Below are 72,089 nucleotides of genomic sequence, written 5' to 3'. Positions count from 1 at the left end.
TTTTCTTTTCTTCTTGGGGATTATCCTTTTTATAGAGATTTAAGACGTGTATGTCTTTGCTTTGGATTGTGTTTTGTCTTGTTCACCAAGCATATTTGTGGTGGTATTTTTTATTATTCGTTCAAAGTTTTGACTTAGAAGTTTGAACTTTTCCAGTAGATATGATATGAATAACATTAAAACTACTGACTGAAAGATTTGTTTATTAAATCTTCAAGATTGGTAAAACAGAGTTTAATATTTGAAGTTCTTTGACTGTATTGCCGCCCAATAACCTTTTTAATAAAAAAAACATAAAGACTTTTGGACCAACTTTGTGTGTGTGGAATGATCTACAACGATCTCTACTAATAAACAATAACGAGAAGAACTGTCCAAGAGCCTCTGATATCATTCAAAGACAAGGCTCTCTCCTATAATGCAACCGATCTTAACTTCAGTCTCCAGTTACTTTGAATTGCTCCTTCTTAGTTGATATGTCAGAACTTGGGAAAGACTTGTGCATTCATGTCTGAACATTTTCCCCCAAACACATGAGAAAAAGAAACGTTGTAATCAGAGCTTTTACCAGTAATCACGGCATGAACAAGAACCATCCTTGAATGAATGGAAACGGTTTCTGTCTCTGACCACAATCTCTACTCCATAAACTCTCGACGCCAGCTTCATAACGGCGTGACAATCTCTGCAGATTCTCAGATTCTTTACTATCCTGATACTTCTTGCTCCTTGGGGCAATCTAGCTAGAGCAAACGCAAGTGCAAGCTTCTCACTGTGTTGGCTCACTTGATCCTCCTTCTCTTCTTCCTCTATATCATATAACGCATTTGCAACTTCCGGTGCATACCCAGCTTCATCTCTAAGCCTCAATATGATTTCCTTTAGCTTCTCGTGTGCCTCTGAACCGATGGTTCCCTTCTTTTTCTCACCAGCGGTGAACTTGTACATGGCTTTATCAACTTCAACCAAGCTCCAACCAGTTAACTTCTTGATCTTATTCACAATCATTGACTTTCTGATAGAAGCAACATCCTTCCATTTACCAGAAGTAGCATAAACATTCGACAACAGAACAAGATCGCCATGGTTGTTTGGGTCAAGCTCATCAAGCCTTTTTCTAACTTCCTCGGCTAACTCGGTATCCCCATGACTACTACAAGCCCCGAGAAGAGTCCGCCACACAACAGCAGTTGGTGGAACTGGCATTTGGCATATGAAACCGTAAGCCTTTTGTAGTTGTCCAGATCGGCCGTATAAATCAACCATGCAACCGTAGTGTTCAATCTCCGGTTCTATCTGGTAAACTCTCTTCATCTTAGAGAAGTAATCTTCACCTTCTCTAATCAGTCCAGCGTGACTGCAAGCATACAGAAGCGAAACGAAAGATATCTTGTCAGGCCTAACACCAGACTCAGTCATTTCGTCGAAGAGCCTAATAGCTTCCTCGCCGTGACCATACATTGCTAATCCCGCAATCATCGAAGTCCAAGACACAACGCTCTTCTTCATCTTCTTCTCTGGCATACTCTCAAAGACTAACCTAGCTAATGTTACATCACCACACCTAGAATACATATCGATAAGCGCATTGTTCACAGACACTATCCAACTATACCCTGCTTTATCCACAAACCCATGTAACCCTTTACCAAACTCAAACGCCCCGGACTGTGAACAAGCAGAGAGAACACCACTCAAGCTTACTTCATTCGGTCTCAACCCAACTCGTCTCAGCTCCCTGAAACACGAGAAAGCCTCATTAAACCTACCGTTATGAGCAAACCCAACAATCATAGTGCTCCAGGAGACACCATCTTTAACAGGCATCTCCGAAAACACCCGTCTAGCACTCTCAACCTCCCCTGCTTTAACGTAACCAGCAAGCATCACGTTCCACGACATCTGATCCTTCTCCACCATCTCACCAAAGACCTCCTCCGCTCCCGCCACGTCACCCCCTCGGAAACACGCCGTTACCAAAGCGTTCCACGCGACTAAACTCCGTTCAGGCATTTCATCGAACACCTTGCGTGCAGACTCTGTACAGCACTCCCCGTACAGACCGATCAAAGTAGTGGCGACGAACGCGTTAGAACTACCCAACCCATGTTTCAAAGCCTGGCAATGCAGCTGAGACCCGGACCTCAGATCCCTTAAACTCTCCGCGGCCTTGATCACGAACGCGAAGGTGAAGCTGTCGGGAAAGGCGAGACCTTTCCTGGTCATCTCGACGAACAAGGAGATGGAGCTGTGGGGGTTGTCGGACTGGGAGTAGCCTCGGATGAGAGTGTTGAACATGAAGGCGTCGGGGTGGGGGAAAGAGAGAAGGAGGCGGCGGGCGTAGGGGAGAGCGTCGGGGAGGGAGGTGGAGCATTGGAGGATGAGTTTTCCGGTGAAGTAAGGGTCGGTGTCGAGGGAGGATTTGATGAGGGAGGCGTGGATTTGGGTTAGTGATCTTAAGGTCTTGCAGGTTGTGGTGGTAAGGAGAGTGTTGTAATGGTGGAGTGTAATAGACATTTTCAAAAAAAAAGAGACGGTGACTAATTAACCAAACACAACACAACGCAAGGCATGCGGGTTCGGTAGTTCAGAACTCGGGTAGCAGTTCGACCAAAATCTCACCAAATTGAACTGGAAAAAAAATGGTTTGGTTTCGGTTAGTAGTTTGGTATTAGAACTTTTTACTAAACTAATCGAAGTTTTTGGTTTCCGTCGGTTAAATTTGATTAATATAGGATAGTAGTTTTGGTTAGTTTGATTACTTCGATTCAAAATTTTGAATAATAACTATTTTTAAAAAAAACAAACTAACCGATTAATGAATGGAATCGAAAATCAATTCTTTTTATAAATATCAATTTTTTTACCTAACTAACTAAAATTTTCGGTTCGGTTTAACTCAAACCTACAAAACTCGGTTAAAAATAGCTAGGTAGCATCAATGGTGCATTGGGCTAGTGATTTAGTGTTTGAAGTAGGCTCTGTTGCACTCATAGTTTGATTCTCATTGGGAGGAATGCTTTACAGCATATTATTGGTATTAGTGTCTGCTGGTTCCGAGTCTGCAGAGATTATATGGGCCAAAAATACAGACGCCTCCTGGTTTACAAAAACAAGAGAAAAAAATATAGCTAGGTGTCAATTAGTTGCTTTAGAGAGGATGAAACAAGCTGAAGTGCATCTTGTTCCAGACAAGCCTGGATTGGATCATCTAAACAAGTTCATGTCTCCTCCGTTTTGGACATCATTTGCCACAATACTCTGTAACACCTACTGTTAATCAATACCACACTAGTCTATAATATCCCACTTTGTGGTCTTCATTTGCCAAGGTTTGGGGTTGATTGTGGCGTTTTGCATTCTTCAAGGACGAAACCGTAATATAATTCATATTTCTGGACTGCTGTTGAAAATTCCTGCCAGATTTTTCCAAACCTTTGACGGGAAGAGAAATCAACACGTCTTGGTGGGTTCTAAAGTCTCAACCTTTTGAATCGTTCCTTCCTTCCTTCTTCCTCTCTACCAGATCTTCGAAAGCCCTCCTCGCTTCCATGGCTGCTTTCTCTGTATCATCCCCACCTCTCGTACCCTCTTCCTGCAGAATTCGAAGACCATTTCTCTTGCTTGCTCCAAAAAGCTTCAAACCCGTTTCGGTTAGAGCTTCTGTCGGAAACCCCTCGGTCTCCATCGATGACAAAGTTTCAGTCCAAACTAAAGTGAGTTAGTGTTTTTTGTCTGATCGTCTCAATTTCAATTGAAAGTTTGATCATTTGACTTCCATAATAGATTACTAAAGATATAGTTTTTTTAATGGAAAAGATTGATGAAAGTTATGATCTTTATGGAACCAGAATCGAAAAAGTTATGATCTTTACTGGTTTCATGTGGTTCTGTTTTTGTCTGATCATCTTCTCACTCTTATTGTTCAATTTCAATTAAAAAGCTTTGGTCATTTGAATTTAAAGTGAGAGATGTATTGGATGCTCTCTATCAATTGTTTTTATTTCGAAACCAGGATTGAAAAGTTATGATCTTTATGCAATAATCGTTAGTTTATCGGTTTTCATTGTTGTTCTGTTTCAGACAAGCAAGTGGGAGTGGAAGTTCAAGGGGAACTCGATCGGTATCCACTACGAAGAGCACGAGGGAGAGAGGAGTGACTCATCAGCTAAGAATATCTTGATGATACCGACGATATCAGACGTTAGCACCGTGGAGGAGTGGAGATCTGTGGCTAGAAACATCGTGCAGCGTGATGGGGAAGTTAACTGGCGTGCAACTATTGTGGATTGGCCTGGTCTTGGTTACTCTGATAAACTTAAGATGGATTATGATACAGATGTGATGGAGAAGTTTGTGGTTGATTTCATGAACTCACCTGAGAGCCCAATGAGCCAGGCAGGTTAGTGTAAACCTTTCTATGAACCGCTTATATGGCTTTTTAGTTCTAGGTACATGTTTGTTCGAAATGAAAACTGATTCATGTAGACTAGTTATGTCTATATTTGGCTATAGAACACCATGAAAATTGAGGTCTAGACTCTAGACAGCAAATCGGTCCTAGCTGAAATGATTTTCTTAAAATCATATTTATACGGCTTAGATCTGTTTAAACCATTCTAAATCGGTTTAAACAAGTTTAAATCGATCTAAATTAGTCTAAATATGTCGAATTAAGTAATAGTGTTAGTACGAATACATAAATTTGTCTAATTTCTTTTGTTTTTTCATATCTAATTTTGATAATTTATCAAAATAAGTTTATAATTAAACCCAAAAATTAAAATATCTTATATAAATGTAAAATATTTATAAAATAAATCAATAACTTGTTAATGTCTAGGCTCTAAAAAATCAGGTTAACTTTACAAAGCGTCTAGTTACCTCCTAGCAACTTTTTGAAAATTGGTTATACATGAGCTTATATAAGTGTTAAGAGTTATGTAGCTTAAGCTTATTCTGAGACCATGGGTATGGTATGAATGTTTATATCTTGACATAGTGTTTAAAACGAAACAGGTAACGATGATGTAGTAATAATCGGAGGAGGACATGCAGCAACACTAGCAGTCCGTGCTACACAACGTGGGCTACTAAAACCATCAGCTATTGCTGCTGTTGCACCTACATGGGCTGGACCTCTACCTATAGTGTTTGGCCGTGATTCCTCCATGGAGACAAGGTCTGTCTGTTGCTTTCACTATAAGTCCTGTCTTGATCCTGTCTCGATTGACCTGGTTTCTGTCCCAACAGGTATGGTCTGCTAAGAGGAACGCTAAGAGCACCTGGAGTCGGTTGGATGATGTACAACATGCTAGTGAGCAACGAGAAATCAATCGAGTCTCAGTACAAATCCCATGTCTACGCAGACCAAAGCAACGTGACTGAGGCCATAATCCAAAGCAGATACGAGTTGACAAAGCAGAAAGGATCACGTTACGTCCCTGCAGCTTTCTTGACCGGTTTACTCGACCCGGTTTCATCCCGGGATGAGTTTCTACAGCTGTTTGCTGATTTGGAAGGGAAACTTCCGGTTATGGTGATGTCAACGAAAGGTGCTCCAAAGAGATCAAAAGCTGAGATGGAGGCACTGAGAGGAGCCAAAGGAGTTAGCAAGTTTGTGGAGGTTGAAGGTGCACTCTTGCCTCAAGAAGAGTATCCTTCTCTTGTTGCTCAAGAGCTCTACAACTTCTTGCAAGAGACTTGTGCTTCTCTCAAGTAGATTCATTTTGTGAGCCCAGGCCCATACAGTGTTTTATTGATTGTTTGCTACTACTACGCTTAAAAGTCTTACTATCTAGTTTTTTTTTTTTGGTTCAAATACTATCTAGTATCTACCATGTCCTTTTCCAAATGAATACAACTTTTTTGCAGTACTAATTTAGTTGATGTATTACTGTCCAGTATTTTTTTTTGTGTGGATGCTACGCAGGTTCATCGCATGCCATGCATTTACCCCACTATTTAAATGGGTCAATTTAATATCCCAAACGTACTAGACCAGTAGACCCTCATGTTTTACCAAACTAGGTCCTTGTTTATTTATTTATATATATGTATATATTTTTTGTCAACTAATTTTATTAAATTGTAAATGGAAAATACAAGATCTTTTTTTGTAACCAAACAGGTGAAGCATAGAAATTTTGAACAGATAACAATTTGATTTCTTTTGCAGGAATATCAGTTGCTTGGTTTGTTTCTCTGTTGACATAATCCAAAGAGCATTAAGATAACGATTGCATCCATAAAGCATCATGTAGCATATTACCAATGTCTGTGTTGTTCTCCATCTTCTTGATTATTTTAACTAAAGTTTGACAACCACTTTCAAACCAAACATTGCGCCATACTTAAACCCAACAAGTCTGAAGTGATTAATTGTAAATGAAAGCTGCAGTTTCTGCTTAAAGGGAGGATGATATATTTTCTACCATTGCCATGCCTTCAATATGTTGTCCCAAATGGCTTCTCACAATCCACCGAATACCTGCTTTTGAATTTTCATGTCTGAAGCTAGCATCAAAGTTGCATTTAATCCATCCCGGAGACGGTGGTTCCCACTGAGTACAACGTAATATTTCAACAGCGTGATCGTTAGAATGATGTTTGCGCATTAATCCATTCTGTTACAGCCAAAATACTCCTCTTGACATCTTTATCTGGATGAACATTCCGTCTATTGAAAATGAACTCATTTCGTGATTCCATATATACTAAGTTGCTATTTGGATCGAAACCTTGATATTATCTTCCACATTATCAGATGCTAGCAATATATATTACTTGCACGCCATATATATTACTCCGCTTTGATACATCTACTTTGAAACCGCTCCGCTATAGGCAAAGCACCTGAAATCACCCTCCAAACAAAGTGTTAAATTTTCTATAGGTAGCAGACTAGATGTATTAAGTCCTAATTTTTTCCGATATTGTAAATATTTTCTTATAATTATATAGTAATATAAAATGGACAATAATAATTTAAAACAGTAAAAATTGTATTGTTTTAGTATACATATATACAGTTTTATATATGAAAGTTAATCAATTATTTAAAAAATAAAAATATAATTAAAACTAATAAATTGATTAGTTCAGATATTATATACATTTATTTATATTCGAGCCTCCATTCGAAATGGATAATTTTTGCTTTCAGAAATTTTATCAAAAGAATATAAGACGTGAATTTTGTTGCCATATGTTAGGTTACACATGATTATAATGAACTGCTCTATGGAAAACGATCCTACGACACAGCTCTCTCTATGATACATTTATGGTGGATAGAGGACTTCAAAACATGTAACGTCACAAAAATATGGCCTTTTTTAGAACCAAAATGACGGCTTGCAGATTGCAGCATTATTAAACCTTTTAAAAGTTTTGCATTATTGACGTGCAAACACTGTATTTTATGGAAAAATGAATCTTAAATTTGATATTCAATGTTTTTGTTAAACAAGATAAAAAGTAAAAAAAAAACAAATGCATCCATGATCTCTGTGTTTTTACATAATGTGAAAGTAAAGAAAACAAATGCATTCATGTTGGGTTGTGGAGTCACTTGACACTACAAAAATGATATAATTTAGATTTTATAAGCTGTGTTTAGTAGTTGACAGTAGCATATTTGGTTGAAAAGAGTTTAATTGAACCCTCAAATCTGGGTTCAAAATCCTCTCTCTTACACATTTATATTTTTTGATCCATATAAATCTCTTTCTAGGTTCGCCACTGGTTTCTACCAAATAATATTTTCAGAAATACATTAAAATAATCAAAAATTCATATTAATAATTTAATTACATTTTCAAGACTACCAGCAACATTTTGAGATTCTAAGAAAATAACATAGACTTATCAATAATTTAAGAACCTGTTTAGAAAGAGTTATCAATAATATAAGAACCTAGTTTCATAAACCAAAAACAACTAAAGTAATGTTTGGAAATATTATAGATGCTTTGTAAAAAAATATGATAGAAGCTTTTTTTTTTTGAACAACTGATAGAAGCTATTTTGGAGTATTCTGGAATATACCTACCTCATGTTTCATGAGGGCATTTGCTTTTACAATTTATAGTTTCAGACAGCAGAGACGTGCTTTAGACTTAACTATTTTTTGATCCACATTTTCCCGTATCTAATTAAACTCTAACAAATATAACAAGGCAATAATAATAATATGAAATATGACCCAATAGGAAACAAGTCACTTACAGACAGTATTGTTCATAGAATATTATAGCGACAGAACTTTTTGTCTTTGATATGATTTGATTTCTTAAACAAAGGTTGGTAATGGTATGGGTGTCAAATCAATATTTAACTTACTTTAGACTTTCTCATACATTTTACACAGAAATAGTTAAGAACTTAATAGTTTATAAGCTTAACTTAATAGTTCATATTTACCCATCCAAAAATAAGACACCATTATTTAGTAAATTAATGGTTACCCGTCCAAAATAAAAGAGACTTATTTCGAATTAAAATGATTTTTTCCCGAAATAGTTATAAATGATTTGGTGCTTGAAACTTGGATTTATAGATCACAATATACTAAGTTATCTTAATTTATTTTATATCTCTAATATATTATCCATCCAAAATAAAAAGACTTATTTCGCATTAAAATGATTTTTTCTCGAAATGGTTATAAATGATTTGGTGCTTGAAACTTGAATTTATCGATCGCAATGTACTAGATTATCTTAATTTATTTTATATCTCTAAAAGATCATCCTAAAACATAAATACTCTAAATCGTTTGTCTAGTTAAATATACTGGTTTCTACTAATGTTGCAGCCGAGTTATCACCTATATTAAACTCCCATTTTGTGTGTATAGTGATAAATTTAAACGATTGATTTATAACATTTATTTTAAAATTGCAATTTTCATCTGATGGGACTTCATGTTGGTCTTGTGTACCTATCCGATTATCAAAAACCATCATAATCACATTACATTCATCAAGAATGTCTAATATGCAAAGTTTATGCAAAAAAAAAGAAGAAAATAGTTTCTAATGTAGTTTCTTAGAATTTAGAATATTTTTTGATAATCCTTGGGTGTCTGACGGGCCGAAGCCTAATCCCTTGGAGAGCTGTCTACCGGCGCCAAATAGACTGATTATTCGCAATTAGAATTAGATACCCATATCATCTGATCATACAAGATAAATCTAAATTTGGTAGATTTCAAATTCATGGTGCATAGCATCTTTTTGCTTAACAGCTTTCTAAACCCGTTGTACCACTTGACCATGCATGTGTGGTTAGAATTTAGAATTCTCAGGTATTTTGCAATTAACCAATTGATTATACAAAAATACTATAACCAACAATATTAAAAAGAAAAAAAATCAAATAACACATTTTTCAGCTGAGAAATAAGTATGCTCTTTTTTACTTTAAGATGTTGGCTGAGCAAAGTGAAAATGGGAAATAATTTAGTGGAAAAAATAGTTTGGAATTTCTTCCAAAATTAGTAGGTTGCCAAAACGATAGGGCATCATCAGTTCGCTTGAAGTAACGTGTGTAGTTCTAGCTGGCCCTAGTTAATTAGTCTCTTCCATAATAAATATCTTGACAATTACAGCAAATAAACAAACCACAGGCGATTTCGACCAACTAACACGTACAAGGTAAGAGCACGTGATCATGGGCCGACCCGTCATCCGTGTTCTTCAACCTGTATTAAACTTATAGTCTGGATTTTTTTTCTTTTTGTAAACTATTATAGTCTGAATTTTTTTGTCTAAACTCTATTATGCCCAAATGATCTCGAATTTTGTTATTATTTTCATTTTTTTGCTAGAGGAAAAGATTGTTCAGAGTACGGTGTTAATATTTGATACTCTAGCGGGGTAAACTCAGGAAATATTGTGAAAATATTTAACACCGTATACAAGGATTACAGTATATTAATATTAATTAAGAGTTGCACAAAAAATATTAATTGTGAATTTTTATTCTATATATCAAAAAATTTGAATGATAACACCTACTTCTTAATCAAATTTTAAGATCAATATCTAGTTTAGCGTGAGACTTATTCTATGTTTACATTTTATTTATTCAACATTGTACTGGTTTAAGCTTGTGCAGGATGAGTATTATATAAAAATTATTTTAACGCATTATTACTTATTTTCTGTTTTTACATATAGTAAAACTGAAAAAATAATAAATATGTATAAAGTAATCAAAAATAATTAATTATTGCATATATAATTAAATTAGCGTAAACAAATCAAAGCAATAACTTTTATTTATTCACAATTACTGATGGTAAATACATTTAAACAATCACTTTTATATATTTTGTATGGATTAATTAAATTTAAATGATATTAACATGCATATGCAATATATTTTAACATGTATATCTATTAAATGAAATTTTTTAATCATATGATTTTATGATTATCTGTATTTTTTATAACAAAAATTGTAAACCCGTTAACAAAATTTTCTAAATTATAACATAGACGAAGATGTATGTTTTTATTATATAATTTAATATGATTGTTGATTTTATGTTAATAATTTAAAATTAAATATAAATGATGGATGCTATACAAATTATTATCAAAATTATTAACTGTCATATATACACTTTAATCGTAATAGATAATCTTGTAGCTTTAAATTAAGGAAATAATGAAAAATAATAATAGCACATTTTCAATTAATTTAATGATTAGTTTAATAAAAATATAATATATATTTAATGGACCAGCATTTTTTTTTAATAATTCTGAAAAATATTCTAGTGATGACACAATATCATAGCTAAAATGTTGTAAACTTTCTTTTAATATAAAAGGGATTAGACTAAATTTATAAGATTATTTCTAATGTTTTGAACATAATATTAAAATTTTCTACTTTAATATATATTTTGTTATAATTTCTTAGATCAAGTTTCAGTTATCTATCATTTGCCTCGAAATATCTATAATATTATTTGAAAAAGTAATTTTTTATTTGTCATGTTCATGTTAATTGTATTCTTACAATGATTAATTAGAGACGTACTTTTAATGAATTAAAAGTATTAAATATAAACACTTTTACTAGCAAAATTATTAGTAATTTTTGTTAATTAGATTTTTAATTTAATTTCCTTTTATATTTTCTCCAGATAATATATATAATACAAAGGAAAAAATTTAAAATTTTAAAAGAAAATTTGAAAATGAAAATATATTTGTATAATATATATAATAATAATTTGATTTCAATTTAAAAGGAAAATAATCTTAATATTAAGAAAATAAGTAATATTCCATTTAAAACATAACTTTAACCAACATATAATATGCCGACAAAAAACCAACATATAATATATTTTTAAAGTAATAAAATAATATTTATATTTATCAATTTGACCGTACACCCGTATATGCCATCCTTATGTTTTTGTCGTCGCTAAACTTCATTTAAATAATAAAAATAATAATTTTTTGAACGTAGCTTGATCGATATCACATACACCAGAAAAGTATATATCAATATCATGCATTAGGGTATTTCCATCCCCAATCCATATTTTACTTTATTTATAGAATAAATGAAGTGAAAAATGGAATAGTGAACAAAAAATAAAAGCATTACTCCATTTATAGAATAATGTTTTTATTTTTTGTTCATTACTCAATTTCTCACTCCATTTACTCTATAAATAGAGTAGAATATGAAACGGGGATGGAGATATTCTTAGACAGAGTTGAATCAAAATCATAAATATAATAATGATAGGTCATATATATTTATATATATACCAATTAGCCAACTAATTAAACAGAACATGACAACAATTGATAACCATAATATTTTCACATCTGGATCGACATGAATGATAATTATATCGATTGGAGATATTGCTAGAGTGCTGATATTTAGATAGTAATCTAAAGCTGTTAATCCCTCAAAATGGATTAAATATACTGGTAAAACATTACATAAATTTACTATATCAATTTACATATGCGTCCTATACTACACAGTACACATATTAGTAAACTAATCGAAACATGCGTCCTGTACCACACAGTATACATATGGGTGCAAATGGCAACATAGGAAAATAACTGCGGTACAAATTTAGTAGTAACAAGAATATTTAGGTATATAGATATATTTAAAGATTTTTGTTATAACTAACTATTCTTTCTATTTCATAATGAGTGTCACTTTAAAATTTTTATTTTGTGTCAAAATAAGTATTATTCTATAATTTCAATGCAATTTTGTATATTAAATATATTTTTACTCTTTTGAAAATAACTAATAGATTTTTATTCTTTTATAATTAATCATTCATTATATAGATATATATTAATCTATTGTACAATTTTCCCAATCTCCATGAAAAATTTCAACATGACATTTATTGAGGAAAAGAAAGAGTGTTACGCAATGGTAAACGTTTAAATCTAAAATCTTTGTGTGGAAGTTGAAACCAGCCGACAAATGATGAAGGAAGCCACTGTAATAAATATGAAAAGTTAACAATTAATAACTAGCTTTCTTATTGCTAGGCGTTAGATAGCACCGGTTTACTATGATGGAGCAATATAGGCTTTGAATTAGGCATGGGCATCCAGATCTTCGGGTTGGATTTTCTCGGATTTTCTAAAATCTAGATTTTTGGATCATAGAAATTTAGATTTATATAGGTACTTATAATTTTTAGATCTATTCTTGTCTAAGTCTTGTCGGATTCAGATCTTTAATAATAATACTTGTAAAAGATCCAAAAGTATTTTAGGCCCAGATTAGGTCCGGATCAGATTCGGGTATTTAGGATCTAAAAAAGATATGACATACTATAATAACAAATATTACTAACAAAAGATATTTCAACTAAATCATAAAATAATATATATATAATAGAACACAAAATCATAGTTTTGGATATACATATTTTTAAACTGGGTACAATCCGATTCTTATCGGTCGAATCTATTCGGATCGGTTTTTTTGGGTCTAGTCTGTTCCGGTTGGTTCTTTTTGGTTCTAGTTCTTTGGAGTAAAATAATTTTAAAACCTAAAAAGTACTTGTAATTTTCCGGTTCAGTTTCCGGTCAGGTATCTTCGGGTCGGTTGCGGGTCAGATCCTCAGACCGGGTAAAATTTCCAGACCAACTTTGAATGAAATGTGGTTCTAAAGATCCACAACGTGGATGAACCACCCTAATTTCTCCATTCAACAATATAGCTGCATTATAGTAAATAGTAAATAAAAATGTGTACGTCTGTTTTTCTGCTATTGCCAACTTTTAACATTCAATATATTATTATAATATTGTTTATATTTAATTTAACACATTTTCCATATTCATTTTAAAATATAATTATTTTATATATTTGTATAAATTTGAATTGATGCATTAAATATATAGTTAAAAGTATGCATTAATGCATTAATGCATTAAATATATAATTTAAAAGTATTAAATTATGTTATTATTTCATACATACAATCTAAAAAGGACTATACTATAATAATAAAATAGAAATATTTTATAAATTATGAAATATATTGAAATTATGGACCATTAACTACAATAGTTACTCTATAAAATTTTAAAATATCCAAACGAGACTTAAATCTCTAAATTCGAATAAACACTTGAATAAAACCAAACCAGTTTCCAACATATACCATGATCTCTAAATCTCGAATATTTATTCATAAATCTCAAAATATTTCTATACACAAATTATTTTATATTATGTTTTGAATGAAAATTTATATTTATTATATTTATAAATTACTTTAAACTATGTTTATTTATGAAGTAAATAGTAATTTAAAATTTATATAAATTATTTAAATTTATACAATATTTTTCATAGTCTTTTACCTATTTTCACTGTTCGAACATATATTTTGAAATGCTAAATCTATTTGCATCACACTAGAACCGCTAAATCCAGTTAATCTATTTTTGTTCCATTCAATCCGCCGTAATTTCAATGGTAGATACTCCCTCTGTTTTTTAAAGATACATATTTTAGAATTTTCACATATATTAAGAAATCACATTAAAAATGCATTGATTTTTGTGAATAAGAATTTTTCATAACCTTTAACCAATAAAAATCCAATAAACACAATTAATTTTCTTGAAGTTAACAGATTTTCATTAAATAATACATTAAAAAAGAAAAAAATATATCTTTTTAAAACAATTTTTTTTCCTAGAACATGGATCTTTAAAAAATAGAGGGAGTATGTTTTTCCCATTCAGAACCTACATTGGTTTCATTGCCGACTAAAGTATGTACCAAGGTTGGGCTTTTAATTGTTACCGCAGGCATTTAAAACGATTCAGCACTGTGTTACGAAAAAAAAGTCCAACTACATAAAATTTTAATCGTATTTATTTAGGGCTTTCGTTCACCTATTTCGACGGTATGTTCAATGGCCATTATTTATTACACGTCTAGCTCACTGGTACTGGTAAATGGAAGGTGTATTAGTAATTTAGTAGTATATATATGCTAGAGCTTATCATTTTTCTTTTCAAAGGCTCGAGCTATTATAGCTGACAACTGATACGAGAATACCAATAAATAGAGTAGGGCATAACCCGTCGTCTTCACTTCATTGATCGCACGTTTTATTAGAGACCCTCCAGGTTTACCCAGAGCCGTGACAAAGGTTTTCTATGCCATAGGCCACATAAAATGAATATTTTTAACTTTTACTAATTTTTCAACAATAAAATAATACAAAATATCTTTTTGTAAAAGAAAAGTTTCATAGAAAAATTTACTGACGAATACTTCTTATTTTTATATTAAACATTTAGAAGCTATAACACACCAAAATAAAATCTTTAACAGAAATAGTATATATTACTATTTTCAATCACAAAATTATTTTATAATCCGAGAATAAATGATAATATTCAAAGAGTTATCTAGCGATACTAATAATGATTTCTATTTCAAAAAGAATATCTTTTATGATAACAACATATAAACAAATTCAGAAGGTATAAAATAAGAGAGTCTTTAATAAAACATGTAATAATTGTAACTAATCAGTTTTTACAATTAAGTTTTGATTTTTTAAAAAGGATCTTAAGAATATTAGTAGTAATTTGGATTTAAGTTTAAAAACTTGGAAAATAGTTGTCAAATGACCAATTTTGTAAAATATGGCCTCTATGTAATTTTTCATAAAAATGATGCTCTAAACCAATGTTTCAAATTTCTTTATTAGTAACGATCCCTTTTACCCATCTCATGCACTGATCATACATTAGCTCGACTCCAGATTAGTATTCCGAATCTGTTGGCTGCTAAAAAGATTCAACATGCTCGCGTCATGTGTAATCTCAGGTGAGGTGCTTTGAAACCAGATCTCTTCCCATGTTCTTTATAATTTTTAATGAGTATCTAGGATTGATTAGATCCTGTTTGATGTTAGGATGGTAGACCATGATGATTACTAGGGTGATAGCTGCATAGATCATGTTGCATAAGAACGCTTATACTGTTACGTGACATTAATGGACTGCCTTGTGTTGATGTAGTGAATGATTGAAGTGAATCCATAATGTGATTGTGTGATACGAGTGTTTCATGAAAGCTAGGATGCTAGAGAGAATTAAACATAGGTTGATAGAATTATGTTAACGAACTGGTTAGATGAATGTTAAGATCCATGTGATTAGAGGTTGAATGAAATGAGTGTGACACCGAGAACGGGTGGTGTATGTATGTCGGTAAAAGGTCAAAGAAATATAAGTTAAAGAATGGGATAGGAAATGGGGAAATGGACCAGGTTAAACAAAATGGAAAGGTTAATAGAAGCTAGACACTGATAAAAGGTGATGTCTAGGACTCTGACCGCGGTGGGTTATAGGAAGCGGGGCTGAGGGCCGTGTATGGACGGTGACCGCGACAGTGGGATCAAGATGGCGCCGGGTAGGATTGAGTCAATGCCGAGTCTTGACGGGAAGTGATCAGCCGGGGTGGAACTTCTTCTGGACCAGGATGTTTGAGCATACTGAGCGGCTGATTGCATAGGAGCACGTTATGTAGGACCGGAAAATGATTCCTTTGGCGTGCATAGCTTCTAGAGTTCTAAGATAACTCGGAGTCTTGAAATCTTAATTCAAAGTATATGTTTTAAGTGATGACTGAGATCATCACCATTGCTTGTTGTGTGAATTGAAATGTTATGTCCAGTAGGTAGATATGTATGGGTGACTGTTAGTGGCTAGACGGTTCTCGTTATGCATTGAGCAATATAGAAGTTCATGCGGTGAGATTGGTATAGAACCACTTCATTGAATATTCTTTACTCAGTCTTCTATTTTTCCTTCTCTTGCGTAGAACTGTAAGTAGAGGTGCTGGAAATGGTTGTGGTACAAGACGAAAACGCGCCTGGAAATTCTTGGAACATGTATCGGGACACACAGAGATGTTGGTGTTTAGACATGTGTGTCTTTAACCCTGTGCTCGTTAATTTCCGGTCAGTGTGTAGGAGAGGCGGATGTTACATCATGAGTCAGCTGCGCTCTTATAGTTGTAATATATGACCTGGCTGCCAGTGTTCGATAGCTGAGGATTTTTGGGGTTGTTATTGTAGTCGTTGCTTTGGTATTTTTTGGTCTGGTACCTGTATTTGGCCCGAGCACATTGCGTTTGTGCTGTTTGGTGTTCCCTTTTGTAAATGTTAATGCAAGTTCTTAAATAAAATAAAAGTTAAAAATACATGACCTGACTTTTATTTGTTACGATTGTGTTTGTAAATAATTTTATTTAAAAATAATTGCAAATTATATTGATTTTATAAATAATTTTATTTATCTAAAATACTATTGATCGGAGAAGTATAATTAATAACAGTTTACGTATATTTTTATTATTTTTTTAATATGTATGAAAAATATCAAAATAACACTTATTTAAAGATAGAAGGAGATTATAAAAATAGGATTGGATATTAATGGGTCTACTATCTATTTCATCTCTTGGATGTTATGTAAGACAATAGCTAGCCATCGTTTGTACAAAATATTAATGTCTTATATTTTCGTGGATATGAATTCTTAAAGCTTTCTTCTGATGTTAACAGCTGCCTGAAATGTGAGCTAACTAATTGATTACTTTCTAGGTTGCGTGGCTGTATGATTGATACTTCAACTATAAAAGTTTGCACGAAATAGTACAAGTTACCGCACATTTATTTTGTCATAAACCAAATGACGTGTATCTGTTGAATATGAATCGTTGTAGCTAAATAAAAGAAGAACGATTTGACGTGAAGTTGGCGATATGGAAACTATATTAATTGTAAACGATTTAACAAACTATATAAGAGAGAAAAACTCTGAAATTCAATAAATAGCTAGTCTCGAACTGGAGAACAAGGAAAATGAACATATTATTTCGTCCATTAACTACATATAGCACATAAATATACTTTTATACATGAATTCGAATATTAGATATAAATATGACTCTAGTCTAATATATTATTTTCTTATATGTTATTTATGGTCTTAAATATTCTGCTTACTACATTCTATTATTATAAATAAAGCAAGCCCATGCTAAGTTTTTCTAAAATCACAAGCTCCACAAATTAAATATAAATTCATAAGTTGACAAAAAATATAAATTCATAAACTTTTTTTTTAATCAAAAAACTTGTTTTGACACAAAACAATTTGATTTTCTGTTCAATGGTTTTCCTTAGTTATTGACTCATATGCAACATTAGTATGGTAATCGTAACGAATCAAATAAGAGAGTTGATTTCCTCGTATCTTTCAAAAATTATTCTTTAGCTATCCTGATATTTAACATTTAATCATAAATACTCAAAGAACTATAAAGAGAATGCTCAAAAATTATACTATTTAATAATATCAATTTCATACAAAACAATGTATAAAAATAAACTAATAACAAAATATACGAAAACTATTGAGTCTAGCTTAATTACCGGTCTAGTAAAATTTTAGTTCTTTTTTTTTATAATCGTGGGGATTCCGCGACCGAGATCAATCGACTAGTCCCATGAAATCCATAGTATTTTACGTATTCTTGCGATTTAACGATAGTCCGGATGGCCAACGAGAACCAAACTGCAAATTCGCCGTATTGGATTATTCCTCATACGGCACTAACCCAAACCCATTAATTTAATATTTTTTTTAGTTTCGAGCAATGTTATGGTCTCGTTAAAATGATCATGATAAACATTAGTGTTAAAATAGAAAATTTTGTTAGTATGCATATTAAATGTTTCCAAAAACTATGATTTTGTTTTCTATATATTCTAGAGAATCTTATAATTGTATTATTTCTTTAAAATAGGTTTTGCTTTTTAAGAACTTTTCTTTAGAAATTCAGATGCAAATAGAAGGAGAAATCCGTTTAATCTGTTACTAGATCTTGATCCGTGCGGCCGCACGTATATTAGTTTTCAGTTTTAGTTTTTATTTATTTATACTCAATAGTATAATTGTAAAATTTGATCGTTTTATATTGACTAAGTTAGGGGTGGGTATTTGGGTATCAACTCGATTTCGGTTAAAATCTATTCGGATTTGAGATTTTTGAGTTTAAAGATTCTAACTCTATTTGGATATTTATAAGCTTTGGTTCCAGTTTGATTCGGATCTTTGCGGGTTTGATAACCCATTTAAATTATTTTTAAATTTTCAAATTTTATATATCTTTAAATATACTTAAATCTAAAAAATAAATAACATGTAAATTTGAGTAATGTAAGCTAAAGTACCTAAATTAAAAATTAAAAATAGGTTTAACTTGAATATTTGGATGAAGAATAAATATATATTTTAAGTATTTTTGGTGTTTTGATTATTGTTTATCTACTTTAGATGTTTACTTTTGATTATTTTTATATTTCAAATATTTTAAACAATTTAAAATAGCTTATATCTTGGATATTAACTCGAAAAATAGCTAACATATTAAAGTATATAAATATGATTTAAATATATTCGAATATCCGAAATATTTTGTTCGGATAAGGTTTGGTTATGGTTCTCTAGATACCAAAATTGTAGATTCGTTTGGATATTATCTAGTTTCGGTTCAAATTTGGTAATATCTTTTTCGTTCAGATTTGTTAAATGAAGAGTTGATATTATAATTTTCATGAATTGTTTGTCCAATAAAAATGTATTTTTTGGATTTGACATTGATTTAATTGAGAAGTTAATGAAGTGTATTTAATTCAAATTTAATTTTAGAAAATACATTAATGTAAGTGGAAAAGACAAAACATTAAAATAGGAAGTATTATTTAATTGTGTATTTAATTTAAATTTAATTTTGGAAACACATTAATCAAAGTGAAAAAGACAAAGCATTAAAATAGAAAGTATTATATAATGTCAGTGGCATAGAAGTGTAAATAATAGTGAAAACTAAGGGGTATTCTATATGTGTACTTCTCTTTTAATAATATAGATGCTTTAATTTTTGACGTTTTCACATAAAGTCAACATTTTAAGTTGGGTAGTTTCACACTTCTTTACCAGATATCCAAATAGTGTAAGTAGTTTATTCTAACAAGAATTAAACCGAGTCACATAATATGTTCTAAGAGGGAGTTATTGGAAGATGAATTTGTATAGAGTTTGTGAATTTAAAAAATTGATAAATTTTTTAAATTTATATGGATTGTGAAAATATATCTACATTGTCTTATAAAATTTAATCATAACTTCTTTATAGATTGGTATAGATTTTCATGAATTTGAATTACCAAAAGAAGTTTCATTAAAGAGGCAAACTTGTTTTATAGATATAGAAAGAGTAATAAAGAAATAATAAAATAATAAAATAAAAACTAAAAATAGTTTTCTATAATTTCGGATTATATGTTTTCAAATTCGAAATTTTATAAAAATATGACTTTCAAAATAATTTCAAATTTTTATTTTTAAATTTACATTATAAAAATTCTTTTAAAACTATTTTTAATTTTATTTTCAAACTTTTAATGTTTATAAATATAATTATATATTCAAAAGTACTAAAACAATATATATTTATATAATTATATATTCAAAATGTAAAGGTATATAAAATATAATGAATTATAGTTTTGGATATATAATTTTGATTTACGGTGAAATATATATTTTGTGAGAATTATCACATGGATTTTTGAAAATCACATATTTACATATGATATTTTAGAAATTGAGTCTTATGAGTAAAAATGAATAGAATTCATCTCTCAATAACACTAGATTTGGTTAGAATTAGAGAATCAATAATAACAATTTTTTTTTAATAAATAGATATGAATGGATTTTGAAATTTTTTAAAAACCAATAGCAATATATTCTATTAAGATTTTTGAAATCTAACAACGAATAACAATGAAATTTTAAAATTTTCAAAATTTACGAGAATTCACTTACCACTGATCCTTCCAAGTATTGCTTTACCAGTAGACAAAAGCTCTTTGGTAACATTTTAAGTTGCTTATGACATAAACATACATTTGCTTTTGTAATTCACCATGAAAGCAAATGTAACATAATGTGTATAAAAATTATAACATCTACACCTGGAGTTAATTAAAAAGGTAATGACCGAGAGTTTATCCTAAAATTTAAGGAACCATTTTTAGGGGCAGACATGAATCAAATATCTAGATTCTGAAAAGTATTTGTGATCTGTTTGGTTTTTTCTAAATAACCAATTATCAAATTTGATTATATCCGTAGTTACCCAAATATTTGATGGTCCAAATATTCGAAATTTTTAGACTTTTAGCTGGATATCCAATTCGATCCATATAAATAAAATAAAAATTCTAAAATAAAGAAAAACATATAATATCGTAAAATAATAATATTTTATGACAGAAGATTTATTTACCTTTTTAAGTTCTAATAACTAATATAATAAAATTAATAAATAAAAATAATGTAAAAATTGTATAAAATATAATATTTCTATAAGTTATATTAAATATATGTATATATGCATGTAACAAATATCAGATCAAAATTTGTTTTTAAAGTAATAATATTTGTGATTTGCTTGGTTTCTTATATATATATATATTGATATTAGTATTTGTTTTGATTCACGGAATTATGGATAAATCGAATTTTTGGTTCGAATTGAAACAGATAACAAATCAAAATCAGAATTTACAAATATTTTTTTCCAGTCCTATATCACTCAAAATTTTTAACCATAATAATTGACTCCGTAGATATATGAATTCAGATTTTTACAGATTTTATAATGTATCGGTTCCGATTTCAATATATATGTGTGTGTGTTTTAAATGAAACATTGTAAAAGTTGAAAGATAAAATAGAAATACTAACAAGACCATAAATTCTCGTACAATATGTCGCCAAGACATCAGATGATGCAGTGGTACAAAATTTTGAACATTAAACCTGGTTGAAAACTTTTTCTTTCATCTAATAGTTAAAAGTAAACGTGGACGTTATTATACCGTTTGTCAAGTCATCTGTTCGAGTGGGGGAAATGTTAACCAATGTGAGTTAATGGTTCATCTATTTATTGATGTGTAAAAGACTTAATATCATATTCAAGACAAAAAGAATAGAAACTAGATCATGACCCGCGCGACCGCGCGGATTCCATTTTTATTTTAACATATAATCCATATTCTATAGTAGTTAATATAATTTGGAGTTTGTCTAATTTTATATTGTGTAGTTTTAAATAATTTTGAGTATGTCCAATTCAATACTGTGTAGTTTAATATAATTGTGAGTTTCTCTGCTTCGTAGTATAGATGTAAAGGTGAAAACAATAATCTAAATATTAACCAATAAAATTTAGACTAACATAACTGAAATCTTTCTTAGGATATTAATAAAATAGTTATAATTTATACAATAGACAAATAAAAATATTTATGCAAAAAATCAACAAAGATTAACCGTGCTGATATATAAATGTTTTATATTTGGTTAAATAATTTAAACGAAACTGTACTAATCCAAAAAATAGTTTCAATTTGTTTTTATTAATAAAATAGTATTTTGAATATATATGTAAAAAGTTCAATAAGAAAATGACTAATGTGTTTTTTTTATAAAGTTAAATGCTTACAATGTTTCTGTTTTATACTTATTCACAATATAAATATTATGGCCCATAAAATAAAATTTTATTGTAAATATCCATGTTTTGATATGTAATTAATAACCCGTAACAACAATTGTACAGGAAAAAATGAAAGATGTTATATCTTATTGTCCTTTTCTTTGCTATATAGATACGGAAATATATTCTAGTTATTGCATATCTAAGGCAAATCCGTCCCCTTAAATTATAGAATGTTCTATGTTATACTTATATTATTTGAGTATCAAGAAATATATATATTCTGATATCTATATCCAGCAATTTAAAATCTAAATATTAATCAATAACTGGCTAATGACTTGTTAATGACTCCCCGTCGACTAAAGAGGATGTATAATATAATGCAAAAAATTATAGCTGTTTACGAATAGATGTATAATACAATGTCCACAAGTATAATATAATGTATAAAAAAATATAGTTGTTTACGAACAGATGTATAATATAATGTCCAGAAGTATGATATAATGTATAATGTATGCAAAAATTATAGTTGTTTACGAACAGATGTATAATATAATGTATAAAAATTATAGTTGTTTACGAACAAATTTTAAATTTGTACTCGCATTCGATGTATAATAATAAAAAGAATGGATTTTTTTTTGTTTACGAATAGATATATAATACAATGTATAGTGTCAATAGAGTTAAATTATTATACATCAAGTGTAAAATGTCACATAGTTGGTTGATATATAGTTATTTAAGGAAATATTTAAATGAAAGGTTAAGGTATGAATAATAATGTGATGTCCAATTTAAAAATCCACCTAGAAGAAGTTGTAATGTTTCTGTTTTAATAAGATAGATTTCCTAATTAATTTAAACCAACAAGACGAGTTTAAGAGTAACCAAATAAAAATTAGCCAGCAAAGTGAATTCAAATTCAGCCAACAACTTAAACAAAGAACAAACTTTAATCAAGGTTTAAAAGAGACTCATGAGTGTGGCTATTGATCATGTGATCTAATGCTAATCCGTCTAGGAACACACAACTAGATTAATTCACTTCCACAATCTTAATTTCTCTACTAATCATATAATTAACATCAATTCTCACTGGCTAATCACATTCAAGTATGCACTAATCATAAATTCATACAATCACAAATCATATTAAGCATCAATTTTTATTGGGCTAACATGCTAAGCATTTAGATTGGTTCATTCAAGAATTTTTTTCCGATAACTTTCCGGTTGTAAAAAACTTAGATTTAGATTCATGATTTCCAATTTTAATCTAGCATAAAACACATCAATCAAGTAAAGATTATGTAGATTAAGTATTAAACATCTTAAATCATTACTAAATCAACGTAATATATCTATACCATGAGTCTAACAAGTGACTACTCTCTAATCACCATAAAAACCACTAAACACAATTTATGTTTAGAAATAAACATGAAAGATTGAGAGAAAAACACAAGATAAAGTGAAGAAAATGCTTAAAAATCCAAAATAACCAAAATTTAATAAGTTTACTAGATTGTGACCCGCGCTTTAAAAAGCGCGGACATCTGATTTGTTGACGGTTTTGATAAAAAATTTACATGAATTTAAAATTTTTTAATTGGAAAATAATAATTTAACTATTCAGACCCGTAGTCGAACTGATAGATCTGACGATCTATATAGTTTGATTTGTATTTTAAAAAGCGTTAATTAAAAATTCGATAAAGTCGGTAAAAACAAAAACTTTGTACAAACCCGTGAATTGAATAAATGGGTGATTCCTAAAACTTTGTGAAATTTTTATAATGTTGCTTGAAGAAAATAATAAATGGTTATTGAAAACATAATCTCTTTTTACTTTCATGTATATATTAATATTTGATCGCAAGATTTCTAAATAATGCTATGCAGAAAAATAATATTTCAATATATATATATATATATATATATATGTGACATAATGATTTAAGGTATATAGTTTTAACTTGTATTGGACTATGAGTTGTAATAGTTTTTTCATTAAAAATCAATCACTGATATTACAAATGTCACTTAAAAATATATGATTTCTTCAATATTTTATTGATCAACAATAACAGTATTAAGTATTTTTAAAGTGACGTGAATATCTTACCGGATGTATTATATATGAATATCTAAACTGCTATTACAGATTTTAAATTAATTCAATCACTGATATTCAATTAGTGTTATTGTATTAGTGGACTTCTTTACTAACATGATATCCAGTAAGAGTAATTGCATTATTCTTGTATATGGACCTTGGGATATAAGTAGAGACGATCATGTATCTAATTTGAGTTGTTGTATTATTATTATAATAGTTAAGAACGTACCGGTTAGCTAGTTTAATTTCCGACGGTTATAGTATTTAGATTTTGGTTCATTTTAACTTATCCGGACATATTATTTAGGTAGCTTGTAAAATCTTATTCTAACAAACTTTTGAATGTCTTAATATACGTAGGGTACTAAAGAGTCCAAAATTTAAATACAACATTCAATGGTAGATTTTTTTTAAGACTCTAAATTAATATAGTAGATACAAGTTCTTGCGAAAGAGTAAAATCTAGTTTTTTACCATACAAACACACACACACACACACACACACATATATATATATATGTGTGTGTATGAGGCTTAAATCAAACATGGTCTACTGAACAAATCCGAGTCGACCGGACAAATCTGGGCGATCCAAAATAAATCAAGTGAAATATGATTTTAAAACGCCAAACATAATTTTTTGACCACATTTGTCAGTTATCACGACCGAGTTTTGCTGTAACCACATTTGTGATCACGATTGGCGACTGCGGTTGGTCATTATCTCAACGCAGCCCCTTCTCTTCCAATGTCCAGCACAGCGGTCAAGCTCCAATTTACTCAACTCCCTGCCGACAAGCCGCAGCATGCGCCTCTCCACAGTGGCCAAGCCGCGTCCAAACTCTAAATCCCTGCCTCGATTCCACGGTGGTCAAGCCACATTTCTCCACTTGCTTCGTAGGTCGAATTCCACAGTTTTTGTTACGCTGCGGGGGTGGTCGGCGGTCTCTTGCAAGCTTCCTCATCCAATTCGTCGATTCGATCGAACCTCCAATGGCGACTTATCTTATTTGCATAGCAGGTCCTTGATCTTTAGATAGTTCCCAATTCAATCTCAAACTTTTGTTGCAGAAATGACCTTTTTAATTAATTCAAAAATTCTAATTTCCTACTTTAGTTCTATCAAATGCAATTGAACAAATATATGCACCAAAGATCTCTAAATTATTCCTAAAAAGATATAAACTAACAACAATTGCTAAAACTACTAAATACATAAAATATTATTTCTGCAAAAAAAATTAGTATATAAAAATATTCAGAAAAAGTTATATATAGTACATTTTAATTATTTTTCATTGTGTAACAACGTAACACCATCTATCTTGGTTTTTTTCTTATTATTGCAAGAAATTTTGGAGTGAAACTCATAATCTTCCTTGACCAAGAACAAGAGATAGTTGTTAAATCTCTACTCCACTATTGCTGAGACTCTAACCTGACACTTCGACTCTTAGGATAAAGATTGTATTAGTAGAGCCAGGGCCGGCTTGTGGTTTATAAGGGCAGGTGGATAAAAATAAAATTTTAGACCCTTTAATAGTTAAAAATATAATTTTAGTATATACTTAAAATTATATATTTAAAATGATCTAAAATTTTTGATATAAAATAAATAAAATTTAGAAATACATGTATATTTATTTTTGTTCTTGATAAAATTGGGGTTTTCTCAAAAAAGAAATATCTTTCAAAAATATTAGACTCCAAATATCATTGTTCACATGGCGGTCACGCTGCTCGTTCTCGCAGTTAAGCCGGCACTGAGTAGAGCTAGCAACTACGGATAGCCGTCAATCTTTGTTACGACAACGACGAAAGATATAGCCGTCCGTTTAATAAAATTAGGGGCTGTTTTGTAAAAGCAGGGCTAATTGTTCCCAATTCAATCTCAAATTTTTGTTGCAGAAATGACCTTTTTAATTAATTCAAAAATTCTAATTGCCTACTTTAGTTCTATCAAATGCAACTGAACAGATGATCGTTCACCCTCTAGCATTAGTCGGAAGGTATTCCAAACACAGGTCAGGCAGTGTGATATATTTTCGGGCTAGTCCACTTTATAATATTAAGTGCGTTTTTCCGGGACCGACCGGATCAGCTGATAGGGTTTATAAAAAAAATGCAACTGAACAAATATAGCAGGGCTAATTATTAGGAGTTTTTCGAAGTCGTCAATCAGGGCCGTCTTTTAGCACGTGCAAGTGGAGCGGTCGAATAGGGTCCAAAATTTTAGAGGGTCCATAATTTTTTATTTATTTTAGTAATAGTTATAAATTTAAAATCATATTTTTATAAAAAATCAGAATAACTATATTTGAATTTAGGTTTCGTATTTACAACCAATAAATGTAAATTACAATTTTTTATTTTGTTTATATAACCAACTAAAAATGCAATAAATTAAGAAGTAGTTAGTATTTATATCAATTATATATTTTGGAAAATAAAAAATAGTTATTAATGTGTGTTTGAATATTCAGTGGTAGTATATAAAGTTAATATACTAATTGGTTATGTTTAGGAAACAATTGATACTAATTGGTTATGTTTAGGAAACAATTATCAATTAGTGATTATAAATATGGATATCAAAATATATTTTTCACTATTTTTTTAATTAGAAATAGCAAAAAAAAAAAATTAGCTTACAACTTCTGTTGATAAGGAAAAAAAAAGTGATTTGTCTAATCAAGAGTATATAGCTTACTGTCCAGATTTTGTAACTCTACTATATTTATAGATTATGATTTTGATTATGCATATAATAAACATAAAAAAATAACTGAAAAAGTTAGAAGAATGATCAAATTTGATGATTTGATCGATGACTTTGCATTGAAAAATACCAAATAATTATATTCAATGATTTGATCAATGATTTTGCATTAAAACTAGAAAATGGTATTATTTAGATATTAAATAATTAAATTGATGTAATTATTTTATGTTATATTGATATTTTGTAAAAAAAAAATCAAAGTTATTTTAGCTTGTTAGAAAAAAACTTATTTTTTTATTTTGAACAGGGTCCGTCTAAAGTTTGAGACGGCCTCTCGTCAATAAATTGCATCATGGAAATATAGGGTTTCATTGTTGATAACTTGATAATAATGACCGTACGAAAAGAGATAGCAAGTGTCCTTATAATTTTAATGGATTAAAAGCTGATAGTACGATAAAAAGGTGATAATTTTGTTGTAATTATTTGGTCAATAACACTTATAAAACCTATTTAAATTAATACGTAATATAACGTTTCTTGTCACTGCTGATAGTGGCTTTACAGGAACGACAAGTTATTACCGTATCTGTTAACGCGTGGTAGGGATATAATATATCAGCAGTAAAATATATATATTTAGCTTGAGAAATTAAAACTTTAGTATTCGTAAACTATATTTAACCGGAAAGTGGAAGTCTGTTGGTTTGGTCTTATTCAAATAATATGAGAAACTGATCGTGGAGGTTGGTCTTATTCAAATAATAAGAGAAACTGCTCTTGAAGAGCTTCTAGTGGGTTTCAGAGTTTTAAAAACTTCTAGTGGCGTAAAATTTGGGCTTGTTTAGTTTTCTATTTCCGTTCAGAGTTAAGCTTTTTCTCTAGCATTCTGAATCATCGTTTTTGAAAAGAGTAAAACGATAAAAAGAGGAAATAGAAGAAAAATAAATATTAACACAATTAAAATTAAATTATACAAGATAACTCTAAATTGCTTAAGTTGGGATGCTTAAAAAAAACCCAAGATGATGCTTTTTTTTCCTACAGTGTAAGCAACATCAATTTTAGTGCTTAATTAAGTATTAATTATGCTTCTTCTTCTTCTTATCTTTCTTCTTTTTTATAAATAAAAAATGGCTAAGCACTCTTTAAGTATCTTGGGTTAATGATGTTCTTAGGTGTGAGATTCATGAATAATATTACAGATATATCACAAATATTATAATCAATTTATTTATTTTTGTCATTTTCTAATCTAATCGTCTTTGGTTATTTACATTAAAATTCTTTCATACGTATTATAACGACAAAAAAATTAAACCCAAAATGTATACATTTATATATATATAATTGTAATTCATGTGATAGCGATCAAATCCCTATAAATACGTGTATGTGTGTCTTTATTTCATTTCATATCCAAAGAACGACCCATGTGACCTAGACGCTGTCTTTCCCTTTAGTGAAACCTCCCTTGTAATGAGACAACAACAAGAGCTAAATAAAAAGTTTCAACAAAAGATAGGTATTTCAAGGCGAAAGTGTTATTTCAAGAAGAACCCTTTTGCAAAAATCCAATCATGGAGGATTTCTAGTTACTATATATATCTTACACACACACACCAATCACAGTATACCTACCTATATATAATAAAGAGAGAGGAAGAAGAAGAGATACACAGGAGAGACACGATCAAGGCGTGTGCCTGTGAATATGGGTAGACCACCTTGTTGCGGCAAGATGGAGGTGAAGAAAGGACCGTGGACTCCTGAAGAAGATATAATCTTGGTCTCTTATATCCAACAACATGGCCCTGGAAACTGGAGATCTGTTCCTTTAAACACCGGTCTTGATATTCATCTCTTTTCTCTTATTTATGTCCCATATTTTTTCTTCTCTTTAACACTCGTCTTGATATATACATGTATATATGGTTTCAGGTTTGCTAAGGTGTAGCAAGAGTTGTAGACTTAGATGGACTAATTACCTTCGTCCTGGAATTAAACGAGGAAATTTTACTCAGCCTGAGGAGAAAACGATCATCCGCCTCCAAGCTCTTTTGGGGAATAGGTATTTAAAAATACGCCTTCAGTTATCCTCCAATTTCAGAAATTGTATATTTTATATATTAACCCAGTCACTTTTAATCAATTATCAATTCATGAAACTTAAACCTTTTAACAAAAAAAATTATGAAACTTAAAAGTTAATTTTTTTTTATCTTTCAATGTAAGTTTTAACCTAATTTTATATATGTTAAAAACTTTATATGAAAATGAAATGAGATTTGCATTAAATATATAAGTATATGAGCTATATCATTCACTTCTAACTGATTTCAAAGTAAAAGCTCGTAAACTTCAAAATATTTTTACTTCCTCTCCAATATCTTTGTTTGTTGATCTATCGATTAGTGTTTCGTTTCTAGTTTTTTCTTGAGTTTAATTTACTATCGTCTTTGAATATTAGATGGGCAGCCATAGCATCATATCTACCCCAGAGGACAGACAATGATATCAAGAACTATTGGAACATTCATCTTAAAAAGAAACTCGAGCAGAATCTTCAAAACGGTATCACCAACGAAGATAACACCGATATGACAGAGATTCCCTCTTGTAGTATCCACAGCAATAGCTGTAACAACAACAACAACAACAAAAGGGTCGTCAACAAAGGTCAATGGGAGAAAAAGCTTCAAACAGACATAAACATGGCCAAACAAGCCTTACTCCAAGCCTTATCACTTGACCAACCATCTTCATCGATTCCTCCAGATCCCGACTCATCAAAAACTCATCATTCTGCCAAATCTACTTATGCGTCAAGCACGGATAACATATTTAAGTTACTACAGAACTGGACAAGCTCATCTTCTTCGATGCCTAACACTTCATCACACTCCATGAACCTGAGCTCAAGCACGGGTGAAGGAGGAGTACTTGATCATCACTCGTTCTTCTCATCGCACTCAGAATCTGGATCAGTTGATGGTAAGTTGAATTTGATGGCGGAGACAAGAATATTCAAAGGTGATCAGAGCAAGCCGAACGCTGACATAGAAGCAACTACTAATGCTACTATTGATGATCATGGCTCCTTGTCTCTGATCGAGCAATGGTTATATGATGATCAAGGCATGGGTCCGTGTGATGACGATCAAGAAGATCTGTTTGATGTGTCTTTAGAAGGTATGGATAATGATAACAACTGTCAACATTTGTTCTAAGAACAAAAAAAAAACGTGCAGCAACTCCAAAATGAGGTTGCACTTTGCACCCTAGTTCGAACCTTCTTTTGGGGGAGATGTATTTATCATAGGTTTCCTGCCTATATAATTCTCCTTTATGATTTTTAGTTGGATTTTATTTTACTTTATGTCTTGCTTGTCTTTTCTTTGAACATTGTGTAGCTTTGCTTGTTGTCAAGTAGATGAATGATAAAATTGTGAACTTTGATCTACTTTTATATGTAGTTAAAACATAGTGCAATACCCTGAGATCTTCTGTATTTTTATTTTCAGTTTCAAGTACTTTTATTTCCTTTTGATAAACACATTATATTTTTCAGGATTGAAAATTGTAAGAACTGTGACTAAAAAAAAAAGAACTTGATTAAGGAACTGTGACGGAATTTTGGAATCAATCAAAAAAATATTTAATACATGTACTATGATACTCCATTTAGTTGCTTTTAGCATTACAGTTTTTTCTAATATTTGATTTTTCACTGGATTAGGTTTTAATAGATAAACAAATGTGAAGGGTGTTGACAGTAGAAATACTTCACCCCTAGGGTGAACTTAAAGGTTCACCAACCAATCATATTGATTCATTTTGTATGTAGATTTTTCTTAAAAAGAAAACAAGATATTTAGCATTTACTTTTAAAAATAAAAAAACAAAAAAAAAATAAAAAATAGTTCGAAAAAAAAGAAAATTAATATTATTAACCATGTCTGCATTAAACCCTAAATCATAAACTAAATTCCAAACATTAAACCCTAAACTCTTAGATAATCCCTAAACCCTTGGGTAAACCCTAAACTTTTGGATAAATCTTAACTCTAAGTCTTAAGCACTAAACCATAAACAGTAAATCCTAAATTTTAAGATTTACCCAAGGGTTTAAGATTTATCCAAAATTTTATTATTTAGTGTTTAGTGTTTAGGACATGAGTTTAAGATTTATTCCAGAGTTTAGATTTTATTTAAGAGTTTAGGGTTTACCCAAGGATTTAGGGTTACCTAAAAGTTAAGGGTTTAGTGTTTAGTGTTTAGGGTTTAGTTTACGATTTAGGATTGAGTAATTCTTGGGTTCACCCCTAAAGTGAACTTTAGGTTCACCCCTAAAGTGAACTTTAGGTTCATCCAACCAATAGGATTTCAGTATTTCATATTCAGTATCTTTTAAAAAAAGAAACACAATATTTAGCATTTATTTTTAAAAATAAAAAAAATAAAAAAAATAAAACAAACAAAAAAATAGTATTAGTTTGAAAATAAAAAAAAAATAATATTAACACCGTCTACACTAAATTTTAAGGAGAAATACTTGGGTTCACCTCTAGGGTGAACTCATTAAACTTCGAAACATGCATTAATGACACTATTGGGTCATACTCTCGTAGACTACCGACTACACATTTATCTTGTGATATTAGTTTCAGAATTGACCAATCATTAAATCATCATTTAATGTAATTAGACAAGATTCGCATATTTAATTGACTAATCGGAGATATGGGCCATGCACCAGGTTTTATAGACATACGGTATAAACTTTATAAATTAATGCTCAAAATTAGTCTCTCTCTATTTCATAATAAATGTCATCCTATTTTTTATTCTTATTACACAAAAATGTCACTTTATAATTTCAATGCAAATTATACTTGTTTTCAGCTGAAAATTAATTACAAGCTGCATTGATTTTATAAATAATTTTATTTATCCCAAATACTATTGTTCAAAGATGTGTAATTAATAACAATTTATATATATTTCATTCATTTTCTTAATCTGTGAAAAAATGTTAAAATGACACTTATTCAAAAATAGAAGAAGTAATAGATAACAAAAATTAGTAAATTATTCTGATTTTGAGTTAGACAGTTTAAAGTATGACAAAATCGATAAAAAATATTTTTTTTTTAAAAAAAATCATATAAATAAATGATCCCTTTAAAATCGTAAACTAATAATTTATACATACAGTAAAGTTATATATGTAAAAAAACATTTTATTGTTCTTATATTCAAATGATATTATCTATATTTTTCCTTAACAGTTCAATATATTTTGATAATATTTAGAATAATAATATCTAAAACCACAATTAAATTATGCAGAACATATTTCATATACAGGAAACAATATAAGAAAAATAATATTAAAGTGGAATTTCAAAAACTTAATTAATATATATACCGTAAAATTAATTATTTTTTTATTTTATATAAAATATATATTCTTAAATAGAAAATTCTAAAAAATGATTTTTTTTTTGTAAATTAACAACTATATAAATTAATAACATGTCACAGTCTCAACATTACTTATTATATAGAGTTTTTGCTCTATTAGTTATGGTATTTATTTGGAAGCTATAATACTTCATGAAACTCAAACATTTTGTTTGGTAAGAAGTATCTATAGCGGAAACTAAAGGTGACTTATGGGCTGAGACAGAGATTGAAAACCTTTAGAAAAAAGTATGCTATTCAATCGAGCCAGCAATTAAGAGATATGAAATGATGTTATATGGATGAGGTTTGAGAGGATAAGTCATCTTTAAGGGTTAAGGATGATTCTGCAGTGCATAATTACTCAACTGACAACAATATGGAGGCCATGAACATCCAACAGCGTATCACTGAAGTTAACAGCTTTGATTTGATCTATAGAATACATAAAAATTCTATAATTATTTAATATGGTATTTGTAACATATTGTTCTCAATTACTGAAATTATTATACACACCAACAAAATAGTTAGCTTTTATTTTTTCTTTGGATGAGTTACAACGTTGTAAGGATTTATTTTTCAAATTTTGTAGTCTAGCATATTCCAAAAACAAATAAACAATGAAGAATAAGCTTCTACGAAAGTGTTCGAAGATCTTCGTTTACAAAGATTTATAGTTATTAATTTACAAAAGATTTCCATTTTAGAATTTTCTATTTATAGTATAATTATTTTAGGAAAAAAAACGTGAAACATTTTAGACTAGTAAAAAGAAAGTTTTTTGTTTGTCTTTCTAGGGATGACAAGCAAGATAAATTATAGCATGTTACAAATTTAGACTAGTAGCATAAGATTTAATATGTAGAATTTGATAATAATCTATAGTAAAGTAGAATTCCTCCTAAATTATGTCTTTGGTTTAATATTTAGACTCGCTATGCCATTTTTTAATTTTAGTTTAATATATTTAATCAATATCCACTCAAAAAATCTAAGAGTTAACACTATAAATCTTTTTTATCGGGCAGAAACTATGAAAAACATTACATAAATGATATTACAGCCGCCTATGCTACATGTATTATGAAGATTCATCTGACTGCATCACTCTGAGTCGCCTGTAAAATCCATTTGTAACGATATTTTTTGCGCCTTGCTGAAGATTCCTTGTAAGGTTTTTCTCCAATATTCTGCATATCGTCTTCTCCGGGAATTGAAATCCAGATCTCCTGATATAGAAATTGCATCGTCTGGAACACGAATCTCAGACCTGGATGTAGAAGCCTTTAAACCTTAACTATTATGTCACGGAAAAAATTATAAATCTGATTTCTTTAATAGTATATACTCTTTCCTAAATAATCTATATATGCACAATTTTGCTTTCAATACTATCACTAGATTTTGACATGCGCTTTATAAGCGCGGTATATTTTTATTTTAATAAATTTAATTGAATTTGTAATTTTGATTAGAGAATAAATAATTTTAAAGTTTTCTATTTGTATTTGATATCTTGCATATTTGCATTGTTTTAGCTATTCATTCATATGCATTTTCATCATATAGAATAGGATTTAGACATGTTTAGGTTGCATTTTGCATGCATAAGTCTCTATTAGGTACTGGAGTGCCAAGCGAAGTTATTGGAGACATTTGGATGTGTTTGGAGCTCAAAAGAGGTGAAAAAGGTGATCATTGGACGAGCAAAGCACTGGAGCGACCTTCCCGGAGCGACCCTACAGAGTCGCTGTGCCCCACCTCTCAGAGCGACCTTCCCAGAGCGATAACTCCAAATTGCTCGCGTTCTCATCACTCGGAGACACGAAGAAACAAGGTCAGAGCGACCCCTCGGAGCGACCACCCGAGGTCGCTCCCGAAGCCAAAGCGACGTGCTGGAGCGATTCTCTGGGGTCGCTCCGCGTCACCAGCTGCACGGTTTTATTATTTTTGAAGGACTTTTTTGCAATTTATTGTGCACGTTTTTGCACTGAAAAACCTAATGTTTAAGTATGCTTTGTAGCCACCATTGGCAGATAATCTTTGATCTATTGAAGAACACAAACTCTCTCAAGAAAAAGATCTCTTTTTGGCTTGATTTGTTATTGTTCTTGTGATCTCTCATCTATTTCTCTACATGATTAATCTGAAATCCATCATGGGTTTAAGAGGAATCATGGAGATTAGTGAGTAATCACCTTTTGGATTCATGGGTTAGGGTGATTAAGGGTGATTAGGCTAGTTCTAGGATGTTTTAGGTGTAGATCATACTTGTTCCTTGCATAGTAGAGTGATCTTAATGCATCATTTGAGTAGGCCACTCAAAGGGTGATCTCTAGGCATTTCTCACCCGACAGGTGTTTGATGAAATGTCTGAGTCAACTCTCCTAGGCTTTTAGTGTACTTTGCCAAAGAGATTTGTTGTTAAAGATGCTAAGATAGCTAATAGACTTGTTAGTAATGATTGCTTGCATGTTATTCAACCAAAGACATTTGATGTTTGAGACATGTTAGCAAATGAGCATTCATCTAGACATAGAGCTTGCTTAGAATTGTGTCTAGGCTTAAGGTTAATAGTTTGATTGATTCATTTGTCATCCTTAGTTCGAAACTTGATCACCCAAGGTCTGAAATCCCTATACCCATGAGTTCTCCTTTCCAATAGCTTAAAAGTATCATTTCTGTTACTTGCATTCTAGTTTTAGTTTAAAAACCATCCAATTCACTGATTGCACTTAGATTAGGCAAATACTTGCATTCTCCCTGCATTTGAATCCCTCAGAACAGGTTCGACAAACAACTTCCACTATACTATCATTTGACTTAGGAGCCTCAAAACTCCTAACATCAAATTGGCGCCGTTGCCAAATTCTGAGTTTGATTTGAACATTGAGATTTAGTCATTTGCTTGAGACTAAGTCATTTTTATTTTTGTAAGTTACTGATTTTCTTCTTCACCTCTTTGTGATTTTCAGGTGTATGAACTTGAGGAGCAAGGGTACATCAAACCTTGTTCCAAGAGCCGCAGACATCAGAGCTTTAGAGAGAGAGTGTGCTAGAAAAAGAAGAGAAGAAGAGCAACAAGCTCAACTGCAGCCACTGGAAGCTGCAATGGAAGAACAACAAAATCCTCTGAACCCCAATGGAGTAAACAATGCTCCACAAGGGCCCCAACAGCGACCAGCTCGCCCCATTGGCACTTATGACCGCCCCAACATCCATGGTCCTAGACTTGGAATCCGAGCACCAGCTGTGGCTGCTAACAACTTTGAGATCAAGTCAGGACTGCTAAACTGCATAGAGAACAACAAGTATCATGGTCTGGCTGTGGAGGACCCATTTGATCACTTGGATAAGTTTGACAGCTACTGTGGTATGTCAAAGACTAATGGTGTGTCAGAGGATGTCTTAAAGCTCAAGCTATTCCCTTTCTCTTTGGGGGATAAGACACGTCAATGGGAGAAGTCTCTACCAAGTGACTCCATCACCACTTGGGAAGACTACAAAAGGGCATTCTTGGAGAATTTTTTCTCTACCTCAAGAACTGCTAAGTTGAGGAATGAGATCTCCAGCTTCCAACAGAAGAACTTGGAAGGATTCGGTGAAGCTTGGGAGAGATTCAATGGTTACCAAGCTCAGTGCCCACACCATGGATTCTCTAAGGAGAGCTTGCTGAGCACATTCTACAAGAGGTGCTCTTCCTAAGTACAGAGCCAGACTGGATACAGCTAGCAATGGGTTCTTTTTGGGGAGAACTGAGGAAGAGGCAGAGGCTCTGGTTGACAACATGGTTAAAAGTGATGCAGTCTACAGTGGAGACCATGACAGAAGCAGCAGAGGTGATGACAATCAAACAAGGAATGAGATAAAGGCTCTCCAGAAGAAGATTGACAAACTCATTACTGATAAGGCCACACAAGCGCATGTGAACTTTGTTGGTAACCCACAACAGGAGATACCTCCTACTGTCAATGAGGTTGATGGTTTGGAAGGGCAAGAAGAATTGTGTTTCATCAACAGTAATGGTAGCTGGTACAAGAAGGAACCCAACTTTCAGTACAACAACTACCAACAGAAGCCCTATTCAAACAACCAGCAAAGTGGTTATCAGCCTAGAAACAACCAGCAGCCTCAGCAAACCTCCTCTCCTAGCTCCTCTGCCCCTCAACAGAGCAGCACTGATGCCTTACTGAAACAGATCTTGGAGTCTCAGACTAGAAGTGAGAAGCATGTGGGCTATGAGCTGAAGAACCTTCACTCCAAGATTGATGGGAGCTACAATGAGCTCAACAACAAATTCACCCACCTCGCTTCTTCTGTCAAGCATTTGGAGACTCAGTTTGCTTCCATGAGCACCCACCAGAATCGCCAGCCAGGATCTCTACCTGGAAAATCTGATCAAAACCCCAAGGAAGCAAAAGCTGTCACACTCAGGAGTGGTAAGCAGTTACCTCCTAGAACCCTCACCAAGGATGCTGAGAAACAAGGTGATGAGGTAGCCATCAATCTAGATGATGAAGTGGTCATTGTTGATGAGAAGACAGATGATGAGATCTTGGAGAAGATTGTGAAAGCCAAGGGTAACGGAAAGGTTGGAGAAGAGAAGAAAACAACAGAAGATGGTGAATTTGCTGCTCCAGCAAGTGAGAGCTCTCCTGTCCCCCCTCCCTATGAACCAAAGCTTCCATTCCCTGGTAGATTCAAGAAGCAGCTGCTACAGAAGTACAAGGCTTTGTTTGAGAAGCAGATGAGTGAAGCTCAGGTTACAATGCCCATCATTGATGCTTTCATGCTGATTCCTCAATACAGCAAACTCCTGAAAGATGTTGTAGCTGCTAAGAAGAAGGAGATGGAGGGTATGATGGTTCTGAGTCATGAGTGCAATGCCATCATTCAGAGGCTTGATGCTCCAGAGAAGCTAGAGGATCCAGGATGCTTCACACTTCCTTGTGCTCTTGGACCTATGGTATTTGAGAAATGTCTCTGCGATTTGGGAGCTAGTGTCAGCTTGATGCATTTGTCTGTGGCAAAGAAGCTTGGCTTCACTCAATACAAGAAGTGTAGACTCTCTCTGGTGTTGGTTGATCGTTCAGTGAAGTACCCTGTGGGCATCCTAGAGAATCTCCCTGTGAAGATTGGAAGGTATGAGATACCTACAGATTTTGTGGTGCTTGAAATGGGTGAGGAGGCTCAAGACCCATTGATTCTTGGAAGGCCATTCTTAGCTACAGCAGGAGCTATTGTGAATGTGAAGGAAGGGAAGATTGACCTCCATTTGGACAAGGAGAACATTCTCCACTTTGACATCAAGGAGAAAATGAGGAACCCCACTGTATTTGGACAAGCCTTCACCATTGAAGAGATGAATCCTCCTCCTGCTGATGATCACTTTGATGAGCTACCACCTGAGGAAGATGCGGTGTCAACTCCACTTTCTGCACCTAGTCCAGCCTGATCCAAAGGAGACAAAGTCAAGCTAGAGACTTAAAACAAGCTCACTTAGGAGGAAGTCCCATGAGTATCCTTGTATATATTGCATTAGTATTTGCATTATCATTTTATTGCATAAAACAATGGGAAAGTGAAGTTGTGTGCATGTGTGGAGCAGAAAATCGGACATCAGGGCGAGGTCATGGAGCGAGGGAGAGAAGTCGCTCCAGCTGGGAGCGGCTTGCCCACAGCGACCCCTAGAAGTCGCTCGTGTCCTCCGGAGCGAAACTGACCGTGGAGCGATCTTCTCACAGCGACATACCAAAGTCGCTCCAGCTGGGAGCGACCTGTCGCAGCGACGTTCACACCTCGCTCCACGGAAGGTAACACACAATCCCACTTTTCTTTGTATTTCACATTTCCATTGGGTACCTCACTCACACAGAGACTGTGTGATTTAAGTGTGGGGGAGGTACCAAGTATTTGATCATGTTTGTTTTCATGATTTTGAGTCTCATGCATTGCATATTACATTCTTATTTGCATAGAAAAAAAAAAGAAAAAAAAAATTTGAAAAACACAAAAAGAATCATTTAGTTGCACCATTTGCATTTTTAGGATTGAGTCTAGAAGCATATAGGTTGCATTCATGCATTAGGGGGATTTCAACCTTGTAAAGAGCTCATGCTAAGTACTGAATTTGTTGACCTTTGTAATCATGACAAGTAGCTTGAGCACCCTTTAGAAAGCTTGTAAACTTTGCGCCTTGAATGCTCCTCTTGAAACTCATTTGACTGTTGATACTCTCTCTTTGAAGCAAGCTCCTGTTTTAATGTCTCTTGCATATGGTTCCTTGTGTACTAAGTCATGGATATACACACTTGAGTTGTCCTATCTGTTTTACCAATCTTTTTGACAAACTCAAGTGGTACTCCACTCCCAAAACCCATACCTCATTTTTAAACCATCATTATTTGTTGAGTGAGGCCTCTTTGGAAAGCTTTACATGTGCATAATGTTGAGAGTATTGGGAACGACAATGCTTAGTCTCCATTCTTGCTAGATTAGTCACTCTATTGTCTAGCTATAGGAAGGGGGTGAGTGTTGTGATTGTGATTTGGGAATATGAAAGGTTTGACTCTTTGTGCTTAAATGATTAGTCTTTATGGGATAAGTGGAGAAGCATCTAGCTCTTATTGTGAAAAGTCTTGGCCCCTAAATATAAAAAAAAATATAAAAAAAAAAAGAAAAAAAAAATGAAAAAAGGGGCTAGCAAAGTTGTTAGGAGATTAAGATTTGTTTTAAAATTGTGAAAAATCTCTTATTGATTTCAAAAAGAAAGAGTCTGATGTGAAGAATGTTCTTGGGATCTTTTGGTGAGAGATGTGAGTTGGGTTTGACATTGAGGAATAATTGAATATCTTGTGTGTTTGGGAAAGGGTAGAACAATGGAGATTGAGCATTGTATGCATGAGTTGATCCCTTTCTTAGATATATTATGTGTAATGTCAAAGCTACTTTGTTTTTAGAGTAAACCACCTTAAAAGATCACTTTGAACCTCTGATTTCACTTGCATTAAAGCCTTTGTCTTACCAAACCAAATGACTTGGACCAGTTGACCATGTGTGAGATGTCTATTGAGTTGCTTCATAAATGTTAGAGAGATGTGGATTTGTGGTTTGTGGATGCATGATTAATGAGTGTAGAGATCAAAGGAGCTGGGATAGGCTTAGAGAAGTTAGAGATGGATGAAATCTTTGCTCTTGCTATTTGGTATGATTATGCAAGGTTGTTAGGTTGAGAACTAAGAAGAGTTTCTTTTGGTTATGAGTCCCCATCTTCAAACCTCTTCTCCTTGGTTCTTGAAAGTTTACTTGTGGACAAGTAAAGGACTAGTGTGGGGGAGTTGATATCTTGCATATTTGCATTGTTTTAGCTATTCATTCATATGCATTTTCATCATATAGAATAGGATTTAAACATGTTTAGGTTGCATTTTGCATGCATAAGTCTCTATTAGGTACTGGAGTGCCAAGCGAAGTTATTGGAGACATTTGGATGTGTTTGGAGCTCAAAAGAGGTGAAAAAGGTGATCATTGGACGAGCAAAGCACTGGAGCGACCTTCCCGGAGCGACCCTACGGAGTCGCTGTGCCCCACCTCTCAGAGCGACCTTCCCAGAGCGATAACTCCAAATCGCTCGCGTTCTCATCACTCGGAGACACGAAGAAACAAGGTCAGAGCGACCCCTCGGAGCGACCACCCGAGGTCGCTCCCGAAGCCAGAGCGACGTGCTGGAGCGATTCTCTGGGGTCGCTCTGCGTCACCAGCTGCACGATTTTATTATTTTTGAAGGACCTTTTTGCAATTTATTGTGCACGTTTTTGCACTGAAAAACCTAATGTTTAAGTATGCTTTGTAGCCACCATTGGCAGATAATCTTTGATCTATTGAAGAACACAAACTCTCTCAAGAAAAAGATCTCTTTTTGGCTTGATTTGTTATTGTTCTTGTGATCTCTCATCTATTTCTCTACATGATTAATCTGAAATCCATCATGGGTTTAAGAGGAATTATGGAGATTAGTGAGTAATCACCTTTTGGATTCATGGGTTAGGGTGATTAAGGGTGATTAGGCTAGTTCTAGGATGTTTTAGGTGTAGATCATACTTGTTCCTTGCATAGTAGAGTGATCTTAATGCATCATTTGAGTAGGCCACTCAAAGGGTGATCTCTAGGCATTTCTCACCCGACAGGTGTTTGATGAAATGTCTGAGTCAACTCTCCTAGGCTTTTAGTGTACTTTGCCAAAGAGATTTGTTGTTAAAGATGCTAAGATAGCTAATAGACTTGTTAGTAATGATTGCTTGCATGTTATTCAACCAAAGACATTTGATGTTTGAGACATGTTAGCAAATGAGCATTCATCTAGACATAGAGCTTGCTTAGAATTGTGTCTAGGCTTAAAGTTAATAGTTTGATTGATTCATTTGTCATCCTTAGTTCGAAACTTGATCACCCAAGGTCTGAAATCCCTATACCCATGAGTTCTCCTTTCCAATAGCTTAAAAGTATCATTTCTGTTACTTGCATTCTAGTTTTAGTTTAAAAACCATCCAATTCACTGATTGCACTTAGATTAGGCAAATACTTGCATTCTCCCTGCATTTGAATCCCTCAGAACTGGTTCGACAAACAACTTCCACTATACTATCATTTGACTTAGGAGCCTCAAAACTCCTAACATCAGTATTTCAAAAAAAAAATTGTTCTATTATAATAATTGATTTTTAAGCAGTGTTTTCATATCCAACACATACATATGATTGAACCAATAAATCCAGTGATAAGTGTATGATTCAGTTCAATTTAATAAAAAATGGTAATTATAATCTTAGAAAACCTGGTAAAAATCTAAAAATCCGCTATTAACCTAAGATCCAATATGAGATGACCCGCTGAAAATCATAAAAATAAATAATATTTTTGAAATGTTTATTAAATAATTCATACTTCTTAATATTATATAAAATTAAAAAAGTAACTATTTAGACTTTAATGAAATTTGTTTTACGTCATTTGAAGAAAATGAAATAATGGTAATAGGAAACTTTATTATTGATATGAAAATATCATTTTCTTTTTTTGGTTACTGTGATAAGCTATTATATTTATTTATGTTTAGATCTAAAACTTAATTTAAAAAAAAATGAACACTCAAAGTTGGCATATCACTATTATGTAAAAAAATGACATAATAATATTTTTTTAATTTGCATGTATATATTCATATCCGATATTTAAATAATATTATAGATGGAAAAATGATATTCAAATTAAATGGAAAGTATAATCTGCACAAAAATTAAAATTATTATCATTCACAAATATGGAAAGTATTATTTACTATAGTTATAGAGAATATTCTATTTTAGTTTAAATTAAATGCCAATGAGAGAGACTTGTAAATATATTGAAATACATGGGCATAATCCTAAGTTTTTAAATAGGATTCTGCTTTAATAGTATAGACTAGATTTTGACCCGCGTTTAGAAACGCGGGATTTCTTCTTTTAAGAATTTCACCGAAAATTTTTAATTTTAAAATTATGTATTTTAATTTTTGTCTAATATAAGGTTTGAACATAATATCCGCATCCCAAAAATTGACTGGAAAATGACCCGATAATCAATATATCGAATCCGATTGAATCCGGCCTAAATTTTGAATGAGTTCATTTTTAACACCGAACATCATATATACCGGAAACCAAATGAGTATACATATCCAAACATATAAATATAAATATATTAGTTATAATTATACTTATAATAATAATATTATTACCTAAATTTAAAAGTATAAATCGAATATATCATTTATTTTATGTATTTATGGATAAAAATAAATGTTTTGAATATGAAATACACAAGAAGATTATATAATGATTATTATTAGATAGTATCCATAAATACCTTTAAAAAATTAATAAAATTAATTAGCCATAAATATAAGAATGGCATGTCATTGTAAATAAATTAGAAAAGTATGGGCAAAATCCTATGAAGGATTCTGCTTTAGTAGTATAGATTTGCCATCGATTTGTATATATTTTATTTTAAAGAACAATGTTTACTTTTCTATTACGTTCATGTATCCTATATTATACACAATATTATAATCTTATTTACATATAATATTACTCTTCCATTCTATAGGATATTTACAAAATATGAAATATACTATAATGAAATAGTTTTTTATATACTGATCGTATGAACATTGTAATATAATTAAAATTAATTTTAGTGAGTAAAAATATACTACATTTTATATCCTGTCTCAAGTTTTACGAATATTTTTCAAATATAAACAACCAATACAATTGTTAAAGTATTAGGCTAGACATGATTTTTCAAATACCTCTTCAGATATAGATATGACCTATTAAATATAGGTTTCTGGGTTTAAAGAAAAATACCCCATTCAAAATTATAAAAAAAAACAAGCCAAATTCGAGTCGGATCCTCCCAATCGAGAAGATTCAATTTTAACTGAAATAACCAAAATACCCGATTTAATCGTAACTACCCAAACTTACCCAACAATAACTAAAAATCCAAAATCTTCCGTATATAGTTAAAGTCGGTTATTTTTATCCGCAAGTAACCAATGGATATATCTTGGACGTCCACTGGTTTTGTATATTTTTGGCCCCTTTTGTTTATTCTTTAACAAGGACTAGGATAAGATCCGCGCCTTGCGCGGGATGAAGTTGTTATTTTTATTATGTTTTGGAGAATGAAATAATAGTTCGATTTTATTTGGATTAGGGGTGTTCAATCCGAATATCGGGTTGGTTTCGGTTCGGTTCGTTTTTTTTGGTATTTCGGTTTGTAAAATATAACTAATATTCTAAATCCATATTTACTTCAGTTCAATTTGGTTTATATATCGTCGGTTTCATTTTATTCAGTTTTTTACCAAAAAAAACAAAATTATTTAGTTTGAGATCATATTATATATTATACGAACTAGGTGTTTTGTCCGCACATGAGGGAACAATTCTTTTACATAAACTTATTAATAAATATATACTAATGGTTTAAAGATAAAAAATTAAATAAAACACTAAATTTCTAATATTTTTGAATATTTTCATTTCTTGATTTTAAATTTTGATTGATTTAAAAACTTTAATTTAGGATAATAGCACTAATGTTTTTATTTTAAAATATGGTTATTATCTTTTAATCAGTTTTATTATATTAATTTATAAAAACATTATCTAATCAAATAAACAAAAATATAATTGTTAATATAATGTGATGTTATTAAATCAAATTCTTGGAATTACCAAAACCTACAAAATTTTAAAATAAATCAAAATACAAAAATGTTAAACAGAATCCAACTTTACTTTTTATATTTATCAAAGTAAATAAGATTATTGATATAAGTATGATTATATTGTGCTCGTAATAACTGAATAAACACTCAAACAGACCAGCCATGTTGACAAACAAAACATTAATATGTAATGTATAAGATAAGAAAATTTCCTATATATCGCTATTTTAATTTCTAAATGTTATAATAGAGAAAATAAGCTATATTAAATATATATTTTAACTTCAAAATATAGTTACACCAAAATAAACTTTAAAATTAAAATTGTTATTTTCTTAGTAATAGTATTTCTTTATTATAAAATCATGTTTTGTTATTTCCAAATACTCTTTTACTTTCAGACTTTAGTAATAATAACTAAAACATAATCATTTTGGAAAATACAGTTTTTACTATAAAAAATAAAATCAAAATTTTCTTTACAAAATAGTCTTTTAAAGAAATTTCAGTTTAAGCAAAGTTATAATTCAATGAAACTCTTGAAAAAAAAAAGTAAATATAGTTCATTCTAAAATTTTATAAATATAAGTTATTCGTTGTAAACTAAAATCAATATTTTGAAAATATTTTCTTTTGCAAGCAGATATTTTGAAAATAATTTTTTTTAAATAATTTATTCCTGATAAAAATATTTAGAAAAAATGAATATTCAAATTTCAGTTTAAATAAAAAATAAATGTTATTCTTGAAACTGAATAATAAGAACTAAAAACAAAATACCATGAAAAATCACGTTAAAAAAACAAATATAAATCAAATTTATTATTATTGCTTATATACCTCATTTTAGTATTTTAATACTAAAATAAATTTAATAACTTTTTTTTAAATGCCATAAATATATTATGTTTATAAAAAATACAAATCATTTTTTTATTTTTATGTACTATTTTAAATATTCAAGTACTATTATGTAATTATTCATGAAAGATATCAAAACTTTAATTAGTCTAGCTAAAATTAAAAACCTTTATTAAAATTATGACTCAGCCTAAAATCATGGATAGCGTGACAAATAAGCAAAATCACTTCTCAAATAATAGTATAGATTTTGGAGTCATGTTGTCAAAAAGTCATTTATTAAAAAAATATTATATATTTAAATAAAAGAATTAAAAAACAAAAAAAAAGAAGCTTTTATCATCTAATAAAATAATCAAATCTAAAATTAATATCAAAGCTCTAAATTTAAAAAAAAAAAAAAAAAAAAAAAACAGAAGCATAAAATAAAAAATTATTATTCTTCCATATTTAGTGTTCATCAAATTAATATGTCTTCGATTGAATACAACTCTGTTTGTTTAAAGATAAAAAAAATTGTAAAAAATTTCAACTAATTGTTATCCATCAAATTGATAATCTTTACTTCAATTTAGTTACTGTTAAAATAAAGTAAAAAGATCAAAAAAAAGACTAAGAAAATAAGGAGCATCACAGTAAATTGTTACCTAATTATAATTCAAGTGATTTAATATATATAGAATATATTGGACTGAACATTTGTAATTGTAATTGTGGACCGAAATCTATTTTGAATTTATGATGAACCTGATCAATTTGGGCTTAAATTTTTTATCACTCTGTTTGTATCTATATAAACTGTAATGTGGTCAATAAGTCATTTTTATTCCAATAACAGGTTCTACAATTTTTTTAATATTTAACTTTCACATCATTGAGAACCATTTTAATAATTTTAGAACCATCATCTTATTATTTTCAAAATCGAATTACTTCGACTTTAGTCTTCCACATAGTTTTGAAAGGTTTCAACTGGACGACTAAATTGATGCAGTCAATCTTGTCGCTTTAAATCGCTAGTATATATATATATATAATATTTAGTTTAAATATTTATTAAATAAAAATTCATATTAATACAATTTTATGATCATTTGTATTTTATTATAATAAGACAAATAAAGTTATTGATCACAAAATTTTCAAAGTGGGATCTTCAAATTTCTAATAATTTATAGACGTTTTGAAAAATTCAAAATATAACATATAAGAAAAAATCTAAATGTTTTTATTATATAGTTAATGTGATTATTTAATATATTTTAATAATATAAAACTAAACAAAAAGAACTACGATACAAAAATTGTTATCAAATATTTATTATTCATAATCATTAATTTTCATATATACTTTAATCATATTAGGTAATTTCGTAGCTTTTATTTAAGGAAAGTTATGTAATTTGAATATTTATTTAATAAAAATTCATATTAAATACAATTTTATCATCATTTGTATCTTATTATAATAAAACAAATTAAGCTATTGATCACAAAATTTTCTTAGTGGGATATTCAAATTTCTAATAATTGATGGACGTTTTCAAAAATTCAAAATATAAATATAAAAAATATCTAAATGTTTTATTATATAGTTAATGTGATTGTTTAATATCTTTAATAATATAAAATAAATAAATAAAAGAACTAAGATACAATTTTTTTATCAAATATTTATTGTTCATAATAATTAATTTTCATATATACGTTAATCATATTATATAATTTCATGACTTTTATTTAAGGAAAGTGCGAGATTGTTTTTCTATACATTATTTATCAATTCAATAGTTAGTTTAATAAAAAGTGTAATATAAATTAAGATGGACCAATATATTTTCCTAAGAATAATATATTTTATATAGTTATTTATTAAATGAGACTTCGTAATCATATGGTTCTATGATCATCGCTTATATAATAAGTCTATAATTTATAAATGTTCTTGAAAATTCATTGAAAGTTTTAATATTAAAATATTTATGTAATCTTATATGGTATTTATTTTAATCTATATATATTTATTTTATTATTAAATGATATTTTTTACTCGTATGATTTTAAAATCATGTGTATCTTCTTATAATAAAAATATTAAACCATTGATCATTAATTTTAACATAATAATTTTAATATGTTTAGTCATTTATTGCCGTTTTTTAAATTCAATATATAAACTATACGAAAAAATCCAAATTTAAATTTTGTAACTAATTTGATTGTTTAGTTTATTTTAATAATATAAAATTAAACAAAAAATGATGGAAGATATATAATTTGTTATCAAATCTTTATTATTAGAATCATTAATTGTCATATATATATTAGTCATTTATGATAATTCTGTAGGTTTTATTTAAGGAAAGAAAATAAATATATCAAATTAGACCATTCATTTTTTCAATTTCAATCTAATCATGACACGTAGAATTAATTAACATCTTAATTGAATGACATATTGACATGAGACTTTTTCTAAATACTACAAAAGTGAGGTTATTATTTTTCAAATGTTACTCCTTTAATATATAGGGGATTATTTTTAATTTTTAAATAACTGCATTTTCATTCCACTATGTATATTTTAATTTCCTTCATCACGGCCCTTTCTCATTTTGCATTTCTGCACTTGTAATTTAACTAGTAAACGGTTTCAGTAGAACTTGACAAGATCCGAACCATGGGCCTTTTATAAGCGTTTGAATGGGCACTTAGGGATCTCCACATCGGCTCATTAGTGAGAAAGAAAAAAACACAAAGAAAAGGAAAATCCTTCAATGCTAACAATGCTGATTTTATAGTGGGTGGGTCTTTCTAAACGTTGCTCATTGACGAAAGAGCCACAATCATCACTATTTTTAAATGCCGATTGATTTGTTTGTAATGGGCCTTCACCAATCTCAACTTCAAGCTCCATGAAGTATGCCACCTAATTGAGAGATGTTTCGATATCTTGTTTTATACATTTTTTTTTGTAAACTCTGTTCTATACACTTTAACTAGTGTTTATTTTTTCTAGCTAGATTTAGTTTCATAACAATTTCTAAGTTGGAAAATTGCAATATATACAGTTCAAAATTTCTGGAAGTTAACGATACACCCTAGTAAAAAAGTTGGAATATAAAAGGACAAGACTTGGGTTCACCCCTATGGTGAATTCTCAAATTCACCTCAATTGTTAGTACCAATCAAAATGACATATAGGATTAATAAAAAAAGGAAACAAAATTAAAAAAAAAGAGAAAGAAGTGAAAAATACGTCTACTAATTTTTGTAACGTCATCTATGGTTTCTTCATCACCAACACAATATTAAAAGCTTCTTTATCATCCACACAGAATATTGAAAGCTTTATTTGTCAAATTAGTGTCTACAATCCTCTGTTCTTATATCTTAAATCTAAACCCAAAACACTAAACCCTAAACCCAAAATACTAAACCCTAAACCTTTGGATAAACCCTAAACCCTTGGGTAAACCCTAAATCGCTGGGTAAAGAGATATTCCAAAGGTTTAGAGTTTACCCAAAGGTGTAGGATTTACCCAAGAGTTTAGGGTTTAATGTTTTGGATTTACCAATTTGACAAACAAAACTTTCAATATTCTGTGTGGATGATAAATAAGCTTTCAATATTTTGTGTAGGTGATGAAGAAAAAACCATGGATGACGTTAAAAAAATTAGTCTACGTCTTTTTTATTTCTTTCTTTTTTTTAATTTTGTTTCTTTTTTTTATTAGTCTTACATGGCACTTTGATTGGTGCTAACAATTGAGGTGAATTTGAGAGTTCACCACAGGGGGTGAACCCAAGTTTTGTTCAATATAAAATGGACAAATCTGATCAATACATTCTATATGTTTCATAATAAATGTCATTCTAACAACAAAAAAAAGTAAAGACAAAAAAAGAAGAAACTTTCTCTCTCCTTATCCTCTCTTCCTCTCTTCCCGACCACATCTTCTCAGCTCTCTGTAACTGGCTCCGGTGGTGCGTGCGTGCGCGTGTGGTCGCCGGAGGAGCCTTTACTCCTTTATCTCATTTGTCTTTTGCTGCTCCTCACCTTTCTCTTGCCCTTTGATATGTTTGTGGTTCTGGCTTGGCGGTGTCTGGCGATTGTTTGCTCTTCGCGCGCGGAGCTTCTACAATGGCGAGTCCTTGGCTTCGTCTGGAATTATAACGAGGAGGTGTTAAGGTTGGGTGGTGGAGTAGTCGGCTTTTAGGGTTCATGGTGGGGATCGATTTTCATTTTTTGATTTCATCGGATCTCTGCGTCGTTGAAGGAGTTTGAAGGGTTGGTCCAGCTAATCGTCTACGGCGGTGCCGTATGGTTATTGGTGGTCTCAATCGAACTCAGTGGCTGGTTCCTTGATCCTCTTCGGTGTCGACCAGTCCCATTCCATCCCCTCGATTTCAAGTGAGCTTCGGGAGTTCTTCACTTCCGAGACGTGCCTTAGATCTGTGATACGCAGGTGGAGATGGTATCTGGTTCTTCGGGAGCTTCTTCAGCTCTGGCTCGTGTGGGTGTAGCTGGTGGTTGTGACAGAGAGTCGTCTATGGCTTCTCGATGATCCTCGGTTGCCCCACTTCACTTCTGATTGCTCTTTCACGGCATCTTGTCATGTCCTCCGTTTGAAGGTTACAACTTCTTATCGGAGCCAAGTCTTAAGGCGTAGATTTGTTTCACTTCCGATTGACTCCGGAAGCTGGTATTTAGCAGCATTGCAAGCGGTCCATCGGTTCTCGATGGTCGGAATTGGGAGGCGATCCTCCTCGGGAGTCATTGGTCGTCTCGGGTCAACAATTTGTCAAAGCGCACATCCCGGTGTCGCATTAGTTCTTTGGTGCTATGTGACAGTGTGGCTAGACTTTCTTTGCAGGTTTACAAGATTAACTTGGCAGGCTGTGGCGTTGAGCTCAACCCGTTTTTTGTTTGGTTTGTGCGAGTTTGGAGACGGACTTCTCTTGGTAAGAGCAAGGTACGTTCCCAGTTCGTCTAGCGCTTCAACATCGGTGATGGTTATAAGCTTTGAGGAGTTCATCGGGCACTAGCTACTCCAAAGACGACATGGAAATTCCCGGCATCCGAAGCAATGAGGAGAACCTCACATTCCCGTGGTTATCGTTAATGGATGAGAACGGTACTCGATTCCTGGAAATTTTAAAAACAGACTAGTGGAATGTGCCGGGTTTAGAGGGTGGGCGAAACTAGTTTTGTAATTCTTTGATCTGGGAAATTTTGTTCAAATCGGACTTGTAATCGGATCTGAATCCCCGCTTTAGGGTTGAATAAAATTTTATTAAAATAAATAAATAAATTAATAAATGTCATTCTAACTTTTTTTCTTGTTATACAAAAATGTCATTTTACAATTTAAATCTAAATTATACTTATTTTTAGCTGAAAATTAATTGCAAACTGCATTGATTTTATAAATAATTTTATTTATCTCAGATATTATTGGTTAAAGAGGTGTAATTTATAATAAGTTACATATATTTTGGTCACTTTTTTAATATGTGTGAAAAATATCAAAGTGACACTTATTCAGAAACGAAAGGAATATAATAATAAAATATTTTATCACAAAATAGCGTCTAACGAATTATTTAAAAAGATGCCATTTATAATCACAAGAAACTCGACTAAATTACTATACATTATTATATTTAAGACTGCACCTAAAATTAAACTAATGATGTGATTATTAATAAATGTATATTTATCACTATACCCATCAGTGAATAATATCTTGCAATTTTTCATTTGTGTATTACTTTTGTAACAGAACTTGTTTTAATACTTGTTCTATTTTACAAAAGGTGTAATTTTGACTTTTTTTACATCAAAAGTATCAATTAAATTTTTAATGTAATTTATACTTATTTTAAGTTTAATATTAATTAAAATATACTGACTTCATAAAGAATTTTATCTCTCAAATATTATTGGTTGAATAGTTGTAAACATAAATGCATTTTATTATTTTCTTAATCTGTGTGAAAAGTATCAAAGTAGCATTCTTTGCAAAATAGAGAAAATATTATTTAGAATTATTTCTCTGCATAATCTCTTTTCATTTTAAATAATAGCTAGATTTTGATCAGCACTTTAAAAATGCGGAATTGTCTATCTTAAAATATCTAATTTTATTTAATAGTTAGTTGTAAAAAAGATTATTTAATAATTATTTTATATGTTTTCGATGATAAATATCGAAAATATTAATTTTGTGAAAATAATAATAATTTTTTGCAAAATTTAAATTGAACTCAAAGCCTATATACTAAAACGTTTAATATGAAAAAGAGAATTCTGCTCAACTCACATCCAAGTTATAATAGATTTATTGAACCTAAAATATAGATTTTATTTACTTGTGTAAATATTTTCAGATCTATTTTTTTGAAATGTAAAAAAATCTTTTAACATAATTAAAAAAATCATATGAAATATATTTATGTGTACAATCGGTTAGAATATAGATTGTTGCCTAAAACTATTTTTTAAGAATACTAAAAAGTATGCCATAATTATAGGAATGTATTTATTATGGTTTAAATTCTTGAAGCAATTGGTTTGGAAGAAATGGTTTAGGGTTTAGTTTACTTTTTGTTAACTTCTTTCAAATCAGAAACTTATTGTTTTCTTTTTGTTACTTTATTTTAAAATGAAACAACATATTAATTTTTTTTTTTTTGCATTAGTTTCCTATGAATTATTGTTGATTTTATGATATATTATTTTTTGAAAATTAAACTCTCGAAATTTTTATATTTGACTAAACTAAATAAGGTAATACTATATTTAAAATTGTTTCATATAATATATACAATATATTTCATATTGTGTTTTTATTTGCACCATAAAGAAATAACAACCATTGTAACTAATTAATTTAAATTGATTTTAAATGCAGTGGTAGAATTTGTAAATAAAAATACAAAAATGAAATATTTAATTTATTATAAATACAATGACTAAATGTATAAATAAAATAAAATACTTAATCTGCTATTCATGTTTCTAAACAGTTTTCATTTATTTTATTATCCATGTTTTCAATCAGTATCAAAAGATATTTAGTTTTAATAATATATATTTCACACGAAAATATTATTATATCATCAATGGAAATAGATTCAAGAAGCTAAAAATGGAACTGAACAAAAAAGGAATTAGATTCATTTAAATATTCTCGAGTTAAATAGCTGATCCATCAGGCAACTATTATCAATATATATCCTCATATTTCCAACTAAATTAGTCTCATTATTATTCTTGGTCGTTGGTTACATATAGTATGATTTTAAATGTATGTCAAATCTACAACATTTTTTGTAATAAATTAAATTTACCTAAGACGATTTTATGAGGTATATATATTAACATTTTCCTGAAACTTAACTGAATAGAAATGTCTTCTGTTATATATCATTCGTGTTGTAAAAGAAAAACTATACTATATATTTACACTTCCATCAAATCATTTTATTCACATTTAAGGGTCTCGCAGAGGCTCAGTATTCAAATAGAAAGAAGAGAGAAGGCGACACACATGTACTGGAACTTGTATTCGATTTTTAGACTAAAAAAAACTAAGTTATGTACTTCAAAATAAGAGGCTCCTTTATACAAATACTCACGCATCGTGTGGTGTACTGATCATATGCTTCTTACCTGTGATATACTGAATAGCGCGCGATCCTATAAGCTTGACGTATGAAACAAATTCAATATTTTTATCCAGATTAAAATCAAATCTAGGTTCGATCTTATTATTACAAACCATCCATCATATATAGTATCGCAAAGGCCACTCATTCATATGTACTATATTAAGATTCAAAAGCTAAATTTATAAATAAATGCTGGTTTTCTATCACAAAACAAAACTAGATATATACGATATTTATAAAAATACAAACTGATCGAGATACAAATCAATATTCATATACAAATATATCACTTCACCTTTAAAAATCAATCGATCATTCCAATTCACAGAACAAAAAAAAAAAGAGGTTGAGTCTTCAGAAGAAGAAAAATCAAACGTTAGGCGGAGAGTACTCATCACAAACAACCTCCGTATCGACTTGCTTCCGGTGGAAATTCCGGTGACAATCACAAGCAGCGCATCTCAAAGCATTGACGGTTCCTTCCTAGCCGGCGGCCATAAACTCACGGCAACCGTCGACGGCATAACCTCCAATGTTAGCAGTGTGATTCTTCTGACACTCCAAGTTACGGACGTTACTGGTCGCCGATGAAGTAGTAGTAGTCCAAGACGATGACGTGTTGGAGTTTCTTGATCTTTGCTTTGCTTAATGACCATCTGTCTCTTCTTCACCACGATCTGTTGAAACCCTATTTTTTATCGATTTGTTATCCTTGAAGTTGAGAGGGCTCTTTGGTCATACGAAAGGCTCTTTGAAAACGAAGTGAAGAGTCCCAAGATTGTTCTTGCCCCTTTTATAAATTAGTTAGGCTTGCTTGTTCATTATCTAACCCTAGAGGATTTAATTATGTACTTAAAATATAATGAGCTACTTTTCCAACTAGAAGTTATTTGTAAATTTATATCTATGCATACGACTGACAAATATTGACATATATATATGCTATACTGTTGTATACTCTTTCCGTTTCTAAAAGATCCATTTTTTGAAAAAAAAATTGTTTCAAAAAAATACATTTTGTGTTTTCAATACATTGATTAATGAATTATACATTTCAAAAATATAATTTTACTTATTAAAATTTTATTGGTTAAAAATTATAGGGAATAATTCACTAAAAACAATGCATTGATAACTATAATTTTATGTTTTTTTAATAAGTGTGAAAAATTTAAAACATACATTTTTTAGAAACGGAGAGAATGATATTAGAGCAGGATTATTGGGATGCTTAAGAGAAAAGTGCTTATGGAAAACTAATTAAAAAGTATAGGTGGATCCTAGGGTTTATTTAAGCACCGTCTCATTTGAAGCTTATTTAAACTTCAATTTTTACACTGTTCACAGGTTTCATGGACACGTAGCGGTCAGCGATTAGTACACGTTTTAATATTTTTTTATTTTTATCACACAAAAAAAACAAATAAACACCCCCACAAGCACCCATGCGTTAACGATGCTCTTAGTGAAAAATGAAGAATAACAATAACAATAACAATAACAAATGTAGTTTGTAAAAAAAAATAACAAATGTAGTAGCCAGTCTTTTTTGTTTGTTCAAAAGTAGCCAGTCTTACTTTACCTTCGATATCACGTGCAATGCATTATACAGAGACATTATTTAATAGTATACTTAGAAAATCATAGAATAATTAAATTATAAAATTAAATGCGAATCCGACCCAGTCCAACGGACTTGCTTCCACCAAGAGACAATGACAGGTTAATGTTGGAATGCAATCACATTCCCCATCACCTTTTAAATTCCAAAGTTGATGTATATATTTATTGGTTCCATATTATTTTTGATAAACATTATAAGTTCCATATTTATATTATTTTGTGAATTACATGGATAACTATTACGTACTATGTCTAGTTATTATGTCTAGGTTGAAGTTTGGGCTGTGTGTAATTCAAGTGTGTTCTCTTGGACTGGTACTTTAGGTATTGGCGTGTTAGTTTTTGATGCTTTGACCCTGGATTAGTTAATGAGTGAATAGTAGTTGAGATTATTGGCGTTTGCTAAACTACTATTCACAGATTGACTATGGTCTGGGTCATGTTGTTCTCTGACCTTCGGTTGGATCTTTTGCGTTTGCTTGATGTTGTTGTAACCGTGATGTTTATAAGTGCAATTCACAGATAACAAAAAAGCTATTACGTCTATGGATATAACTGGTTTGCACCAGGCACATATTAAATACCATTTTAAAGATCAATATGCTTTCTTAATTTTATTAGTAAGGTGTGGTTGAAATAATACAAAATACAGTTTTCCTACATTTAATAGAAACTTTAAGTTTTTGCAAAGCGAACTCACGAAATATATTGATTTTAGAACTGAGCGAGTAGTATAGACGATTAGTTTGATTAAAAACAGTAGGGAAAACAAATGAGTATTAAGTTACAGAGAAAAAAAACAAAACAAATGAGTATTACGTAATAAGCTAGGTGATTAGCCAATAGTCCAATACACATGCCTCGTTCTCAAAATAGTTAAATATTTATAACAAAATATGCTCGGGACAACATATACTTAAGTTCAAAAAAAAAAGAACAACATATACTTAAACATCTAATCTATTAAAACTGAAGTAAAAGTTGAAAATAACCCTAAGTTTTCCTCAATAATTACCTCTATATACCACTGGAAATAATTTTAAAATAAATCTTCTAAGATATCCCTTGAAAATAGCCAATCAATTAATTATTCATTTCTTAAGTTGTTTCCATATTCTGGGCTAAGTATTTGAACATTACCTAATGTGTTTGACACATGATTAAATGATACTCTTTCTTATTGCAGGCTAATATGCGTAGCTCATTATGGTGGGACCAATCCTATAACCAGATCATCACTACCAGTGGATTTTTATTCATGCAAACTACTATCAAATAATGTATAAGTGTTTAAATACTACTTGAATCTGTTGTATATAACATGTTCGTACCAAACCAGATACAATTCTTGGTTTGTATAACCATCTCCTTGATATTAGTTAATTCCACAAAATATTTTTAAATGACTACAAGTAAACAAAAATACAAATATTCTACCATCGATTTATTCTTCTTCAAGCAAGATTTACAAAATCCTACAATCGATTATAGTAAATTGAGATCAAGACATCTGAAACTCAGTCGTCGCTGTTTTGTTATAAAAAAAAAAGCAACCGACGGTTTTACTTCGTTTTAATAAAAACAAATTATTATTTAAGGGTCGTTAGGTTACCCGGAAAAAAAATATGCACACATAGTAATTTGGGTTTAGAAATACAATTGGCCTTTCAACATCTTGGACTAACCCAAATTTAAATTTTCTATACCCAAATTTAAGGTCTTTAGAGATATGTAATCATTTTTTTTTCATGTAATCGTCTATCTTATAAATTCATACATTAATGGTTTATATTTTTAAACTTTTAAATCCAAATGCGTTATATATTTTAAAAATTTTGGATTAATAGTTTGTATCATGCTAACTAAAAGTTATTTTTTTTCATAATTTCATATACAAATTTATGTTTCCTAAATATACTACGCATACCTTGATTGTTATCTTTTTTTGGGATTATTTTTATAATTGTTTTAATTTTTGCTATCGGAAACAAATTTTAAAATAAAAATCTATTATAAATAAATACAAATCACAAATTTTAGAGTTTTTTATTTAATAAAACCCAAAAATCTACACTAAATGCTTTAATATTATACAGTTTATGTTAAGTTTACCAAGTAAAATAAAAAATACAATACAATAACAATAAAACCTCATAGTTTAAAAATGTACACTTAAAAAGGTATAGATACAACAATATTATCGCTCGATAACATATGAAACAATATCGTGAATTTTTTTACAATTATCAAAAATATATGATTAAATAAAATATACACGTGCGGATCCAAAATCTAGTTATAATTAAAAAAAAAACACAAACTGTTAACAAATGCAACTTGTGGCCTGCTATTTCGTATTCGTTGTCATATCATCATTGGTGATTAAATCTACCCTAATGCCTGTGTGACTTTTGGAAAAAAAAAACTTCGATCCAAATAGTTTCACTGCTATACAAATGCTGCAATCCAAATATTGAAAGATATGAATTAGAATTGTAGACGAGACTCATAGCCAACTATATCTGACTTTTGGAGTTAGAAATTTGGTTTCCACGTACTTACACTTGACCACGGAAAGCATAATAAATACTATAGTATTGGATTAGATTAGAAATTTAGAGCATATCATAATTGCCGATAATGCTATAACGAAAACATAGTTAAGAAAAAATTATAGTTAAGATGTTATAAGTCAAAAATCACGGAAGAATGTTGTGAAGTTCATTTGTAAATTTAATAAATAAAGTAAGTTCTTAATCAATCTTTGACGATGGGTTTGTTTTATTTTTCCGCTTAACTATTATTAATCATAAATCAATTTGAAATTTGGACTGCTTTTTATTTTAACAGAAAGAGTTATATGCATGAGTGTATTAAGAAGAAAGATGGGGATTATGTTGAAAAGACTCTTTGTTTCTCACCAACCGTGTCATACTCGTGAAGTTCAGAATCACATAAACTCTAAAATCAACTTGTTTATGATGTGTACACTGTACAATCGGTATATTGTCTTTTATTCATCAGAGTGAGACTAACAAATGATTTATAATCTCACGTTAGTTATAACTTATAATGATACAAATATATTTAAATTAGCTGTAGCAATGGAAAATGACAAATTTAAAGACAAACCATACGCGCAAGGGCACACAAATGCACAATGATTATTAAACAACTAATTACGATTATTTATAAAAAGTAATAATTAATATTTGGGAAGCTAAACATCAAATCTACTTTCTCAGTGTCTCCCTGTCTGTCACTTGCTTCTATATTCTTTTTTGTTTCTTCCTTAATATATAGCAACTTTGTTTAATTCAAGGCTACCTTAAAAACAACCTAATTAATTCAAACATTAATAAATTATTTTATAATATGGACTCTGAAAAAACAAGTAATGGGTTTTATTGTTTTATCTTTTATACTTTAGGCTTTTTCCATGACCATCCGAACTGAAAAATTCTTGAAGTTGTTCGTCTCACTTCGGCTTGGGCCTTGTCCATTCATTGGTGAGATATTTATTATAGTTCTCTTTTTAACCTATTAACATATTAAGATTCCAAACCAAAAATCATCCTTTTTGGTGTGCTTTCTAGTCTTTATTTTTTTTTGGTGGAAGAGAAATTCTGAAGCTTAAATGGAAAGAGCAGCTATCTATTGAGCTTTAGAGTAAGTTGTAGAAATAAATGAAAGGGAGACATCAAGTGCATACGTACCAAGTAGTCCGATCCTTTTCACTTCCAATTGTCAATGTAGTAAAAGAATATGCCCTTATCTAGTAACAATACTCCATCTGTTCCTGAAAAAAAAAAGATTTTCTAGAATTTATTCTTATTCCATAAAGATAGATTTTCTATTTTTTTTAAATATTATGTATATTTTTTGAAAAACATTAATTGTGAATATTTGAATTGATCAAATTTGATTTGTGGATAATTATTGGAAAGTGTATAAAAATAAATATTAAACTAAAATGTAAATACTTATTAAATTCTTAATAAACATGAAAACTCTAGAAAATCTTACTTTTGAGAACATATGTAGTATGTTGAAGCATAATTGCTATATATATCTTTATATATGGTCTTCTCATTTCATGTATTTTACCTTTCTTAAACTACGTTATAAAACTATAAAAAGTTTTAGTCGTCAAGACAAATTACAACCAAAAATCTACACAACTATACACGTATGTAAGAACTCGTAAATGCCTCAAAATTGCAGCTTTGGTTATAGAACGATAACTTTTAATTATACTCAACGTTCTCAACAACGGTTATAGGTACAATAATTATATCAGAAAATGCAAACATAAGAAAAGTCGTTAAGTTTGTTGTAAGCATTTAGATAGATACTTCCCCCATGTGTGTGACTGTGTGCACATGGACTCATGCATGCAAGAAAACTGCCTCTACCTTTTTGTCCCTCTCTCAACTTCTTCATTTTATTTCCCACCTCTTACGTCTTCATCATCTCTATATCCACCTCTGAGATCTAGACACGTGATTCCTGCTCTACATCGAACGGCTCTCCTTGATCACCTTGATAATAGCTAGATAAGAGGAAAAAGGCATGAATCCAAGCCGAGATTGCTCTTATCGTTCCCTTGTTGGTTGGTCCCAACCACTAGCAATGGAGATGTAACTGCTCCTCCATGTTACTCCTCTCTTTGACCTTTATACCCTTCATTCTATACAATTTAGAGTTGTCCCTAAATCTGACGTAATCATTTCAACTTCTTCACTTTATTTTCTTACTATCTGTGTTTGCCTCTACTTTTACATTTTTATGTCAAATTAAGTGTTTATGTTTTTGTTCAGCAAAAAGAACCTATTTTAAGTTTTTAACTAATAAAACGCATTGTGTTTTAAACAAGCAAGTGGTAGGAACTACTGTGAGATACGAAAGCATATGTGGAAACCGTTATTATAAAATGGAAGAAGAAAAGAGCTACACAACCCTTCTATAAATAGCTGAGACAACTGGTAGTCTCACACACTCGTAAATTTCTCAAACTAAGAACTAATTAAGAGCTTCACTTACACATCTTCTCTTTCAACGAAAGACATGGCAAAACTCATAACTTACCTTCTCTTTGTCACCATTCTCTTTTCTTTCATCTTTCTCACTATGTCAAAAGAAGCAGAGTACAATCCAGAAAGTGTAAGTGTTAATAATTAGTCCTACAGTCTTTTTTGATATTTTTTTTTGTTTCACTTTCCCTTTCTATAGTCATTACAAAAGAGCTAAAACACACACACTTTATTTGTTTTGAGAACAGTATGGAGCTGGAAGTCTCAAATCATACCGTAAGTAAAATCCTCTTCTTCTTCTTCTTCTTCTTCTTCTTCTTTTAATTAGTCTCATATATGATTATGAAAACATGCAAACTAAAACTCTATGTTCACGACTAGCAGAATGTGGAGGGGAATGCACGAGGAGGTGCAGCAACACCAAGTACCATAAGCCATGCATGTTCTTCTGCCAAAAGTGTTGTGCTAAATGTCTTTGTGTTCCTCCAGGCACTTACGGCAACAAGCAAGTGTGTCCTTGCTACAACAACTGGAAGACTCAACAAGGTGGACCAAAATGTCCTTGAAGTTATGGAAAACAACAATCTATTTAATTAGTACCTTTCTATAACTAATTATAGTATGTTTTCAAAGTGATGATTATGAAGTTAAATTTAGTATTATGTATAACCAACGTCATACTTCTCATATAAGTTTATGTATCTTTTATATTTGTATCTTATAATATTGTTGGATCCGTATACAAAAAGTTTATGTACCTTCGAATTGAGAAATATATTTGTATCTGTAATTTTGCTTTGTCAAGAACGAGCAAACCGATGCTAAACCCGTCTCATGTGAAGAGTTCACGCCCAAAACAAACATGCCTTGGAAGGCTTAAGAAGAAACTTCACCCATAATTTGTAAATGATGAACATTCTTAAATAATCACAGATTCATATAGACACAACAGTTTTAAATCTGAAAAATTAATCAAAATTATGTAATGATAAAACCAGAGAAGGAAGAAAGAACAAGTTTCAAACACCCTTGCGATGTAACATTATCGGCTTATGACACCCTCACAGTTGCAGATACTCAGCAGCCAACGGTAACACTTGGCCAACATAAACACACTAACACAATCATGAACTCGAAATCTAGCTTTTATAATAGATAGATGGTTGCATTACTCATGTTGACAATGTTGCTACTGTAGAATCAAGAACGACAACTTTTATGATGTAATCAAGTCACCTCTTCCGCTCTACCGGAGTTGTCTTTGCTGCAAAAGTCAACAAGAGGATTAGATGCAAGGGAGAGTGAAAGAATCTAAAGCATGTGGAACTAACCAGATGACAGAAGAGGTTTCTCCTTCTTATTCCCGGTTTTGTCAACAGAGCTTGCTAGTCTCGTTGTTCTTGGAGAACTAGAGGTGATCCTTCCATTACCTGAAGACGGTAGAGAGTGACGCCTAGGAACATTGGCTTTCTCAGTCCCATCTTGCTCAGCAGACACTGGTGAGCCTTGCAGCCTCAGCTTTGCTTTCGCTGATTTAGTTGCTTGCATATAGCTTGGGATTGATGGACTAGTCTGACGATGATGATGCCTATTACTCTCTTCACGCTCGGTCTTGTTAGTAACTGAACTCTTTCTCCTTGACTTCTGGTTCTCCTTTCCAGCTGTACTCTCTTTACTATTCGGTTTGGGAGTTTTCTCTTCCATTGAAGGTGTTTCCTTGCTGTCAATTTGGTTGACCAGTGAGTAATCTAGTGCTTCATTGGCTTCCAATGGTCCAGGAGTATATGTACTTCCACCTCATCAGTCTGTTCAGGCACTTCTTGCTTCTTGTCTACTTCAAAGACTTCCACAGGTTCTTCTATGGTTTCATGACTGGTTGAGGTTGGACAGAGCTCCCAACGACAGGATTGTGCACCTTCCTCAAGCTACGTTTGACCTTTTCAAGTTCAACCTGAGGATCTTCAACAGCAGGCGGTTCTATAGACTGGCTTGAAACTTTCCTGAAGCTGCGTTTGGGTCTATCAACACTCTTCTTGGGTTTTGCAGTTTCAGCTTCTATGAATCTTCTCCCCATTGTTTCCTTAGGTTGAGGAATTGGTCTCCAGAAGCATGAAGCTGACCAGTTCTCTAACCAGATGGAGCTTGAGTTTGGATGGGATGAATCGTAGGGTGTGTGTACAGGTATCACTTTTGGCGATGAAGCAAGAAGCTGTACACAAAAAGTATCCATCAAGATCTTTCAATTAAAGATTAAGAGACACAATATTGTTAACTAGCTCTACTAACAAGCGTACCTTCAGAGCAAAAGCGTTAGCTGTTCGTTTCTTGATTTCAAGGTAAGCATCTGTAGAGTTTGCAACATTTTTCTCCTGACAATTAAAAAAAGAATAGTTCTAAATTAACGAGAACCGGAGACACTTTTTGAGTTTTGATCATTTCTTTGAGTCTAGACTAGTCAAGTGTTGCCACATGTAGGTCCTCTATCTCAGGCCGAAATGTTTGATCATTATTATTACCTGAAGCATTTGCAATTTGCATTTCCTATGAATTTGAACTCCAATGTCAGAGTTTCTGATATCTCTTCCTCGAGCAAGCGCTTGCAACTTCACGATTCCCATGACACAGCAGAGAGTTGCAACAGCTTGCCTCCTAACCAGGTGACCACGGATAAGTGCTTGTAGCCTTATTATGCCTTTGAGTGTCCAAAAGGCACGCCGAGCCTTCACATAACAAGTTCATATCAGGATATATTACCAAAAGCGAGCCTAGAATCCAAAATAGGTGAGAATATTACCAAGTAGCCTCTAAACGCAGCCTGGACCGACGTTGCTGCTGCAACCTCTTGTTGGATTCTCTCTGCATCAGATAGTACTGACCACCTGTCTAGCGCAGGTGCATCTTTCTGAATATCTGTTGGTTTGCTTTCAACAAGCTGTATTTCATCATCTGAGATATCTTGTTGTATCTCTGATACCACATGGGATTCTTCTACCTTTGTAGTAACCAGAACCTCTTTTCCGCTCACAACTCTCTGCGCCAATGATACCAGTAGTTAGAGATCAATAAAACCAAAGTAAAAGACTAAAACCATAACTGTTCTCCTTGACAAAAAAAAATCTCAGATTCTGATCAAAACTGCACATAGTTAGACTAGTAGCATCATCATCATCACATCATGTAAAACTGTTTTAAAAGCGTGTGTTACCTCATATACTTTGGAACCGTTACTGGATTTAGAGGGTTTCTTTCCAAGTAGTACATTTTTAAACCACTTTGCAGGCTTGCCCATGATGTATGGAACTTAAATAAAAGCCACACCTGCATTGTCCAACCAATTAAAACAAGATTATGAAAAAAAAAACGAGTGGCATCATTTTAATATAATCAAACACTAATCTCTATAATATTATTTGAGAAGTCAGATTCTTATGTGTCGCTCTCACATTAACTCTCATGATGGTTGATTACGCAGATACCCTTAATGAATTAAAAAATTTACATTTAAATACTATTATTGAAATTTATATTTAGTTTCCTTTTAAAATTTTCCAAATAACATATATAATAAAAAGGAAATGTTGATAAAGTTTAAAAAAAACGAAAATTATATTTTTATATAATATGATTTCATTAAAAAGAAATTTCACAAAATAGAAATATTCCATTTAAAACTATTTTAAATACCATAAATATATTTTTGAAGTAATAAAATATTTCTTTATATCTATATTTTCTTAGGTGAAAATATATGTTTGTATATAATGTGATTTCGTAATCTATAAATTATATTTTACTTATATAATATGATTTCTAAAATACAATCACAAAAGAATAAACTGTTTATTTTAAAGAGATATTAAAAATAAAGTAAAATTAAATTTTGATCAAATAATTAAAATATTTTAAATTAACATAACACTATATAATTTAAAAAAGTAGATCTATTATATATTATCATTATTTTAAAAAATATTATTTTTTATGTTTTATGTTTGTCAAAGTTAATATAATAATCAAAATACCAAAGCGAATCTGTATTCACATTTTTAGGGTTATTTAAAATAAATTTTATTTTACTATTTAATAAATATAAGGCATAAAATTATTTATAATTTATAAATATTTTAATTATTGTAAATATTGATATGTGCTCACGTTGATTCTCATGATAGTTGATTACGTGAATATCCTTAATGAATTAATTTAGTTATACCTAATTATCATTACTAAAAATTGTTTAGTTTCCTTTTTATTAATAAAGCTTTAATTATCTTTTTATTATAGTTTATTTATTTTATAAACCCATATATATAGTAAAAAGGAAATATCTATAAAATATTTAGATTTTGTATATACAAAAAACGAATTTATTTTTCCTACTTTATATTTTCGCTAAAAACATAAATAAAAAAGTGAATATCTAATAATTTTCAAAATATATAGGTGTATATATATAATTAAAAAATAGTTAAGATAATTTTTAAGAAAACATATTTTTATAATGATTATATTTTTGATTAATTGATTTTAAGAAAATTAATTTTAAACAACGTAAAGTGATCATCTAATATCATTAAGAAAAATTATAAATTAAAATTATTTTTTACCTAACTTTCATTGATTAAATTATAAAATGTATTCACAATTCTAAACAAGTGATGATTTACCAATTATTATGATTTAGTTTTTTTTATAAATATTCATATATGTACATGAATTTTCAAATATTATAAAATATGTTCATGAATGCAACTACAACATTTTCTGTGTATTTTTATCTTTTTAAAAATAAACTTACCAAATTTTATAAGATTTATAAAATATATTACAAATATAAAAGGATGAACTGAACTAAATTAAGTTAAGAATAGTAATCCAATTTTAATATTATTAAAGTAAAAAAAAATAGTTGTCCAATTTGAAATAATAGATGCAAAACATACCCAACAATGAACACTTGAACTGTCCAAAATATTATGTTTGAAATAAGATATCTAACTAAGATGAAAACACACGGATAGATACAACCTTTTGAATTTCTGGGTGTAACTACCTTACGAATTTGAAATTAGTCAATGAAATTTTGAAATATTTCTGAATTGGTTTGCTTATTCAATTCTCAATCTCTTAGCACATTAATTTATTTTATATAATTTTCTCCAAAATAACATATATTAATATTTTAAAATATTAGAAGTAATTATTAATGCAATTCCAGCTTTATATTTCTTATCTCAGAAAACATATATTAAATTATAAAAACTTGTATAAATATATTTACAAATCTAATAAAATGAACCAAACTAAATGAAATTAAAATAACAATCTAATTTTAACTTAATTAAAAAGTGTTGTTTACTTTCAAACCAAATATGGAGCTTAACGATACCATACATGAATTAATCCAAATTACTATAAATAGAATCGCATATCTAATTAAGATGAGAACATAGTGATACTTAATATTATTTTCATGATATAAATTAAAATAACTTAAAAGTTATGAACAAATGTATAGATATATCTATATAATGATATATATACAATTCCCTTTATTCATCATAAATATAAATTATAAAGTTACTTGAAAGTTATAAAAAACATATGTAAATATTTTATAATTATTATGATTTGATTATTTTATAAGTATTTATTCCCGTGCATGAGCATGGGAAAATCACCTAGTCATAAAAAAAGAAGAAGATAAACCTTAATCACAATGATTAAACCTAAGAAATTTGGGATGTGACAAAATATAACTCAGGAACCAACCACAGATCTGGAACATAACAGTGCAAGCAGAAGAAGAAGAAGAAGAAGAACCCTAAAATCCACGGTAAAACACTTGTCGCTCCAATAAAAAGAAAACGCACACCGACAGAACCAAACAAACAAACATTATTCTCTCTCTCTCTCTAAAATCAGCACTACTCTAAAAATGTCCTAAAATGTAGGTTCCAGTAGTAACCGGTCGGATCTCTGTTCTAACACTCCGAGTCCGATTCAGACAACGAAAAAAACAGCAACAAAGAAAAACAAGAAGAAGATTATACCCGTGAGTGAGAGTGCTAAAATGTCCTTTTAGTTACTAGTTCTTCTCTCTCTGTTCCTCTTCCGGGAGAACTGTGTTCATATTTGGTACTAGTTTCAGTTACCACAATGTAAGAGGAAATATTTACATTTCTGAGTTTAACTGAAAAAACAAGCGCATCTCCAGAAACTCCAACCTTACGCCTTTCCTTTTCAACCGTTGGATCATCTCCAATGTTTAGTTCATTTAATTTACTTTCCTTAAATTTTAAAAATATATTCAGATTTCAGAACATAGAACGAGGGAAATCTAGTTTTACAAAAAAAAAAAAGAACGAGGGAAATCTATAAAGAAAAAAGAAAAGCAAGTGTAAGATTGCCAAAAAAAATATTACATCTATACGGATTACGGAGGTTAACTACTATGGGCCCTATGGGCTAAAAGCCCAATCCAAAAGAGTACAGAAACCTAATTCTAATTATCATATTGGAAACAAAACCTCTCCGAGACTTTTCATCGAACACTTCGTGCTCAATCCCTCAGAAGAGAAAAGAAAGATTCAAAGTCGTAGTAATGGAGAGTGAGACGAAGAAGAAGAAGCATCTAATGGAAATCGAAGGCTACCCTATCGACGGATTATCAATCGGAGGTCACGAGACTTGCATCATGTTCCCTTCTCTTCGTATAGCTTTCGACATCGGCCGTTGCCCACACCGCGCAATCTCCCAAGACTTCCTCTTCATCTCTCACTCCCACATGGATCACATCGTAAAAAAATAAACCCTTTTCTTCCTTTAGTGTCACATTCTCAAAAGTTGTAAACTTTGAGCTGTTTTTGTTTTTGACTAGGGTGGACTGCCAATGTATGTTGCGACTAGAGGGTTGTATAAGATGAAGCCTCCAACGATTATAGTGCCCACGTCGATTAAAGAGTGTGTTGAGAGTTTGTTCGAGGTTCATAGGAAGCTAGATTCTTCAGAGCTGAAGCATAATCTTGTCGGCTTGGACATTGGTAATAATAACACAACACCTCTAGCATCCGGTTTGGTTAGGCACGGCCCTGAGATTTTGAGAACTATAGACTAGGCCTGGGTGTTCGGACCATCGGTTTGGATTTTCAGATTTTAGATATTATGGTCATAAGTCTTATTGTTTTTACTAATTTTCGGATTCGGTTTGGTTCTTTCCGGATTCGATTCGGATGGGATTGTAACCGACATATGAAATCGTCCAAAAATATATTTTTTGTAACCGGAAAATTTAATAGTTTTTTTGAGGGTTATAGACGATTTATTAAAGAGTTGTTAAAAAGGAATTTTACGAAGCCAAACATTTTGTTTTTTCTGGTGGGTTTATGTCTTGGAATTTTCTTTAAAAAATTTGGAGGTTTAACCAATGTTTCATTTTGCTTTTGACTGACGTTGGGTTTAGGGTTTAACGTTGGTCCACTTTATTGGTGTAGGGGAGGAGTTTATTATCAGGAAAGATCTTAAAGTGAAAGCCTTTAAGACATACCATGTCATCCAAAGCCAGGTTGGAGTTTTCTCAACGTCTTCTTACTGTGTTATTTGTCTTTTTCTGAAGTGACACTCTTTTTGTTGGATGTTGCAGGGTTATGTAGTGTATTCGACTAAACATAAACTCAAGCAGGAGTATGTTGGTCTTCCTGCGAATGAGATTAAGAACCTGAAGGCTTCTGGTGTTGAGGTTTGTCTCTGGTTTTTCCCTAGTGTCTAATATATGCAATAGTATCTGCCTAAACTATAAAAGCCTGAATGGTGTTTGATGGGCAGATCACAAACAGTATAACAACTCCTGAAGTTGCGTTTACGGGAGATACAACTTCAGATTTTGTAGTTGATGAGAATAACGCTGATGCTCTCAAGGCAAGGGTACTCGTCATGGAGGTGATTATTTTTCCTTCTGTTGATTATATGTATTAGGACAATGTGCATGGCCCCATGTAGCAAATGGCTTTGTGATTTAAAAGAACATGTATTGTCTCTCTTTCATCTTGGTTCAGAGCACGTTTCTTGATGATTCGGTATCAGTAGAGCACGCTAGGGATTATGGACATATACATTTATCTGAGGTGAGGCTCCTTGTCTCTTTGCGAACCTTGTTAGTCTCTTTGTTTCTTGATAATGCTCTTCACACTTTTTTTTTCTCCTTTCATTACTTGAAAACTGTAGATAGTTAAGCATGCTGAAAAGTTTGAAAACAAAGCAATCCTGCTGATTCATTTCTCGGCTCGGTATACAGTGGAGGTGTGTTTTCTTTTGTCCAATCTTGGTTGTGAAGTAGAGACAGAGTATCTTTCTTCCGTTTAGTAAATTGATGTTTGTGAGTTCGAACAGGAAATCGAAGCTGCAGTTTCTACATTGCCTCCACCTTTAGAGGGACGTGTGTATGCTTTAACACAAGGATTCTAAACAGTAGACACTCTCACACTTTGGTTTTTGTTGTTCCCCAAGTTATTGTATCGCACATTTAAACGTTATACCCTTGTTGTTGAGTTTCTAAGTTAGAGATGTTTAAGTGATTTGCTAAATTAATAAATCCGTATAAATGTTAGTTTTACTGTTGAATTACATTTTAATTTTAGTGACATGAAAAAACTATAATATATGATCAGTTAACACTTGGATTATTTAAAGAAAACCAGAACTGAAGGAATATTAATATCTGAATAATTAGTCGCTAATTAATTTGAAATAAATCTCTTGTTTTCTCTAACCACCCTTAATAAATTGACATGTTGAGAATTATATATTAGTTAACAAAAATGATTTGTCACTTGTTTATGTAACAATTAATAAGTTTAGTACTTTTAAAATAGGGAGTGTGAACATTTGAATATTTGGTTTCGGTCTTTGGTCTTGCTGAAATCTTTACACCCTTTGTTATACACGTTTTTCTTCTATGAACTCTTGACTAATGTGTACTATGTCATTAATAATTTGACATATAAAAAAGTATTTTGCATCGACTAGACAAAATAGTAAAACACATGTTTCAGACATTTTATATTACTAGTTGATAAGCCACTCGTTTATGAAACGATTAATAAGTCTAATACTTTTAAATAGGGAGTGTGAACATTTGAGCTTTATGCTTTAGCAAAAATGTTTACACCCTATGCTATTATTTCTTTTTTGTCATCACACCCTGTGCTATTAATGTGAACTTTTTTCTATGAACTCTTGACTAATGTGTAGTATGTCTAGGGGTGGGCATAAATATTTGTACTTGAATTTTACTCGTTATTTTTTTTATCAAGGTAAGTAACAAAGCTAATATTTTGAATACTTGCAAGCACAAGTCAAATAACAAGTATTAGAAAAAAACTTGGTTTATTTCACTTGTTACATATTTTACTTATATATTTATATGAATCACATGACAACATTATAAATGATTAAGTGTTATATTGCTAATATATTAGTATATTACTCCCTCTGTTTTTTGAAATAAGTGTCACTTTGATATTTTTCACACAGATTAAGAAAATGATGGAAATATATGTAAATTGTTATTAATTACACATCTCTAACCAATAGTATTTGAGATAAATATAATTATTTATAAAATTAATACAGTTTACAATTAATTTTTAGCTGAATGTAATTATAATTTATATTGAAATTATAAATTGACATTTTTTTGTGTAACAAGAAAAAAAAATAGAATGATATTTATTATAAAACATAATAGCAACATATTTCTAACAGCGAAAAACAATGTGTATGATAATTAGGTATATTTAATAAGAAATCTGTTGATTCATATCTGAAAAATGGACTATAAAACACACAGATAAATAAAACATTAAAATTAAAATATAACTTAAAAATAATTACTAAGTAACTTGCAAATAATTACTAACTGCAATAATTAACAAGTAACAGGTAATAAAATGAAACAAATAGTTTGTAAGTATGAAGTTTTTAGCAACTATTTGGAATTGCGAGTACTCGCTTTTAGCATCCTAAGGGGGTGTATTCAATTGAAAATTTTAGCTGATTTGTATTAAAATGAAAAATTCACTGTTGTTGAACTTAACATTCCGTAAAATATTCTTAAGTCCATTGTTATTAAAAATATTTTAACTTGTGGAGTTTTAAAATTTTCAGGTGATTTTACGGTGTTTGATGAATAGAGTTTCTTAGTTTTAAAAAATTAAAACTCAAATTTCATGGTTTTAGGTGATATTTTACAATAATTTAACAAAATCACCTAAATTTCTGTGAAATCATCTAAAGTCCCTATTAAAAATCAAATCACATCAAATGTTAGATTGAATACAACCTCTAATACATGTACGGATTTTTATTACTTACACAAAATAAATTAAGTACCAGATATATTAAAAATACTAAGTACTTAGCTTGCGCCGGCCCCTGACTATGCCATTGATATTTTGAAGTCCCAAAAAAGTATTTGCATGGACTAAACAAAATAGTAAACACACATGTTTTAAAAAATATATATATTACTTGATAAAAATGATTAGTGAGTTGTTTTAATAATTCTAGTACTATTAAATAGGGAGTGTGAACATTTGAACTCTAGGCTTTAGTCTTGTAGTAATGTTTATACCCTTTGCTAATTGCTATCGATGCGTATGTGTTTTTTTCCTATGAACTCCTGACTATTTGTCCTACATCATTAATAAGTAAAATTTTTTTAAAAAAATTGGCATCGACTAAACAAAATAGATAAAACACACATGTTTTGACATTCCTTTTAGTAACGTGATTTCAACATTCTGCAACTCGTGATTCCGTAAAATCGTTTAGCACGGTATGTCGCAATCATCAAACTGTCTTTATAAAAGAAATTCAGTACTATAGCATACAGTATTAAACGTCGAGAAAAAAGAAAAGCAATAGAATTGAAATCAGTTTTTTTTAAAGAATAACTTATATTTTCATAATATAATAATAGAATCCAATCAATTGTTAATAAAACAGTAAATTTAAAATTGTAAAATTGTAAAATATAGGTTTTCATAATTTTTCTTACAATACCATTCAAAAATTTTATGTAATCAAATATTTCAATCACAAGTATTGCAGTTGTAACAATGCTAGTCCATGTAATATCTCGCGAAGCATGTTAGACTACAAATAAGTTTTAACAGTTTCAACTCAAAAACTTAAAAACGTTTCTTCTGTGTTTTGATAATAATATTTATTTTTTTCAAAGAAAAACTTCAATAGTATTTCTCAATTTTTTTGATATTGATTATCGGGAAAAAAATAGTTCCATAAATAAATTATCACCAATTATGTCTAAATACATGTCCTTGTTTAAAGAAATTTTAAGATTTCAAACATAGTGCTCTCAACGTATTATAACTAAAAATGTCTACCAAATATTTTTTTTAACTATAAACTTATCAATTTATATATCTTTATACATCAATAAAAAATAAACTAAAAATGTTTTCTTGGATTGAATGTCCTATTCAACGGTTTGGTGGCTTTCTCTGTTCCTGAATTAAAATCATGTATTATCACTAATATAAATTTTGGAGATAACAAGTTAAAATGTTGGTGGGAGAGATTTATTTTCTAAGCAATAGTTAAACTAATATGATTAGGATCAGGTTTTAGAAACATGTACGGACCTACAAATTCAAAATCTTATAACCATTAGCTAATATCATTGACGAAATACGAATGAATCCGTAGCATTATGAATCAACCATTCAAAGTCTTGAATACTAGAATGAAAAGTATGAACATCAGTGACCACGTCCAACATTTCTCGACCTTGAAGTCACGCTATAAACTAAAGTATCGCACGATTATGACCCTGTGTAGTAGTTACAGTTTGTTAAGTTTTATGTCAGCTAATGCTAGTTGAATTATGGTTAGGTTTCATATAATTGGCTTATTCGAAAGACTTCCTATTTTAAAATACTTTCAACATGATAAATAACAATTTGACTTTTAAGTCAAGTCTTTTATAATCTTAATATATTCGTTTAGACCACGATGGCTCAATTTGATAGAAGAATAATCGTTCTCCAGAAGAACTGGTGAGCCATCGTACTCATCGTATGGACATGGACTTAAGTGTGCTTTGGACTTTGGTTATTTCAGGGAAATTTTGGGGAAGTTGTAGTAACTATCCTCTATTCTCTCATTCTAACGACATTGTTATGTATATTCAATATGATTAAAGAAAAAAAGTGAAAACAAATATGTTTCCTTTTACATTATAAAAGTAATTTTATATATTTTATTTTGGTCCTGAATCACGATGATTTCACAAAGCCGCCTTCCTAGCTAAAGGGGATGATTCGAATGAATTGACTCCTCAAGTAATGTAAAGGCCTGGAAAGGAAAGTCTATTTATCGAAGTTCTTTAGAAAAATAAACTATTTATCGAAGATAACCTGCTATACAATACTATTTAAGGATCTCTTATTTTCAGCTAATACGATGTACATGTCCATTTCAATCACACTGACCTCTTGCGTTAAATGAGCGATGTTATCCATAATGCATGACATACAAGATTTTGACATTTTTATTCACAAATATATATCTTGCTATATTTTGCATAAGATCATTTTTTAAACTTTAATCCAATTTTAACATTGACTTTTATTAAGCCTTGGTTGGTTGGCTCAGTAAGTCAGTAATGTATAAGAGTTTATTGAACCACAGACAGATCAATTGCAGCCGAGTACAACAATTACCATCATGATCACCACATGCATGGTCAGTAAAATTGCCTTTTCTCTTGCCAAGATCCATTATATATATCATAAATCTCTATTTTGGTTTATTCTTAAAAAAGAGAATACATCTGCAGATAGTATAATGGTTTGTATTTTTGTTGTTCGCCTGTCATGTAATTAAGTTTCAGATCCAATCAATTTGAAAACAGTTGCTTTGTGACACCTTTTATATAAAGAAGCTTGTGATACTTTTGAAGATTCTAACATTTTTTGGGGAAAAATAATATACTAGAGAATTTCTCTAATTTATCTTTGTAACCTCTGTATACAAAGAAGTTTCTGATACTTAGAAAATTCTTACATTTTTGGAGATGACTTAATTTTTTAGAGAATTTCTCTAATTTGGTGGGTGAAAATCGCGTAGCTTTTAATCCTTTAC

At 30.7% G+C, this 72,089-nt stretch overlaps 7 protein-coding genes and 1 non-coding gene across 8 annotated transcripts; 4 read left to right on the top strand and 4 right to left on the bottom strand.

Moving 5' to 3' along the window:
* Positions 1-183: 183 nt before the first annotated feature.
* Positions 184-2,627, bottom strand: LOC108840268 (pentatricopeptide repeat-containing protein At1g74630). Its single transcript, XM_018613101.2, has one exon. The coding sequence runs from the start codon at positions 2,515-2,517 to the stop codon at positions 565-567; it is 1,953 nt and encodes a 650-aa protein (XP_018468603.2). The 5' UTR covers positions 2,518-2,627; the 3' UTR covers positions 184-564.
* Positions 2,628-3,410: 783 nt separating this feature from the next.
* LOC108831229 (uncharacterized) lies at positions 3,411-5,880 on the top strand (the record flags this gene model as incomplete). Its single annotated transcript, XM_018604794.2, has 4 exons — positions 3,411-3,716; positions 4,084-4,402; positions 5,020-5,182; positions 5,254-5,880. Coding segments are annotated over 4 exons (1,257 nt in total), but the record flags the coding sequence as incomplete, so codon positions are not given.
* A 22,529-nt stretch (positions 5,881-28,409) lies between these two features.
* LOC108840390 (myb-related protein 306) lies at positions 28,410-30,474 on the top strand. The gene is made up of 3 exons (XM_018613219.2): positions 28,410-28,828; positions 28,923-29,052; positions 29,452-30,474. Exons 1-3 carry the CDS (start codon positions 28,696-28,698, stop codon positions 30,209-30,211), a joined length of 1,023 nt encoding a protein of 340 aa, XP_018468721.1. The 5' UTR covers positions 28,410-28,695; the 3' UTR covers positions 30,212-30,474.
* A 5,525-nt stretch (positions 30,475-35,999) lies between these two features.
* LOC130508799 (small nucleolar RNA R71) lies at positions 36,000-36,106 on the bottom strand. Its single transcript, XR_008942977.1, has one exon. It is a non-coding gene; the product is annotated as a small nucleolar RNA R71 (small nucleolar RNA).
* A 16,374-nt stretch (positions 36,107-52,480) lies between these two features.
* On the bottom strand, positions 52,481-53,887 carry LOC108831219 (mini zinc finger protein 1). Its single transcript, XM_018604784.2, is given in 3 exon segments — positions 52,481-52,914; positions 52,917-52,946; positions 53,852-53,887. Coding segments are annotated over 3 exon segments (342 nt in total). The 3' UTR covers positions 52,481-52,638.
* A 4,973-nt stretch (positions 53,888-58,860) lies between these two features.
* LOC108840128 (gibberellin-regulated protein 6) lies at positions 58,861-59,715 on the top strand. Its single transcript, XM_018612953.2, has 3 exons — positions 58,861-59,055; positions 59,174-59,201; positions 59,310-59,715. The coding sequence occupies exons 1-3, from the start codon at positions 58,960-58,962 to the stop codon at positions 59,489-59,491; spliced, it is 306 nt and encodes a 101-aa protein (XP_018468455.1). The 5' UTR covers positions 58,861-58,959; the 3' UTR covers positions 59,492-59,715.
* Positions 59,716-59,838: 123 nt separating this feature from the next.
* On the bottom strand, positions 59,839-62,214 carry LOC108840127 (protein IQ-DOMAIN 31). Its single transcript, XM_018612952.2, is given in 8 exon segments — positions 59,839-60,189; positions 60,257-60,712; positions 60,715-60,786; positions 60,789-61,134; positions 61,220-61,294; positions 61,442-61,645; positions 61,720-61,956; positions 62,131-62,214. Coding segments are annotated over 8 exon segments (1,506 nt in total). The 3' UTR covers positions 59,839-60,157.
* A 164-nt stretch (positions 62,215-62,378) lies between these two features.
* LOC108839854 (tRNase Z TRZ1) lies at positions 62,379-67,544 on the top strand. The gene is made up of 9 exons (XM_018612631.2): positions 62,379-62,384; positions 65,401-65,724; positions 65,806-65,968; positions 66,419-66,489; positions 66,568-66,663; positions 66,750-66,863; positions 66,980-67,048; positions 67,149-67,223; positions 67,314-67,544. The coding sequence occupies exons 1-9, from the start codon at positions 62,379-62,381 to the stop codon at positions 67,386-67,388; spliced, it is 993 nt and encodes a 330-aa protein (XP_018468133.2). The 3' UTR covers positions 67,389-67,544.
* Positions 67,545-72,089: the final 4,545 nt, after the last annotated feature.

This window comes from Raphanus sativus, chromosome 2 (genome assembly GCF_000801105.2).
Source record: "Raphanus sativus cultivar WK10039 chromosome 2, ASM80110v3, whole genome shotgun sequence".
Taxonomy (NCBI): Eukaryota; Viridiplantae; Streptophyta; class Magnoliopsida; order Brassicales; family Brassicaceae; genus Raphanus; species Raphanus sativus.
The sequence above is the reverse complement of the archived record's forward strand: the minus strand, read 5'-3'. Positions and strand labels throughout refer to the sequence as shown.

Bases quoted from the DNA above. Each gene is read 5' to 3' on its own strand.
- LOC108840390 (XM_018613219.2), top strand. From the start codon at position 28,696: ATGGGTAGACCACCTTGTTGCGGCAAGATGGAGGTGAAGAAAGGACCG. The intron at 28,829-28,922 runs GTCTTGATATTC...ATATGGTTTCAG, and splicing joins ATCTGTTCCTTTAAACACCG to GTTTGCTAAGGTGTAGCAAG. The intron at 29,053-29,451 runs GTATTTAAAAAT...TTTGAATATTAG, and splicing joins CAAGCTCTTTTGGGGAATAG to ATGGGCAGCCATAGCATCAT.
- LOC108839854 (XM_018612631.2), top strand. The intron at 66,664-66,749 runs GTTTGTCTCTGG...TTTGATGGGCAG, and splicing joins TGAAGGCTTCTGGTGTTGAG to ATCACAAACAGTATAACAAC. The intron at 66,864-66,979 runs GTGATTATTTTT...ATCTTGGTTCAG, and splicing joins CAAGGGTACTCGTCATGGAG to AGCACGTTTCTTGATGATTC.
- LOC108840268 (XM_018613101.2), bottom strand. From the start codon at position 2,517: ATGTCTATTACACTCCACCATTACAACACTCTCCTTACCACCACAACC.
- LOC108840128 (XM_018612953.2), top strand. From the start codon at position 58,960: ATGGCAAAACTCATAACTTACCTTCTCTTTGTCACCATTCTCTTTTCT. The intron at 59,056-59,173 runs GTAAGTGTTAAT...TTTTGAGAACAG, and splicing joins CAGAGTACAATCCAGAAAGT to TATGGAGCTGGAAGTCTCAA. The intron at 59,202-59,309 runs GTAAGTAAAATC...CACGACTAGCAG, and splicing joins TGGAAGTCTCAAATCATACC to AATGTGGAGGGGAATGCACG.